This window comes from Chionomys nivalis, chromosome 2, assembly GCF_950005125.1.
Source record: "Chionomys nivalis chromosome 2, mChiNiv1.1, whole genome shotgun sequence".
Lineage (NCBI taxonomy): Eukaryota > Metazoa > Chordata > Mammalia > Rodentia > Cricetidae > Chionomys > Chionomys nivalis.
This window is the reverse complement of record NC_080087.1, coordinates 76,477,515-76,549,603: the sequence shown is the minus strand read 5'-3', so window position 1 is coordinate 76,549,603 and position 72,089 is coordinate 76,477,515. Positions and strand designations below refer to the sequence as shown.

Genomic DNA, 72,089 nt, shown 5'->3' with positions numbered 1-72,089 from the left:
CATATACAGGAGGATAAATAAGGTTTAATTCTAAAATTTACATAGCATGACTACGAGTGAATTTGATTATTATTCAACTTACCATTAACCTTTATGTCTTAATTTTCTTTAACAATTTATAATAATTTACTAACTTGTCTTACAAGCTGACTGTAGTTTTTTCTCTTCCCTATTCTTTCACCCTCTTCCCTACCTCCCCTCTTCCCCCACCATTGCACTCCTCATTTTTGTTCCAAAAAGGACAGGACTCCCATGGGTTTCAACAAAGCATGGTATATAAAATTGAAATAGTACTAAGGACCTCACCTTGTATTCAGGCTGGAAAAGTCAATTCTGTATGAGGAATAGGTTCCCAAAGTCATCCAAAGCTTTATAAATGACCCCTGCTCCCACTGTTCAAAGTCCTACAAGTAGACCAAGCCACACAACTGTCAAATCTATGCAGAGGACCTAGGTCAGTCCCACGCAGGCTCTCTGGTTGTCAGTTCAGTCTCTGTGAGCTGCTCTGAGCCCAGGTTAGCTGATTCTGTGAGTTTTATTGTAATGTCCTCGACTTCTTTAGCTCATAAAACCTTTCAACCCACTCTTCACCAGGATTCCCCTAGTTCAGCCTAGAAGGTGAAGTCAGGGGTTGACTGGAGCTACAAAGGAAACAGAACAAAGCCTAGAATCAAGATGTAGGGTCCATAGAAAAAAAGTTCAGAGGTAGTATAATCTCAACCTCAGTTTTCATTAGTGTGTACCATGCTTAATTGATGGCAGTGAGGGGCAGCCATGGAGATACCCCAGGAGAGAGTTCCATAGAGAGGAAATAACATATTCAGGAGCATTGAGTAAATGGAGTCATGTTGTTGACTTCTACCATGTGGGATAGAAACTCCCATACCTATATCATTAGTCTGAGTGATGAATCCACCTGCTTAGGAAGGTTGCTATCTTTCCACCGAGAACAATAATCTTTGTGATGACTTTTTTTCCCTTTCGGCCTCCATTTCTGTTTGTTTCAACCCTCTCTGTTCTGGCCAGTTCATAATAAACAGTGCCGTGGAATGCTGCTAAAGGGAGAAGTGTGCAAGGGACAGAGCATGGCTGTGTACACCATCCTGACAACTGTCAGCACTGCTGTGGGAAGTGATCCTGCCTTACTGAAGGCTGAACTCAGAGGAAGAAAGGGTGCAAGGCTTGTGGTAGTTCTGGAACAAAAGCTGTTCTACATAGATGGAGGGCATAGCAGGCAGCAGACTCTATGGAGGTCCCCTGTGCACTTCTCTCCAAAAGGAGCAGTCCCTGGTTTTGGCTACTGATCACAAGTGAGAACACCTCCTGATAGCGTGTGGGTGGAGGGAGATCAGAACCTTCTTGGAATCTTCTAAAGTGTTAGGATAGGAAATATTCCTCAAGTTCTTCTCTTATCTAGGTGCTATGACTCTCATTCTCCCATGCACACAGGATAGAATAAACCTGCTTTTGCACATGCTTATACTCATATGCATGCACATACTCACTCTCCACACAGGCATAAATTAATGTAAGCTGGAGATGGAACCGGTGTCAGTAGCTACAAATAGGGGAATTTCATAAACACTTGAATATCAAGGGCCTGGTATATTCATTCTTCCATCCACCCACATGTTTCTGAGCCTGGCCAGGCATCAGGTCTTCCAGAAAGATCAAGCTAGTTTTTCCTAACAAGACCCTAGTTCTAGTGGACTGGAAAAAGACTGGGAGGCCCATCTCTAAGTGAAGTCAGAGGTTGACTGCCTCCAGAGAGGGAGGAGATCAAAGAGGTCAAAATGTGAAAACTGGGGAACTGTGGAAGAAGTGGTCAGGAAAGGCACCACATTACCCATAGATTCTGTGTGTGAGAAGGCATTTGAGAACTGTGCCTGAAGAGACAGCCGTGGACAGAGTTGTACACAGAGAAAGTGAAACAGTCAGGTCACAAGAGTCAGGGAGGCCATTTCTCTACTTTCTCTGAGTTGGTCAGGCACTTGCACCTACCTCAGCTGAATAATGAACCTAAACTTCTGAGTACAAAGGGCCCCATCTTTCACCAAAGACAAAGGTCTCGCTGTTGATGAATTTGTCTCTCTTCCCTTCTATCCCTCTTATTAGCCTGGGTCCTCCCTCCTGACAATGCCAAGCATACACTCAGTGATGGGAGCATGAGGGAGCCAGGATTGCAGACCTCTGTCTCAGACTTAACTTTAAGTGATCTAAGGGAACTGAGTCTCAGTGGATAGGTGCCAGGGACAGGCAACTCTTCTGATGGACTTCACAGGTAGATCAGAACCCCCAAGGGGATGGACAAAATAGACAGTTCTCCAGGCAACATTTTGTCCTTGGGGGTCTACTCCAGGGAATTTTCTTCTGTGGGCAAAGAGTGACAGATGCTGCTTTTATGAGCAGCTCCTCCATCACAAATCAGGCCATTGTCCATATCTACTGTTACTTCATAGACACAGCAATAATGATGCACCATGTGTTCTGTTTGAGGGAAACTGAGGCACAGAAACCTCAGTGTCTAAATATGAATCTCACAGACCCTGGGTTGCAGATCCAAAGTAGAAGATATACCTATAGTCACAGCTTTAATTCACCTACCCTTGAGGCTTTAAATGTGAACTATACAGGGGCTGGCTGAGCTCTCTGGAGGACCACCATTATTTGGTCTCCTCCTTTGTTTCCTTGAAAAGCTTGTGACATAGACCTTAATGTGAGTCACTGATACCACAGTCACAGTACAGAGCCCTGTAGACCTCACAAGGCTCTCAGCTGACACTGGACCTTCCATACATTGGATCTTTTTTTATTTAAATTTATCTTTTAAAAACCAATCTTTTCTCATTTTACATGCCAAATCCATTTCCTAGTCCCTCCCCTCTTCCTGCTCCCTCCAGCTTCTCCATCCCACCTCCCTATCCACTCCTCAGAGACGGTAAGGCTTCCCATGGGAAGTCAACAAACTATAGCACTTTGCTTTGAGGCAGGACAAAGGTCATCCCCACTATATCTAAGCTAAGCAAGGTATCCCCACACAGACAATGGGTTCCAAAATACCATAACAAGGAATGGGGATAAATCCTGCTCTCACTGCCGGTGGCTTCACAGTCTTCCCAGCCATAAAACTGTCACCTATATTCAGACGGCCTAATTTGGTCCTATATTGGTTCTCTCACAGTCAGGATGGACTTGGAAAGCTTCCATTAGCTCAGGTAAGCTGTTTCAGTAGGTATTCCCATCATAGTCTTGACCTTTGCTGATATTCTCATTCCTCCCACTTTTTGACTGAAATTTGGGAGCTCAGCCCAGTGCTCCTCTGTGTATCTATCTATGTCTCTGCTTCCATCAGTTGCTGGATGAAGGATCTATGATGATGTTTAAGATAATCATTAATCTGACTACAGGGCATGACTCATTCAGGTATCCTCTCCACTGTTGCTTAGAGTCTTAGCTGGGTCATCCCTGTTGATTCCTGAGAATTTCTCTAGTTCTAGGTTTCTTGCTAGCCCCATAATGGCTCCCTCAATCAAGGTATCTCTTTCCTTGTTCTCTCTATCTCTGTTCTACTCTAATCTTGACAACACCATTCCCTCAAGTTCTCCTCCCACACCCTCTTCTCTAAAGGTGTGCTGCATTATTTTATGTGACATTTGTTTTACTCTGTGAAGCTGTGTTACTTTGCCTGCCTAAAATACCTGATTGGTGTAATAAAGAGCTGAATGGCCAATAGCTGGGCAGGAGAAGTAATAGTTGGGGCTTGCAGGCAGAGAGAATAAAGAGGAGGAGAAATTCAGATAAAATTGAGGAGTGAGACAAGAAGAGGGAGAGGAGGACATCAGGAGACATCCAGCCAGTTATCCTGCCAGTCATGGAGTAAGAAGGAAAGAAATACATACATAATAAAGAAAGCTAAAAAGCCCAGAGGCAAGAGGCAGTTAAGAACAAACGGAATAATTTAAGTTAGTAAAGTTGACTGGAAACAAGCCAAGCTAAGGCTGAGTATTCATAAGTAAGATTAAGTCTCCATAAATTTATTTGGGACAAGCCGCTGGGGGAAAAAAAAAAAACTACACACCTGAAGCAAAAGACAACTAGCTGCATGGTCCATGTATATGAGAAAGGAGGCATTAACATCTGTGATGACTATTCTTGGTTGTCAACTTTACTAAATCTGGAAGTGGAGGACACACTTGTGATCTGGACCTTGCAGCAAGAAGACAACAATCCCTTTGATCTAGATCTTGAGACTGGAAGGCACACTTTTAATCTGGGCAACACCATTCTGATGGGAGCCTGTGTAAGGACAATAGAAGAAAGAAGAGTTCGTTCTTCGCCTGCTTGTTTTTGCCTCATAAGCATACCCATTTCGCTGTTGGGATTTCAGCATATACAGAAAAATAGAGACACCCAGCCTTGTGGGACTGAGCAACTACTAGATTCTTGAACTTTCCATCACAAGTAGGCATTGTTGGAGCAGCCTGTAATTTATTTCACTAAATTCACATATATACTACAGGAACAGCTCTGGCTCTTTTTTGATACTGGGACCCACTTCTGTTTATGTGCCCATCTGAGGACAGGAGGAAAGTAGCTGAGATAATGCCCCAAGCTCAGGACTACATGCCTGGCAGCTGGATCAGGTCTTCTAGGAGTTCACAGACAGGAGAGCATAGCAGATTCCTGCTGCCATACACAGAGATATTTCCAGGATGTGCAGTGCATTGCATGGCAGATTTAGCTTTTACTCAGATAAAAAAGATTCATATGCTGCACAGAGCTACCCAGAGTTGAGGTGGTGAGAATGGCTCCCAGCCAGCAGTCCCAGAGCCAGTGGTGAACAGACCTCTGACATATTGGACTGGGCAGAGCCAAAAGGAAAAGCAATCTTAGTACTAACCACTCTGCTAAGCATTTTAAGAGGCGGTCCTGGTTAGAAAAGAATTTCAGATGTGCAATAGAACAGATTCATACATAAAAGACCTCTAAACGAGACACAATATGTTTTAAAAATGTATGTAGGCTTGAGAGAGAGAAGAAAAAGTATAGAGAGTTTATAAAAAGAAGGAAATGAGTTTAAAAATAAAACAAAGTCTTTATTTATTTACTAAAAATTTCCACCTCCTCCCATTCCCCCATTTCCCTCCGATTCCCCACATGCCCCCTCCCCTCCCTCTCTAGTCCTAAGAGAAGTCAGGGTGCCCTGCCCTGTGGGAAGTCCAAGGGCCTCCCACCTCCATCCAGGTCTAGGAAGGTGTGCATCCAAACAGACTACACTCCTAAAAAGCCAGTACATGCAGTAGAATCAAAACCTGGTACCATTATCATTGGCTTCGCAGTCTGTCCTCATTGTCAGCCACATTCGGAGAGTCCGGTTTGATCACATGCTTGTTCAGTTCCAGTCCAGCTGGCCTTGGTGAGCTCCCATTAGATCAGTCCCACTGTCTCCATGGGTGGACGCATCCCTCCCGGTCCTGACTTTCTTGCTCATGTTCTCCCTCCTTCTGCTCTTCATCTGACCCTTGGGAGCTCAGTTCAGTGCTCCAATGTGGGTCTCTGTCTCTATCTCCATCCATCGCCAGATGAAGGTTCTATGGTGATATGCAAGATATTCATCAGTGTGGCTATGGGAGAGGGCCAGTTCAGGCACCCTCTTCTCTGCTGCCCAAGGACCTAGCTTGGGACATCTCATTGGACCCCTGGGAACTCCTCTAGAGCCAAGTCTCTTGACAACCCTAAAATGGCTGCCTAAGTTAAGATATATTCTTCTCTGCTCCCATATTGACCCTTCCTCCCTCTTAACCAGTCTGATCTCCAAAATATATAAAGAACCCAAGAAACTAGACATTAAAACTCTAATTAACCCAGTTTAAAAAATGGGGTACTGAATTGAACAGAGAATGCTCAACAGACAAAGTTCAAATGGCCAAAAGACACTTAAGGTCATGTCCAACCTCCTTAGCTACCAGGGAAATGCAAATCAAAGCTGTCTTACACCTGTCAGAATGGCTAAAATCAAAAACACCAATGATAGCCTATGCTGGAGAGGTTGTGGAGTAAGGGGAACACTCATCTGTATTGAGGAGTGGCAGGCAGCCCCGACACCCGGTTAGCTTTACCCAAAATAATTACACGGAAACTGTATTCTTTTAAACACTATCTGGCCCATTAGTTCCAGCCTCTTATTGGCTAGCTCTTACATATTGATCTAACCCATTTCTAATATTCTGTGTAGCACCATGAGCTGACTTACCAGGAAAGATCTTAACCTACGTCTGTCTGGAGTGGGAGAATCATGGTGACTGCCTGACTCGGCTTCTTTTTCCCAGAATTCTGTTCAGTCTACTCCGCCTATAATATTCTGTCCTATTAAAGGGCCAAGGCAGTCTCTTTATTTAACCAATGAAATTAACACAAAACAGAAGACTCTCCCCCATCACTCATCCATTGTTGGTGGGAATGCAAACTTGTGCAATCACTTTGGAAATCAGTGTGGCAGTTTCTCAGGAAACTGTGAGTCCACTTACCTCAGGATCCAGCAATTCCACTCTTGGAAATATACCCAACAGATGCCCAATCATACTACAAAATCATTTGTTCAACTATGTTCATATCAACACTATTTGTAATAGCCAGAACCTGGAAACAACCTAGGTGCCCCTCAATAGAAGAATGGATAAAGACCGTATGGCACATATACACTTTAGAGTTCTACTCAGCAGTAAAAAACAATGACATCTTGAATTTTGCATGCAAATGGATGGAAATAGAAAACACTTTACTGAGTGAGATAACCCAGACCCAAAAGGAGGAATATGGTATGTATTCACTTATAAGTGGATTCTAGCCATAATGATCTATAATTCATTATCCTAGAGAAGCTAAATAAGAAGGTGAACCCAAAGAAAAACATATATTTGTTCTCCTGGATATTGGAAGTAGACAAGATTGCTGGGCAAAAATTGGGATCACGGGGGTTGGGGTGGGTTGGGGGTAAGGGGAGATGGGTAGAGAGAAGGGAGAAGGGGAGGATTGGGGAGAGCTTGGGGGAAAACAAAGTCTTTAAAGAGACAGTAAACTTGTAGAAAAAGTAATAGAGTAAGAAAAATAAGTCATGTATAGGTGAAATATACAATGCTGCTATGAACATAGTTGCGCTCATGTCCTTGTGGTATGACTGAATATGATTGAACATCCTTTGAGTATATACTCAAAAGTGGTATTGCTGGGTCTTGAGGAAGGTTGTTTCCTAATTTTCTGAGAAATTGTCATACCGATATCTAAAGGGTATGTACCAATTTGCACTTCTACCAGTAATGCAGGAGTGTATGCTTTACCCCACATTCTCTCCAGCATAAGTTGTCATCAGTGTTTTTGATCTTGGCCATTTTTACAGGTGTAAGATGGAATCTCAGAGTTGTTTTGACTTGCATTTCTCTGATTGCTAAAGATATTAAGCCTTTCCTTAAGTGTCTTTCAGTCATTTTAGATTCCTCTGTTGAGAGTTCTCTGTTTAGGTCCATACTCCATTTTTTTATTGAATTATTTGTTCTTTTGATGACCATTTTTCTTGAGTTCTTTTATATATTGTAAATAAGTCCTCTATCTGATGTAGAGTTGATGAAGATCTTTTCATCCAGAACCTGGAAACAACCTAAATGCCCCTCAACCAAAGAATGGATAAGGGAAATGTGGCACATTTACACAATGGAGTACTACACAGCAGGAAAAATAACAACATCTTTAAATTTGCAGGCAAATAGATGGAGCTGGAAAACATCATTTTGAGTGAGGCAACCTAGACCCAGAAACATAAATATCATATCTATTCACTCATAAGTGGTGTTTAGACATAAAGCAAAGAAAACCAGCTTATAAATTACAATCCCAGAGAACTTAGACAATAATGAGGACCCTAAGAGAGACATACATGAATCTAATCTTCATGGCAAGTAGAAAAAGATGAGATCTCCTGAGTAAATTGGGAGCATGGAGACCATGGAAGAGGGTTGAAGTGGAGGGGAGAGGGTGGGAGGGGAGAGGATGGAAGGGGAACAGAGATAAATGTATAGCACAATAAAATTAATTTTAAAAAAGGTGGAATATATACAGAGAGCCTAGATTATGTATACTATTGTGTTCTCTTTGAAGTATTTGACTGTGAAGGAGTTAAGTACAGAGAAACATTTTATTGTATGGGCTACTTAGCTAAACAAATGTATACATTTTAAAGATATCATGACTTCAAACTGTAGAAAAGAGGTTTTTCTTTTGTTTCCACAGAGGATAAGAACCTGTGGATTCCATACAGACTAATGTGCTTTGATGGACCAATACCCCCTGAAAGGTCACCATGAATACTCCCCAAATTACTTCATCCAAAAAAATGCAGGAAACAGTTTGCAGATAACTATGCCCAAATTCCCTAAATGGTTGTTTATAAGTCTTTATTTACATTTAAAGGGGGATAAGCTATAGAGATGAATACTTTCCTTTGATATGGATCTTGGTTTATTAATACAAATTGAAAGTCAATTTTGTTATATGTATATTTCTGCTCTTGATTAAAGTATTATGATTGTCCATTTAAAATGTAATATATATTTAAGAAATACAGATAATCATCTTTAATAGTCAAGCTTGTAGTCATGTTAGTTAGGTTTTCTAGATATATAGAGATATATTTCAGTTAGATCATCTTCAAACTTTTCAAAGACCTATGGAATATGGCATTTAAAATGTTTTAAGAACTTAGGACTTTTCATGACAATGAGACACATCTGCTCCTAGCAGCACCAATCTACAAGAAGATGATGGGCATCAAAGAGGCTCCTTATGGAGTTGGTTAGTCATTTGGGAAAGAAACTGTTCTTGCTTGGACTGCTTGATGTTGTGCTGTATGAACTGAACTTGCAGGACCCACAGAAAAATGACTGTTGAACTTGCCTAAAGGTGAGATTGTCCTTCAGGTTTCTTGATTCATGAAAGAGTCTGCCAGACATTCTGCAGGACACAGAAGAAAACGACTGACAAACTGACAATAGAAGAAGAACTGTGTATCATATTTTCTGTGTCATGGAAAAGTCAGTCAGATACTATGGGCCTGTAAGATGAATTGGGTGCCCCAATATTACAGAAGAACTTTGGGTGACTGTCCTGGCAGCAAGATGTCTCTGTCAATTCTAGAGTTTTGAAAGTTGCTTACAATGCACTTTCTGTTAACTCAGGTAATAGTATATCCTTCTGGAGTCTTTGATGGAGTTGAAGAATAGATAGTTATAATTTTAGTTTTTTAGTTATGATAAAGATAAAGTAGATATAAATATTAAAACTGTAATTCTTGCTTGATACCTGTTTTGTTATATGTAATTTTACTATGTTAAATTTAAAACCCCTTAGCCAGGTGGTGGTGGCACACGCCTTTAATCCCAGCACTTGGGAGGCAGAGGCAGGCAGATCTCTGGGAGTTCAAGGTCAGCCTGGTCTACAAGAGCTAGTTCCGGGACAGGCACCAAAGCTACAGAGAGACCCTGTCTGGAAAAAAAAAATTTAAAACCCCTTATATTTAAACAGAAAAGGGAAAATGGCTTGGGAAGTCATTCTGTATATGTGTTGGTTTTATTGGTTAATGAAAAAAGCTGCTATTGGTCAGTGGCTTAACAGAGTAAAGCCAGGCAGGAAATTCAAACAGAGATGTAGAGAGAGGGAGTGAATAGAGTCAGGGAGAAGCCATGTAGCTGCCCACAGGAGATGGGTGCACCAGAACCTTGCCAGTAAGCTATTGCCATGTGGTAATACAAGACTAATATAAATGGATTAATTTAAGGTATAAGAGTTAGCCAGAAATATGCTTAAGCTATTGGCCAAATGGTCTTGCAATTAATACAGATTTCTGTGTGATTCTTTCTAGAGTCTGGGCAGCCAGGAAATGAACAAGCAGCCCCCAACTACATATATATTCATTCCATAAGTTTGTGACTCTAGAGAACCCTGACTAATGCAACACCCAAGGACTAAGGTGGCTCTATTGTAAAGCCTGTCCTGACCCTTCACATTCCTAGACCATCTCTAGATTTATGCCTCAGCCTTAGGAACCAGTAGTTCATGTCAGTCATCCTGAACCACCTGAGCAGAATGGATCATGTTTTGGTTCAGCTAGACCACTGAGCTGAAAGCTTGGCCTGCCCTTGGTCTCCTGAGTGAAGTTTCTGTTCACACTTCTAGTCATTAGTATGGGCTGTGAGGCTTCCCAGGGAAGTGCAATGAGGCTCTCATCACAAACTACTTGCAGTAAAAGCCTTAGACAGCAGATCTTTGAAGGTCTTTGTTCCATCCTGAGCAGTGGGGGACAGTGCATCTGGGAGGACACTGCACTGGGTCATACAAGGCAGTCCTTGGGCTGTCTACCATCAGACTCTGTAACTGGGTTACAAATGAAAAGTCTGTTTTCCTCTCATACTTCATGGGAGGCTGCACTATCTCTGAGCACTCAGATCTTCTTGCATCTGACTGCGATTCAGCTCATTAGTTTTATTCTGATTCTCATTAGCAGGGAGGTTAGTGACCAATACTAGTGGAAAGAAACCCTTATAAGGGTCAGTGGTCCCACATAGTACAGTCTCCTCTGTACTGCTATTGTTATACACAAATATAAGCATTGACTCCAGCCTAGTGAATGTTGAGGACACAGTAGTGTTAACATCTAAACCTGAGAGTTGGGTTATTTTTTTTCCTTTTGTTATTACTTAAAAAAATACCAATCCAAATTCCCACTCCCTCACCCTCCCAGGCCCCTTCCTCACCCTCCACAGACGTTCCCCCACCACTCCAACCCTAAGGGAATGCCATGCACCCTGTCCTGTGGAAAGTCCAAGGCCCTCCCTACTGCATCTAGGTTGAGCAAGGTTTACATCCAAAGAGAATAGGATCCCGTGAAGCTAGTATATGCAAGTAGAGACACATCACCGTGTCATGGTCAGTGACCCCTCAGTCTGCCCCAGCAGTCAACCCCCTTCAGAGGGGTTTGGTTTTTCCCATGCTTGTTCACTCCCAGTCCAGTTGGAGTTGGTGAGCTACCATTAGTTCAAGCAAACTGTCTCAGTGGATGACCCCTTCATGGTCTTGAATTCCTTGCTTATACTCTCACTTCCTCCACTCTTCAGCTGGATCTTGGGAGTTGAGTCCAGCGCTCCAATGTGGATCATTGCCTCTGTCCCCCATCTGTTGTTGGATGAAGGATCCATGGTGATATTTAAGATAATCATCAGTCTGACTACAGGGTAAGTCAGCTCAGACACCCTCTCCTCTATTGCTTAGAGTCTCAGCTGGGTTCATCCCTGTGGGTTCTTGGGTATTTTTATAGAGCCAGTTTTCTTGCTAACTCCATAATGACTCTCTCAATGATGACACCTCTTTCCTTGCTCTCATATCTGTTCTTCCTCTATCTTGACCATCCCATTCCCTCAAGTTCTCCTCCATCCCTCTCCCCCCCCCCCGCTCCAAATTTTTTTTCTGATTCCAATTTCCAGGTGGGTCTATATATGTTTTTCTTTGGGTTTACCTTATTACTTAGTTTCTCTAGAATCCTGAGCTATAGGCTTGTAGCCCTTTGATTATGACTATATACCATATTCATTTTTGGGGGTCTGGGTTACCTCACTCAGGATGATGTTTTCTAATTCCATCCATTTGCATGCAAAATTCAAGATGTCATTATTTTTTACTGCTGAGTAGTACTCTAATGTGTAGATGTGCCACACTTTCTTTATCCATTCTTCAGTTGAGGGGCATCTAGGTTGTTTCCAGATCTTGGCTATTACAAATAATGCTGCTATGAACATAGTTGAGCAAAAGCTCTTGTAATATGATTGAACATCTTTTGGATATATTCTCAAGAGTGAAATTGCTGGATCCTGAGAAAGGTTGATTCTCATCTTTTGAGAAACTGCCACACTTATTTCCATAGTGGTTACACAAGTTTGCATTCCCATCAGCAATGGAGAAGTGTTCCCCTTGCTCAACAACCTCTCCAGCATAGTCTATCATTAGTGTTTTTGATCTTAGCCATTCTGACAAGTGTAAGATGGTATCTCAAGGTTGTTTTGACTTGCATTTACCTGATAGCTAAGGATGAAGAACATGTCCTTAAATAACTTTTGGCCACTTGAAATTCATCCTATGAGAATTCTCTGTTTAGTTCACTACACCACTTTTTAATTGGGTTATTTAGAATTTTAATGTCTAATTTCTTGAGGTTTTTTTTTTATATATTTTGGAGATCAGTCCTTTGTCTGATGTGGGGTTGGTGAAGATTTTTTTCCCATTCAGTAGGCTGTCTTTTTGTCTTATTGACTGTGTCCTTTGTTTTACAGAAGTTTCTCAGTTTCAGGAGGTCCCATTTGTTTATTGATGCTCTTATTGTCTGTGCTATTGGGGTTATATTTAGGAAGTGGTCGCCTGTGCCCATGTATTGAAGGTTACTTCCCACTTTCTCCTCTATCAGGTTCAGTGTGGTCAGATTTATTATACTGAGGTCTTTAATATATTTGGACTTGAGTTTTGTGCATGGTGACAGATATGGATCTATTTTCATTCTTCCACAGGTTGACATTCAGTTATGCCAGCACCATTTGTTGAAGATGCTTTCTTTTTTTCCATTGCATCTTTTTTTGCTTCTTTGTCAAAAATCAGGTGTTCACAGGTGTGTGAATTAATATCCAGGTCTTCAATTCAATTGCATTGGTCAGTGTCTCTGTTTTTATGCCAATATCAAGCTTTTTTCATTATTGTAACTGCAATAGAGCTTGAAGTCAGGGATGGTAATGCCTCTCTCAGTTCCTTTATTGTACAAGATTGTTTTGGCTATCCTGGGTTTCTTGTTTTTCTATATGAAGTTGAGTATCATTCTTTCAAGTTCTGTGAAGAATTGTGTTGGGATTTTGATTGGGATTGCATTGAATATATAGATTGCCTTTGGTAAGATAGCCATTTTTACTATGTTGATTCTTCCTATCCAAGAGCATGGGAGATCTTTCCATTTTCTGTTATCTTTTTCAATTTCTTTCTTCAAAGACATAAAGTTCTTGTCAAATAGGTCTTTCACGTCCTTTGTTAGTGTTACCCCAAGATATTTTATGTGATTTGTGACTATTGTGAAAGGTGATATTTCTCTGATTTCCCTCTCAGCTTCTTTATCCTTTGTGTAAAGGGATACTGATTTTTTGAGTTGATATTTTATCATGTCAGTTCACTAAAGATATTTATCAACTGTAGGAGTTCTCTGGTAGAGTTTTTGGGGTCACTTATAAACACTATCATATCATCTGCAAATAATGAAAGTTTGACGTCTTCCTTTCCGATTTGAATTCCCTTGATCTCCTTATGTTGTCTTACTGTTATTGCTAAAACTTCAAGAACTATGTTGAAGAGATGCGGATAGAGTGGACAAGACAACCTTGTCTTGTTTCTGATTTTAGTGGAATCGTTTTGAGTTTCTCTTCATTTAATTTGATGTTAGCTGTTGGCTTGCTATATATTGCTTTCATTATATTTAGATATGATCTTTTATCTATAATCTCTCCAAGACCATTATCATAAAGGGATATTGAATTTTGTCAAATGTTTTTTCTGAATCTAATGAAATGATCATATGTTTTTTTCTTTCAGTTTACTTATATGGTGGATTACATTGATTGATTTTCATATGTTGAACCAGACCTGCATCTCTGGGATGAAGCCTACTTTATCATAATGGATGATTTTTTTTGATGGATTTTTTTTTGGTTGAGTCTTTGTGTGGTTTTGGTATCAGGGTAACTGTAGCTCCATAAAAAGAGTTTGGCAGTGAGCCTTCTGCTTCTATTATGTGGAACACTTTGAGGAGTATAGGTATTAGCTCTTCTTGATAGTTCTGGTAGAATTCAGCACTAAAACCATCCACCCTGGGCTTTTTTGTTGGGAGGTTTTTGATGGGAGCTTCTATCTCCTCATGGTGTAATTCTGATTGCTTTTCCTTTATATATTACTTGACCTTTTCCTTTTGCAGCTCTTAATATTCTTTCTTCATTCGGCCTGTTCTGTATTTTAATTATTATATGGTGAGGGGATTTTTTTTTGATCCAGTTTATTTGGTGTTCTGTAAGTTTCTTGTACCTTCATAGGTATATTCTTCTTTAGGTTGGGAAAGTTTTCTTCTATAATTTTATTGAATATGTTTTCTGTGCCTTTGAGTTGGTATTCTCCTTCTTCTACCCCTACTATTCTCGGGTTTGGTTTTTTTATGGTGTCCCAGATTTCCTGAATGTTTTGTGTTAATAATTTGTTGAATTTCTTGTTTTCTTTGACTACTGAGTTTATTTCCTCAATAGAATCTTCAGCACCTGAGATTTTTTTCTTCTATCTATTGTATTCTATTGGTTATACATGCCAGATTTTCCCTTTCCAGAGTTCCCTCAGTTTGTGTTTTATTTATTACCAATATCAGTCTTCAAATCTTGAAATGTTTTCTTCACCTGTTTGATTGCTTTTTCTTGGTTTTCTTTGAAGGATTTATTAATTTCTTTCAGTTTTTTGTTTGTCTTCTCCTCCATTTCTTTAAGAAAGTTTTTTACTTCTTCTTTAAGGGTCTCCATCATTTTCATTAAGTAACATTTAAAGTAATTTTCTCCTATATCTTCTGGATTAGGATGATCAAGTCTTCCTATTGTGTGTCCACTGGGTTCTGGTGGTACCATGTTGTTTTTTAGGATGTTGGAGGAGTTCTTGCATTGGCACCTTCCCATCTCTTCCTTCAACTCTTATGTCTCTTTTGTCCATCAAGAATTGGTCTCCACAAAGCTCACAGGGAATGATGCATTGGGGCCAGGGTAGATGGCTGTCTAACAGACCAGCTCCCCGCTGGTGCTCCTATGTCCACCAAGTATTGGTCTCTCAAATATCTGGTTATAACTTACACTGTTGTAACAGGATGAGCAGGTTTCTTGTCATCCTGACTGCCTGGCTATCTTACACCTGAAATAATCACACAGAAACTATATTCATTTAAACACTGCCTGACCCATTAGCTCTAACTTATTTTCTAATTCTTACATTTTAATTTAATCAATTTCTATTAATCTGTGTGTCACCACATGACTGTGGCTTACCGGCAAGATTCTAACCAGAGTCCATCTCAAGCAGGAGATCCATGGCATCTGCAACTCTGCCCTTCTTCCCAACATTAGTTCTGTCTACTCCACCTACCTAAGTTATGTCCTATCCACTAGGCCAAGGCAGTTTCTTTAATCATTATTCAATGAAAGCAACATAGAAACAAAAGGAACTCCTACACTACCCTGTGGTGGATAAACCTGCAGAGAACAATTAAACTCTATAGGGTGTACAGTTGAGTTGATCTACCTATAACCCAAACCCTTTGAGGGTCTGGATGTAACTCAGAAGATGAGGTAGAAAGAAAGATTCTAAGACTCAGGGGACCAGGATATTACATGTGAGATTCTGTCTCCAATACATCGCAGGGAAGCTGCATCCTAGAAATGTCAACCACATGGCCACCTGAATATATCTGAAAAATGACAATACCAATTGATATGGCAGCATGGATGGGTAAATCTAAAGGGGTTCCACTCCTAAATGAACAACTGCAGTTATGGGAAGTCAATGAACCCCGGCAAAGGGCTCGTGCTATTTTTGGGAAGAAATTAATAGCAATTATCCCAAAAGCAATAGTTTGAACCTCATAAAGAGAGCTTCTTGGATTCTTTTCCAAATGTATGTGATATTCCAATAACTAGGGCCTGTACATTTTATACTGCTACAAATAAATCAGGAAAGGCAGGTTACAAATCAGAAGAATTGAGTAAGGTGGAACAAAGCCCTTATAATTCTGTCTAGAAGGCAGAATTATATGCTATTCTTATGGTGCTAAGGGATTTTAAAGAACATCTCAATATAGTTACTGATTCACAATATTCTAAAAGAGTTGTCTTGCATATTGAAACCACTGAATTTATACCAGATGATACAGAATTGACTTCCTTATTTTTCCAGGTGTAAGAGATAATCAGGAATAGGTTTTGTCCTATATACATAACACACATCCGATCCCATATGGATCTCCCAGGTCCTAGCACAAGGTAACGCAGAAATTGGTCAATTATTGATTGGAAGCATGTTGCAGACCTCAGAATTTCATAAAGACATCATGTCAATAACACAGGTTTGAAGAAAGAGTTTTCTATTACATGGCAACAAGCTAAGAAAATTATAAAGAGATGCCCTACTTGCTCTTTCTACAACCAAACATTGCTACCTGCAGAGACTAAGCCAAACGGGACTTAAAGGAATAAGATCTGGCAGATGGGTGTGTTCCACTTTGCAGAATTTGGAAAATTAAAATATGTACACCACACCATTGACACTTATTCCAGTTTTCAGTGGGGTACTGCTTTAAGCTCAGAAAGGCTGATTTAGTAATCACACATTTATTAGAAGTTAGGGCCATCATGGGTATACCTGTGCAAATAAAGACAGATAATAGTCCAGCATATGTGTTTAAAAAATGAAACAGAGGCCCCCTATCCATAGCTAGAAACCAATTATGAGTGAGTACACCCCATAATCTTCTTTTTGGGTCTGGGTTACCTCACTCAGGATAGTATTTTCTATTTCCATCCATTTGCATGCAAAATTCGAGAAGTCATTGTTTTTTACTGCAGAGTAGTACTCTAATGTGTATATATTCCACACTTTCTTCATCCATTCTTCCATTGAAGGACACCTAGGATGCTTCCAGGTTCTGGCTATTACAAATAATGCTGCTATGAACATAGTTGAACAAATGCTTTTGTCATATGATAAGGAATCTCTTGGGTATATTCCCAGGAGTGGTATTGCTGGGTCCAGGGGTAGGTTGATCCCAATTTTTCTGAGAAACCGCCAGACTGATTTCCAAAGTGGTTGCACAAGTTTGCAGTCCCACCAACAATGAATGAGGGTACCCCTTTCTCCACAACCTCTCCAGCAAAGGCTATCTTTGGTGTTTTTGATTTTAGCCATTCTGACAGGTGTAAGATGATATCTCAAAGTGTTTTGATTTGCATTTCCCTGATCGCTAAGGAGGCTGAGCATGACCTTAAGTATCTTTTGGCCATTTGAACTTCTTCTGTTGAGAATTCTCTGTTCAGTTCAGAGCCCCATTTTTTAATTGGGTTAATTATCATTTTAACGTCTAGTTTCTTGAGTTCTTTATATATTTTGGAGATCAGACCTTTGTCTGTTGCGGGGTTGGTGAAGATCTTCTCCCAGTCAGTAGGGTGCCTTTTTGTCTTAGTGACAGTGTCCTTTGCTTTACAGAAGCTTCTCAGTTTCAGGAGGTCCCATTTATTCAATGTTGCCCTTAATGTCTGTGCTGCTGGGGTTATACATAGGAAGCGATCTCCTGTGCCCATATCTTGTGGGGCCTCTGAGTCTATAATATGTGGTCCTAAAGAAGCTAAACAAGAGGGCAAACCCAAGGAAAAACATATAGTTATCCTCCTGGCTATGGGAAGTAGACAAGAGTGCCGGGCAAAAAATTGGAATCTTGGGGGTAGGGTGGGATGGGGGTAAGGGGAGATGGAGAAAGAAAAGTGTGAAGGAGAGGATGAGGGGAACTTGGGGAAACGGGATGATTGGGGATATAGGAAGGTTGGATAGGGGAGCAGGGAAACTCATATCTTAGTTAAGGGAACCACCTAAGGGTTGGCAAGAGACTTGAGCTTGGGGTGGCTACCAGATGCCCAGAGCAATGTCCCCAGTTAGTTCCTTGGGCACCTGAGGATAGGGAACCTGAAATGATCCTATCCTATAGCCATACTGATGAATATCTTGCATATCACCATAGAACCTTCATCTAGCGATGGATGGAGATAGAGACAGAGACCCACACTGGAGCACTGGACTGAGCTCCCAAGGTCCTAATGAGGAGCAGAAGGAGGGAGAACATTTACAACAAAGTCAGGACCACGAGGGGTGCACCCACCCACTGAGACAGTCGGACCGATCTATGGGGAGCTCACCAAGGCCAGCTGGACTGTGACTGAAAAAGCATGGGATAAAACCGGACTCTGAACATGGCGGACAATGAGAGCTGACAAGAGGCCAAGGACAATGGCACGGGGTGTTGATCCTACTTCAGGTTCTGGTTTTGTGGGAGCCTAGACAGTTTGGATGTTCAACTTCCTAGATCTGGATGGAGGGGGGAGGACCTTGGACTTTCCACAGGGCAGGGAACCCTGACTGCTCCTGGGACTGGAGAGGGAGGAGAAGAGGAGTGGGGGAGGGGGAGAGGGGAGGGAGGAGGGGGAGTGAAATGGGAGGCGGGGAGGAGGCGGAAAATTTTTTTTTCAATAAAAAAAAATGAAACAGTTTTTTGCTTAGTATAATACAAAGTGAAAGACCCCCGGTAGGGACCTTCCCTCAGGTGGAGACCCCGGACCCACAGACCAGGCCGAGACCACGAGTCGGATGCAAACTGCAAGAGGTTTATTAGGTAGACACAGGTACCTGCGGGCGGCAAAGTCTTTCGGAGGACTTGCGCGCCTGTAGACTGGGAGGAGGACTTTTTATAGGAAAGAGGGCAGCAAAAAGCAATTTACAGAAGCAGAAGCGTGGTTATCAGAATGAGGCGGGGGGGGGGTGGCATGAATGGTTTTCCTCTCCCAGCATGGATGTCTGGCAGCAGACATCCTGCTCTTATCTTATAGGTATCCTACTTTGAAGTCATCCTGCTTTGTAGATGTCCTATCTTATAGATATCCTGTTTTCCTCTCACGAGAGCAGGCTAGCTGCTGATCCTGAGAATCTTTCAAGCAAACAGGACGTTCTCCCGGGGAGCCTGCTAGCTGCGGGTTCTGAGGAGGGGGTCTGTAGGGTCTTTCATTCCCCCCTTTTCTTTTATCACAGAGTTAAATCTTTTACTCTAAGCAGTTAGGGAACCTCGGTTTCTTGTTGTTGTACCATATGATACTGATGGGTCAGCACTAGGGCCTGAATAACTGACAGCCTGTCTTTCATAAACTGGACCAAGCGGTTTAAGATGCAGGGCCCAAACAGGAGTATCAGAAGGAGGACAATCAATCAAGGGACCCATCAGAGGAGACAATAGAGTCGTAAACCAGGGAGACTTATTAAACCACCCTTCGAACCATCCCTGTTGTGATTCGAGCAGCTTTTGTGTCTGTCTTTACCTCTCTCTAAGCTTTGTCATAGTGTGGTTCGCATAGAAACAACATTCCTCTTTGAGTGCTGAGCATAACCCTCCCTCTTGTAAAAACAACATGTCTAGCCCCCTCCTGTTTTGTAGGGCTACCTCTGAGAGGGGGGATTAATGACTCTTCAAGTGCGCTAACCGATTCTTCCAGTGCCTTGATATCAGTATGCATGGCTGCCTGAAGTTGTCTAAATTGGCTGGTCTCCATAATCTACCTCCTGGGGTGGCGTCCTGGACATTGGTAGCGGTAGCGATATCATAGCAAGGGCCACAAGCTTTTCCCCCCGCAAGTCCAGGGTCCCCTTCCCGAGTACCCAGGCGTGGTTCCTCGTCTGAGCGTGATTAGATCCCAGATGGAGGAGGGTTTCCAGTAAGCCTCCCCCGTCGTTTCACAACCCCATTGGGCACAGTAACCGTCCCCCGGCCCTCCATGTCCCTTTTGTGTGTTTTGTCCTGGACAAACATAGAAGTCTTTGTTCCTGGTCCCATGTCGTCCCCCTCCACCCCCCGGGTGATGGTAGTCATATCCCGGGAATGTCGCCATCCCCAGTCTTAGTAGGGCCCATATAATGATCCAAGGGCCCCACGGGTAAGCCTTATCTTTAAGGGGTTTTGAGTGCGTTGGGCTCTCCATGCTGGGGTTGCGGCGGGCTCCATTTTGTCAGCTGTATGGGCGGCCTTAACGTGTGAGGCGTGGATCCAGGCTGTGATGCCGTCAACCTTTAGTGCCATTGGGGGTCAGAAGGACAGTGTAAGGGCCTTTCCACCGAGGTTCCAAGTTTTAGGTCTGGTGTCTGCGGACACAAACAGTATCTCCTATCTGGAAGGGATGCGGTTCCACCGGCTGGTTCAGTTGGTCTTGGTAAGCAGCGGCGAGTGGCCTCCAAACCTCTCTCTGCACAATCTGTAGACACCTGTAAATGAGCCTCCAGAGAAGGACTGTTAGCAAAATCGGCAATGTTTGAATTAAAGAAATTTATAAATGGGGAGGAGCCCCATATAGGATTTCAAAAGGAGTCAGTCCATGAGGCCCCAGGGTGTTGTGGGCCCTGTACAGGGCCAGTGGTAAGAGGAGCACCCAGTCTCTAGTGCCAGTTGCAAGCGTTAATTTGGATAAGGTCTCCTTAATTGTTCTATTCATGCATTCTACCTGTCCTGAACTTTGGGGTCTATACGCACAATGTAATTTCCATTCGACCCCTAGGAGTTTGGCCACCTACTGACTTACCTGGGAGACGAAGGCGGGCCCATTATCGGTGCCAAGACTTGAGGCATTCCGTACCTGGGAAATATTTCTTCCAAGAGCTTTTTGGTCACCACCTTTGAGGTTTCGTTTTTGGTGGGAAAGGCTTCTACCCATCCTGAAAAAGTGTCTATGAACACCAGGAGGTATCTGTACCCCTAGAGACCTGGCTTAACCTCTGTAAAGTCGATCTCCCAATGTACTCCGGGACAATGTCTCCGTGCCCGAACTCCTGGACCAAGCTTGATTCTGCCTGCATTTACCTGAGCGCAGGCTTGGCATTCATCAGTCACTTTTTGCAGGGCTCCGTCCCTGTTCAGGAGGTATTGGCCTGACTCCTGTCTGTCCAACAAGGTTTTCATCTTCTTTGGCCCCAAATGAGTCAATTTATGCAAGTAGTCTATTATTTTATAAGTATGTTTTGTTGGCATACCAATCTTTTCCTTGAAAACCCAATGTTGCTTTTCGGGGTCATATGTGGCCCCCATTTTCTTTAGGAGATCAATGTCCTCTTTACTATAGGGTAGCGAACTGGAGGCTTGGGCCTCTTCCGGGTTCGTCAAGGGGAGAGCTTGGGAGGTCTTGGTTGATTTTATAGCAATCTCTCAAGCAGCGTTATCTGCCAGCCTATTTCCCTTTTCCTCAGGGCTATGGCCTTTTTGATGCCCAGGGCAGTGCATAATACTTAATTTTGGGGGCAAAAATAAGGCTTTCAGGAGTGCCAGTATCTCAAGTTTGTTTTTAATTTCCTTTCCTTCTGAGGTCAGCAGCCCTCGTCTTCAATAAATTTCCCCATGTATGTGAGCCATGGCGAATGCATATCGGCTATCCGTATAAACATTCAGTCTCTTACCTTCTGCCATCCGGAGTGCCTAGGTCAGAGCGATGAGTTCAGCCCTCTGGGCGGAGGTGCCTGCTGGTAAGGCTTCTGCCCAAACTACCTCAGTCTCTGTTGTCATTGCTGTCCCCGCCTTTCGTTTCCCATTTGCCAGGAAACTGCTGCCATCCGTATACCAAGTATAGTCAGCATCTCGGAGGGGTTGATTCGTCAGGTCCGGTCTGGTCCCGTGTGTTTCTGCGAGGATCTGGAGGCAGTCGTGGTGTTCCGGGTCCTCAGGCAGGGGGAGCAAGGTCGCGGGATTAAGAGCGACCACAGGTCCGAATTGCACCCAGTCCGCATTCAGGAGCAGGGCTTGGTAGTAAGTCATGCTGGCATTGGAGAGCCAGCGGTCTGGAGGCTGCTTGACCAAGGCTTCCACCGCATGGGGTGCCAGGATAGTCAGTGGCTGGCCCAGGGTTAGTTTACCCGCGTCTTTAGTGAGGACTGCAATAGCTGCTACCATTCGCAGACAGGGCGGCCACCCTGAAGAAACTGGGTTGAGTTTCTTTGAGAGATAAGCTACAGGACGCCTCCAAGGGCCCAGTTTTTGAGTTAGGACCCCTTTGACGTAACCCTGTCTCTCATCCACGAACAAGTCAAAGGGTTTGGTGATGTCAGGGAGGCCTAAAGCAGGGGAGGCTGGTAAGGCTTTCTTAATGTTTTTGAAAGCCCTCTGCTGTTCCTCTCCCCAATCAAACATTGTCCCTTGTTTAGTTAGAGGATACAAGGGTGCAGCCATCTCGGCAAACCCTGGGATCCAGAGGCGGCAGAATCCCGCTGTTCCCAGAAACTCTCGCAGCTGGCGGGGGTTCCGGGGGGCAGGGATGTTAGTGATAGTCTGTTTGCTCACCTCGGTCAGCCATCTCTGTCCATCTTTTAATTGATAACCTAGGTAAATGACTTGCTTCTGGCACATCTGAGCCTTCCTGGCTGATACCCGATATCCTAATTGTCCCAATGTCTGTAGGAGGGACTTTGTGCCCTCCTGACATTCTTTCTCTGAAGCGGCGCCAGAAGGAGGTCATCAACGTATTGGAGCAATGTCAGGGTGGGGTACTGGACCCGAAAGTCGCCAGGTCCCGGTGCAGAGCCTCATCAAAGAGGGTCGGGCTGTTCTTGAATCCCTGGGGGAGCCTAGTCCAGGTCAATTGACCCGAAAGACCAAGATCTGGGTCCTTCTATTCAAAGGCAAAAAGGGGCTGGCTCTCCGGATGCAGCCGCAAGCAGAAGAAGGCATCCTTTAAGTCTAATATGGTATACCAAACGTGGGATGGTGGCAGAGTGCTCAATAAGTTATAGGGGTTGGGGACCATGGGGTGCATGTCCTTCACCCTTTTGTTGACCTCCCTCAAATCCTGCCCTGGCCGGTAGTCCCCAGTCCCTGGTTTCTTTACTGGTAAAAGGGGGGTATTCCATGGTGACCGGCAGGGGATGAGAATGCCCTGGTCCAAGAGCCTCTTTTTTTGCAATAAGCACATTGGTCCCTGTCCATTTTGGCCCCCTTCCTTTCTCCCAGCCTACCTCCCTCTCTTTCTTGTCCTTGAACTACAGTGGCCAGCAGCCTGCTTAATTCTTTATTCTGTTTCATGTCTCTTTCCTCATTTATTGGTTGCTCCTCTGAATATACTTGTAAATTCTCCTTTCCTTCTCTCTTTCTTTGCCTCTTCAGCAGATCCTGTATTGTATACCCCTGCAGACCTTCCAGCCTCTGTAATTTACTTCTGATATCCGGACTGGACTGCCAAATAAAGGATATTGAAACACTAATGGCCTGCCCCGGTTCCCCGGGTCATAGGGAGTATACATTCTGTATGCTTCCTTAAACCTCTCTAAAAAGGCAGAGGGAGTATTCTCATTCCCTTGTATCACTTGCTTTACCTGAGCCACATTAGTGGGGCGGCATGCTGCCCCTCGGAGACCCGCTATAAGCAGCTGGCGATAGAGGCGTAGGTGTCCCTTACCTGCAGCTGTGGTGAAGTCCCAATCAGGTCGCGTCAGAGGGAAGGCCTCGTCAATTTCGTTAGGCAAAAGGGTTGGGTGACCGTTGTCGCCTGGAACGTTTCTCCGAGCCTCCAAAAAGACTCTTTGCTCTTCCTCTGAGGTCAGCAGGGCTTGCAAGAGTTGCTGGCAATCATCCCAGGTGGGCTGGTGGGTGACTAAAATAGACTCGATTAGATTAGTCAGCGCCACTGGGTTTTTGGAAAAGGAAGGGTTATGCTGTTTCCAGTTATAGAGATCAGAAGCTGAGAATGGCCAGTACTGTTGCTGCCCATTCGGACCCTCTCGGAGGGGAAGGGCGTGGGAGGTGGAATCAGGCGGCGGCTCGCGTCTGTCCCTCTGTTGGCCAGCCATAGGTGAGAGGGCCGGGGATTCTTGTGGGGGCCCCTCGGCCATCGCCGCTTCAGGTCCCTCTGGGCTATCTGATCCTGCATATGGAGGAGGCTCAACATTTTACAGGGTGTGTCAAACTTTTCCAACTTCTATAAGCAGTTACAAATATCATCAGGTCAATTCCAGTAAGAGTACAATGACAGACATTGTTGTTACTAAATACCATCAGTTCCAGTCTCTGAGAAACAGTTAAAACCCCAATTTTTCCCCCTTCTTAAGTGAAGAGGGGTTGTTAACGATTGTCCCATGGTACCAGATTTAGACTCGAGCACAAACAGATATACAAAAACAAAGAACATATTTAAACACAAAAATCCAACAATCAGACACAAACAATATGGACGCTCAGCACGGCTTTGGCGCAAAACCGAAAGCAAAACTTCAGACGGAGACTGTGAAAAATCAGGCTCCGGCCACCTTTGGAATGTGGCCCGTCAGATGAGCACCGAAAAGGCTCCAGATTCAGACCCAAGTCAGCAAAGCAAGACTTTGGGATACAGATTGAGCTCCGGAAAAAGCTGCCACCTAATTCAGGGCTCCAGACACCCTTGGAACGTCTTCCAGGGCTGCGGGGTGGAAGTCCGAGCTCGTCAGCTCCTTCCTGGGCCCGCCAGATACAGAGCACCCAGATCTGAGTGTACAGAGTTAACAAAGCACAGAAACGACGCAGACACAGACTAACAAATCGGTGCTGGCCAGCTTACCTCCCGATGGTGGGTCGGTGGTCCCTGGGTGGGGGCCTTCAATTCCCGGCCAATGCACCAAATGAAAGACCCCCGGTAGGGACCTTCCCTCAGGTGGAGACCCCGGACCCACAGACCAGGCCGAGACCACGAGTCGGATGCAAACTGCAAGAGGTTTATTAGGTAGACACAGGTACCTGCGGGCGGCAAAGTCTTTCGGAGGACTTGCGCGCCTGTAGACTGGGAGGAGGACTTTTTATAGGAAAGAGGGCAGCAAAAAGCAATTTACAGAAGCAGAAGCGTGGTTATCAGAATGAGGCGGGGGGGGGGTGGCATGAATGGTTTTCCTCTCCCAGCATGGATGTCTGGCAGCAGACATCCTGCTCTTATCTTATAGGTATCCTACTTTGAAGTCATCCTACTTTGTAGATGTCCTATCTTATAGATATCCTGTTTTCCTCTCACGAGAGCAGGCTAGCTGCTGATCCTGAGAATCTTTCAAGCAAACAGGACGTTCTCCCGGGGAGCCTGCTAGCTGCGGGTTCTGAGGAGGGGGTCTGTAGGGTCTTTCACAAAGCATATTATACACACAATCCTACAGGTCAGGCAGTTGTAGAAAGATCAAATCAAACTATAAAGGATATGTTAAACAAATAGAAAGGGGTGGAAAATTCCCCCAGAAATAGATTACTCTTTTTTCCATGGGAGAAGAAAAACTATGGATACTATCAAAATTAATAAAGATTTGGTTTAAAAAAGAGAAATCTCTTGAGAAAGAGAAATGACAGCTCATCCACAGAGGTCACAACCATACAGATTGTAAGGAAAGCATATAAGGTTGGTGCGGGTTCTGTTCTTGTCTCTGTCATTTGTTGCACATTTTGGAAGTTGATTGATTGCACTTCCTGATCATTCAAGTAATATTATTTTCCTTCTCTGGTCTTTGATGGGGTTGAAAACTAGATAGTTGTAGTTATTTTCCTCTCATGACTTGGCCAAGTTATTTATTATACAAGATTTAAACTAATTAAGATAGGAGAATTATGAATATATTTGTTCTTATTGTATATAATTTTGTATTAGGCTTAGAACTCTCTTATTTAAACAAAAGGGGGAGGTGCTATAAGAAATTCTACAGATAGTAAGTAGCCTTTAAGTTACCCACTTACCTGGACATGGCCAGAAATAATATAACCATTTATGCCAATGTAATGTGTGTGTCCTCTATCTTTTGCAGCTGTGGGATTTGGTTGCTGTTCTCCATTACAGCAGAGGATTCTGATTTGTGAATCTACCCATAAATAAATAACCATATATTATTCTCAATTCTGAGCTAGTGTGGCATTTCTTTTAAGAATCCTTCTTCAATATTTACATATATGCAATATTAATAACTGAAGAAGTCATGAAGTTGAGAGATAGCTGAAGACATGGGAGGAGATAGAGTAGGAAAGGGTAGTGGAAATGGTGTAAACACAATAACCACACATACAAATCTTTAAGAAGACTTTTAAAATTTTTTAAAGAGTGGAAATAAGAGAGCTAGGGAGAGTGAGAGAATAAGAAATAGATGCCTTGAGAGTGATCATGGAGGGAAGCAGGAGGAGCTTCTTGCAAAGGCACACTCCATTTCTGGGCAACATCACTTGGTAATCTTCTCAAGATCCTGGAACAAAGGAAAGGGTTGATCTTTTACAACCTTAGGGGCAGCAGGAAGTTCCACACCATGTGATTTAGCTCATTGTATTCCAAGTGACAAAGTGACAAGGAGCTTGAGAAGCCAGGTGATGTAAACTGAGAGCAGTCATGTTACAGCCCAGACTAATCCTATGAGCTGCAGGACATGTGGGCTGATTAAAGGTGTGGAAATCTGGCTTAAAGGTGCAGATCTGTGTCCTGACACAAAGGTTAGGATAACTCAGAGAATGGCTGGAATTTCCTGAGATGAGAGATTGAGAGGTGACTCAGGGATTTTACTTGTGTTGGTACTGGTGGGGCACTGGGAGAAAGAAGCTCATCCGCAGAAAGTTCTCAGTGAACAGAACATGGAAAGGGGAGAGGAAAAGCCTACTCCAAGTTATCACCATTGGCCATTATAGTGTGAAGACTGATGTTCCCAATTATGACAGGGTGGCTGTCCAATGAAAATAAGAATGGGGTAGGTCATCAAGATGGTTTAGAGGATAAAGGTACTTGCTGTCATTGCTGTTGCTGAGTCCCACATGTGGAAGGAGAGAGCCAACTCCCTCATGTTCTTTAACCTCCATATACATACAGTATAATTTTTTCACCTACTGATGCATAGGTGTTTGTTCTCTCTCACAATACATAAGATGCATACTTAATGTATATTTAAAAATCAAACTGCAGTATTAGCCTATTTTGTTAGCTACCAATGTGAGACTCCCTCAAAAGTCTGTTCCCTGGTTCATTCATTCATTCATTCATTCATTCATTCACAAGTGACTGAGCCTTTGCAGTATTTTGACCTTCCCACAAAAAAAGGCTAAATTCTGTAAGGCAGACTGGCATCCAGAAGGTGAAGTCAGGGGTGGACTGGAATCCAGTCAAACAGATATGGAGGCTGAAGGATGAACACAACTGCCAAGGACACAGGGTCCAATATTCCACCATATACAAAGGGCCCGATATTTCTTTCTTCCCCTTCAGCCTCACTTTTAAGTTATTTTTTAAAAGAATGTTTAAAGATTTATTTATATTTATGGGTGTTTGATTGGCATGTCTCTGAGTACCACATACATGCATACAGTGCCTGCAGAGCTCAGAAGAAAGTGATGGATATTTTAGAATTATAGTTTCAGGCAGTGATGAGCCCAAGTGGTGCTTGGAATTGAGCCCAAGTCCTCTGAAAGAGCAGCCAGTGTCCTTAACCACTAAGCATTCTCTCCAGTTGCTAGCCTCAATTTCACCCTTTTAGTACCCTTCTTGTATTGCACAATTCACAATGGAATCACTGTAGTACAATGCAGGAGAAGGGGAAAATGTTCTATTTGTGTAGTTTGGAGTTTCTGTCACACCTGTCTCTGGTTTCATAGCCATTCAGCCCCAAATAAAGACATAAGAGGCTTATATTAATTATAAACTGTTTGGCCTATTGATCAGAATTATTACTAACCATCTCTTATGACTTAAATTCACCCATAATTGTTGTCTATATTTAGCTATGTGGCTTGGTACTTTTCCCCAGTAACGCATTTTCATCTTGCTTCCTCTGTGTCTGGCTTGTGATTGTACCTCTGCCTATTCTCTTCCCAGAATTTTCCTAGTCTATACTTCATGCCTGGCTAATGGCCAATCAGTGCTTTATTAACAATACAAGTGACAAATCTTTACAGTGTACAAGAGCATTATCCTGCAGCATAATTGTTCTTAACATACAAAAGAATAATCAAGTCTTTTGTTGTTACAAAATGGTAACTCTTGCTAGCAGCCATGAACTGGCACAGTTTGTAATAACCACCAATTAAAGCATGCTGTAACCTGTACACAGTGGCAGAGTGACAAAGCACATCAATGGATCTCTGCTGTTTGGGAATGCCATCCAAATGGACACAGGACTTTTTACCCTTCAAATCTGAAATTCTGAGGTTGAAACTGAAGAAGCTCATGTATATTGCTATGTATGCGTTGGTGATTCTTTGTGTCCTCTGGGGACTAGGGGTTGTTGTGTCAGCTTTGCACACAAGGAATGACAGTTCTTTACCATGCTGACTACCCATCAGTATTTTCTGCCCTTATTGGTGTTTGAGCATTTGATGCAGGACATGTTCAGTGTGGACAAACTGCAATTGCAGAATCTTTGGTGTGAATTCAGCCTGCTGAGAGCAGGACGTATGAGGGAGAAACACAAATCCAGATCTGTGGGTCTCAACAGACACCTAAGCCCACGAAAACCCTTAGGGTTCAGGGAAGGTCTAGCTGTGGAATATTTTAGATGGGGAGACCACCTGAAGTTCTGGCTTCAGATCATTGTCCCAGAATCCTGACTCCAGGTGATCTGGGAAGTGTGGACAGGTTTGGAATCTGACTTGTTGGAATAGACAGAGAATAATGATTTATCAGCTCTCTGAATCTCCTGTATCATGGAACCAGCCAGTGTTATCATGAGAGTCATAGTTAGGCTAAGTTACCAGGGCAAGCCCTTCTGAGTCTCAGCATGGTAAACACAGCTACACAGATGCCCAGGCTCTTAGTCAATTGTTATGATGGGCTATGAGGCTTTGCAGAGCAGTTAGCATCCCCAAAGGGAGGACTAGAGGACACGGGTGCTTCTACATGACTGCATGTCCTCAAGGATTAGGTCTAGTGAACTCTCTCCTGAATGCAAGTAGTAACAGATGTCCTGTCCCAGTGTCAGGTCCTTCTTGATAGTTGAGTCTATCTTATTATCATGCCAACAGTCACACACTATGTGTGTTATCACTGGAATCCTGAGGCATAGCAAACACAGTGGTTATGTGAAGCTCACAGAGTCTGTGTTTGGCAGACATGAAGCACCAGCTATCTGTCTACAGCTATGTGTCCAGTTTTTCTATTATGAATGTTTGCTCAGGTATGTGTGAAATGGGGAGGAACTCTTTTTCAGAGATGTTAATCTTGGTCATTTGCAGCTCGAGGAGACCTTTGGCTCATATTGTCCAGGACATGAAAACCAATGGACAGATAGGTTTGACTCTAGAACTAAGCCACCTGCCCCTGGAGAATTTCTGCTGAATTCCAGGACTCCCCAGAACACACCCTACACAGAAAACCAGGTGTTTTCTGGTGTGCTACTGTCACTCCTCCTGGAAGGGAAAGAACAAGGCTTTCCTTTATCCCTTCAAATAGTGATGCAAAATATTTCATAAAATAGTGGCAAAATGAAGCAAAGAAAATATTTTTCAAAAATACACCGTGACTATGCAGGATTCATCCCAGAGATGCAGGAATTGTTCAGTGTATAAAATCTCTCAATGTAATTCATCATGTAAACAAACTGAAAGAAAAAAAATCTACATGACCATCTCATTAGATGCTGAAAAATTTTGACAAAATCTAACACCCCTTCATGATAAATATCAGGGATACAAGGGGCATACCTAAATCCAATAAAAGCAATATACAGCAAACTGACAGTGAACATCAAATTAAATGGATAGAAACTCAAAACAATTCCACTAAAATGAGACTCAAGACAAGGTTGTCCATTCTCCCCAAATTTAATCAATATAGTACTTGAAGTTCTAGCTAGAGCAATAAGACAACAAAAGGAGATCAAGGGGATATAAATTGGAAAGACATCAAATTTTCGCTATTTGCAGATGATATGATAGTATATTTAAGTGGCCCCAAAAATTCTACTGGGGAACTCCTAAAGGTGATAAACACCCTCAGTAATGTGGTGGGATACAAGATTAGCTCAAAATATAAGTAGCCCTTCTACATACCATTGATAAATGGGCTGAGAAAAATCAGAGAAATATCTCCCTTTAAATATCCATAAATAACCTAAAATATTTGAGGGTAACTGTAACCAAAGAAGTGAAAGACCTGTATGTCAAGAACTTTAAGCCTTTGAAGAAAGAAATTAAAAAAAATCAGAAAATGTAAGGATCTTCCCTTCTCTTTGATAGATAGGATTAATATAGTATAAATGGTGATCTATCAAAAGCAATCTACAGATTCAATGCAATTCACATCAGTGCAGTTCTTCACAGAACTCAAAAGAACAATACTCAACTTCATATGGAGAAACAAAAAAACCCAGGATAGCTAAAACAATCCTGTTCAATAAAGGAATTTAGGAAGTATCACCATACTTGACTTCATTCTCTATTATAGAGTTATAGTAATAAAAACAGCTTGGTATTGACATAAAAACAGACACATGGACCAATAAAATCAAATCAAAGGTCCTGACATAAATTCATACAACTATGAGCACCTTATTTTTGACAAAGAAACTAAAATTATACAAGGGAAAAAAGAAAGCACCTTCAACAAACAGTGCTGGCATAACTGGATGTCAACTTGTAGAAGTATGAAAATTGACCCATGTCTATCATCATGGACAAAACTCAGGTCCAAATAGATCAAAATAAATCAGAATAATCCAGTTCCACTCAATCTGATAGGAGAGAAAGTGGGAAGTATCCTTGAATACATTGGCACAGGAGACTAATTCCTGACACCATGAATAGACACAGATAAACAATTAATAAATGGGACATCCTGAAACTGAAATGCTTCTATAAGGCAGAGAACCTGGTCAAATAAGATAAAATGCCAACATACAGAATGGAAAAAGATTTTCTCCAACCCCATGTCTGACAGTAGGCTGATCTTCAAAATATAAAAAGAACTCATGAAACTAGACATCAAAATACTAAAGGATTCAATTTAAAAAAAAAAAGAATTCTCAACAGAAGAATCTCAAATGACCAAAAGACATTCAGGGAATTTCTCAACATCTTAATCATCAGGGAAATGCAAATCAAAATGACTCTGAAATACCATTTTACACCCGTCAGAATGGATAAGACCATGAACACTGATGACAGTTTATGTTGGAGAGGATGTGGAGTAGGGGAACAATCTTATATTGCTGGTGGGAGTGAAAACTTGTACAGTTACTTGGAAATCAGTATGGCAATTTCTCAGAAAATTGGACATCAATTTACCTCAAGACCTAGTGATACCACTCTCGGGTATACACCCAAAGGATGCTCAATCATATAACAAAGACACTTGCTAAACTATGTTCATAGCAGTATTATTCCTGCTATGAATAGCCAGAACATGGAAGCAACCTAGATATCCTTCAACTGAAGAATGGATAAAGAAAATGTGGTCCATTTAAACAATAGAGTATTACTCAGTGGTTGAAAAAAAAGTGGCTTAATGAAATTTTCATGCAAATGGATGGAACTAGAAAAAAATCATCCTGGGTGAGGCAACTCAGACACAGAAGGACAAACATGGTATATACTCACTCATAAGTAGATATCAGATGTAAAACGAAGAATAACTAGGCTACAATCCACAGCCCCAGAGAAGGTGGGTAACAAGGAGGACCCTAAGAGGGATATATGGATCACCTTGGGAGTGGGAAATAGATGAGATCTCCTGGGTGAACTGGTGGTGGGGAGGGTGGAGAGAGAAGGAATGATGGATGGGAATCTGAGAGATCAGGATGGTCAAGTTGGGGGAAGATCAGAGTGGGAGAGCATGATAGAGATATCTTGGTAGAGGGAGTTATTATGGGGGAGAGAGAAACCTAGTGCTAGGGAATCCACAAGGATGACCCCAGCTAAGACTCCTAGTAATAGTGGATAGGGTGCCTGAACTGGCCTCACATAATGAGTTGGTGACTATCCTAATTTTTATTATAGAACCTTCATCTAGTGACTGATGGAAACAGATGTAGAGCTCCACTGCCAAAGACTGGGATGAGCACAGGGAGTCTAGCTGGAGTGAGTGGAAGGATTAAATAAGCAAGAGGGCAAAGATCATGATAGGGAAACTTGGCTTATGGGAGTACATAGTAGGGAAACTCTAGACCAACAGCTTATGAACCTGCATAGGTTAGACCTAAGCCCTCTGCCTGTAGGTATTGGTTGTGTAGCTTGGTCTGTTTGTGGCCCCTATCAGTGGGATCAAGACCCATCCTTGGCATATGAACTGGCCTTTTGGAACCTATTCCCCATGGTCTGATATCTCAATCAGCTTTGCTGCAGGGGGTGGAGCTTGGTCCTACTTTAACTTGGTATTCCATGCTTTGTTGACTCACATGGGAGGCCTTATTCTTTCTGAGCAGTGGGTGGAATGATAAAAAAGAGGTAAGGAAGGGAATGCGAGGAGAGGAAGGAAGGGAAGCTTTGGTATGTAAAATAAATTTTAAAAATTAATGAAAAGGAAAAGCAGAATATAAATCCTTTGGAATCAATGTTCTATGACCTCAAGAGCAGACCCACCGTATCACCCTGTGGGCAGAAATAATGAGTGGTTTGGTCACCAGAGATTGTGTAGTGAATCCAGTTGCAGCTCCTACACTAGTGTCCTCTCCTATGAGTCTCAAGATAAATCTTGAAAGTCCTAAGTCTTTGAAATTTTGGGTGGCACAAGGATGCCCATGTTCTGAATAAACACTATTTCAACTTTATTCCAGGGCTTCTCAGGCCAAATCTTGATCCTTGTCTAGACACTTCCTACACTAGATGGAATTATGAGTCCCAGAGAGCATAGTGATAAGAATGACAGGCTCTGCATTCCCCCTCTGCTGAGGGTTTCAGGGCAGCTCACAGTTGACTTGTTGACCCTGCCTGTTGTAGCCCTACACATGATATTACAGTTCTCCCTGGGATATTCCTCCCAGAGGGCAATATCAGGAACACACACTCAACAATCAGAAAATTGTTTCCCTGAGTCTTTCAGACTGGTTTTCATCCTGTATGTATTAACCCCAAGTTCCCTGTCAACAGTCTGATGTTTTCATTTGTTTGTTTGTTTAGTCTGAGAAAACCCCTCTACTGGGGAACCAGAGAGTCCCCTCAGTTATGGTATATTTCATAGGGAAAGGCAGGATTATTGCAGGGGAATCACCTAGGCTAAGAGCAGCAGTTTTCTAAGAAGATCAGAGAAAATGTGGGTGTAGGAGCCTATTCCTACAAAGTCACCTAGGGTTCTTGGATAGGAGATCCTCAACGTCAAAGGAAAGTCAGATGAAAGAAACAGAAGACAAGATAGAATCGGGAGGTCTGTCTGATTATGCTGAAGCAGCCAAACAGCCTGCTTTATTTAAAAACTTGCTTATACAAAAGCAGCTTATATACAAAACTTACGTATATACAAAGCACAGCACAGATGGTCAATCAGTATCTAACTACAAGATCATTCCTGTCCTTGAGTGAGCAGTCTCTTCTCCAACATGTGCTTGCTGCTTGGAAACAGCCTTACTTTCTATCGTGATGTTCCTGGGTTTTGCCATCATCAGTAGAGTTTCTACTAGAGTGTCCTTTTTCTCGTGGGCTAAATCAGAAGTCTCTCATAGCTCTCAAGGTTATTAAAAAACGTGGAGAGGGCAAACTTGAATGCAAATGACTTCTTCAAGTCAGAAATGACTCCAGATGGAAACTGAGTCACACATGGGCTCCCACACTTGGAGTCACCCAACACAGAACTCAACCAACACCAGATCCTGGAAGATTGCTATACTGTCTGCTTGGGGTGTCAACCTGATGCAAACTAGAATAATCAGAGAGGAAGGAATGTCTGTTGAAGAAATGCTTCCATGAGATCTAGCTGTAGGGTATTTTCTTAATTAGTGATCAGTGAGGGAGAGTCCAGACCATGGTAGATGGTGACATCCCTGGGGTGGTGGTTGTGGGTTCTGTAAGAGAGAAGATTCAGCAAGCTAGTAAACAGCAGCCCTCCATGGCCTCTGCATCATCTCCTCTGGGATCCTGCCCTGTTTGGGGTCCTTTCCTGACTTCCTTCAGTGATGAACAGCAATATGGAAGTGTAAGCCAACTAAACCCTTTCCTCCCCAACTTGCTTTTTTGTCTCACTATTTCCTCACAGCAAAAGAAACCCTGACTAAGAGTTGCCTTGAAACCCTCCATAGGAAGAGGGAGCCCAAGTCCTTTCCAGGACACACAGGTCACCTTTTTCCCAACACCAAGTACTCGAAACTCCTCACACAACTAACTGCTCCTGGGCTTCTCTCCTGAATCAGAACTTTGACTGGTGAATGTTGTTACAAAGAATTGATATTCTACCCTATTGATCATCCTTCTTGTCCTTTTCCAGCCATCACAGGAATTTCTGTCACCTTCTTCTGGGGGCAAGTCACACCTTCCCAAAGCACTAAGAACATGGGCAGACTAGGTGCTCAGTTGGGTCTCTGTGTCACAAGAACACACAGGCCTGAGGTAATTCCCTCTTTGGGGCTGACAGAATCAAGGCAGGGACACCGCAGATGTTAGCCCTGGGAAGTGCCATTTTTCTCTGAGGGCATGGGGATGCTTATCAGCTGTGAGTTGCTTGATGGAGACACATAAAGAGAGAAAAGTTGAGAGGGATGTGGGGCAGCACTAAGAGTGGAAGGGACAGAGAAGTGCCTTGGACACAGACCCCACCACCCAGAGTCCATTGAATTCTGGGCAGTGCTCCAGCCTGGGAGGCAGCTCATCTCAAGCGAGGGAAGGACAGCAGAACCTGGGGGCCGTGTTGGAGTTGAAGCTCTTCTCCTCAGAGGGAGGACAGCACAGTGAGAAGAGAGATGGACATGTGCTCTGAGATTCCCTGCAAGGATTGTACCCCTTGGCAGGGGCTCCTGCTCACAGGTAAGTGTACCCACTCTCTGACTGTGTGGGGGAGGAGAACTCAGAGGCCTGAAGTCTCCTAAAGATGAAAGAAGCCCCAGAGGAGACTTGAGGTTTCTGTTTGCAGTTATAGAGCAGAAGGTACAGTGAAGGACAGGGGCTCAGCAGCCTGCAGCTCTCAGCAGATAGGAGATGATGAGGGGAAGAGAGATGCCTCCAACAGCCCCCGTTCAAAGTCAATTATATTGGCTTCAATATTCTGAAGTGTGGTTCTCCAAACAGAAATCAAGCAGGGGTGTGATGGCGGAGCGATCGGATGCTTAAAAAATATCCCACACTAGCTCAGAACTTAGAGATAGATATTTATTTAGGGGGAAAACTCACAAATCAGAATTCTCTGCTTGAAAGGTCGATAGAAAATGGGATCCAAACAATCTGAATGAGCAAACAGAAACCAGAAGGGCCAGATGTCTTTTGGCATCTGGGTAAATATTATAAGAGGCCTCACCTCAGTAGGCAAGTAATTACAATCTGTAAACCTTCCTGCATCACCTCCCCCTTTTGTTTAAATAAGAGACTTCTAAGCCTAATACAAAATCATATACAATAAGAACAAATATCCTATTCTAACTAGCTTAAGTCTTGTATAATAAATAACTTGGCCAAGTCATGAGAGGGAAGTAACTACAATTGTCTAGTCTTCAACTCCATCAAAAATCCGAGAAGGGAAACAATGTTACTTGATTGAGTAGGAAGTGCAATCAAGCAATTTCCAAAACGTGCAACAAATGACAGAGACAACTGGCTACCTGGACAATCACCCATAGTCCCATCTGCAAGGTTGGACAAGCAACTTTGGCTAAGGCCTAGAAAAACTGGCAGACCATTTTTCAAAGGCAAGAAATTTTTCAAAATGGTCTTAACCTTGTATTGGCAAGATTTGACAGTCCTGCTTATCCATTTCCGGATACTATATATCTTGTCAGTGGTTGAGGTCTGTTTTTGCAAAGAAGAAAACAAGCTACAATTGGAGTGTCTTCAGTGCTCAACATTCTCTCTGGAATAGATCTGTGCTGCCAGGAGCAATTGTGTTTCACTTCAACAGAACTCTAAGTTATTTAAATGCCATTTTCTATATCTCTTTGAAGTGGTTGAAGATTATCTATCTATGCAGAATATCTAATGAACCTGATTAGTCTAACTATAAGTATGACAAACATAGAAGACTATTGATCTATAATTCTTAATACCTATATAATTTAAAGATTAAGACAATAAACAGCTGTGCAATAAATGAGGATAATGACCTCCAAATGTAAACAATGTATAAGTATCTTGATCAGAGGTAGAAATGTACACTGCAATATGGTAAATATATCAATACATAAAAATGTTTTAAACAGAGGTAGAAGTATGCATGCATGCATACATTATTCAATATAATTTAACTTCGTATCATTATACAAGAATCTATACCAATGTAACTGTCTATAAATAATAACTCACATGTATTCAGTCTATTACTCACTAATATTATTAGTGTGAGTAAGCTCATACCAATATATTATCCCATCCAATTTTCCCTTTTTTTCAAAAAGATCCCTGAGTCTATAAAATTCCTCTCCCAACGCTCAATCATATACCAATTATAATCAACCCCTAAATGATGTCCCTAACCCTAAGGACAAACTTTGCTGGGAGAGGGGATGTCGTCTTCTAGAATTACTTCCAGCTGTCATGGGGGTGATGTTCTTTCTACGGGATCCTGTGAAAGTAAAATGATGGATAAGTTTCAAGATTAATGTCTGGTATAGTTGCAAATAGTCACTGAGTATTTTGTGGAGGTCTGGCCAGAACATTGTAAAAATGTGCACCATTTAAGCTAACCAAGTTGGTACTATCTTGTGCAGCTGGTACCCAAAACAGGTCTCGTAGTAGAGCTATCAGCATCACGATGTCTTATAAACCAGGTGGAGTTGTTGTGGGGCCCCATCTTCTTCCTGGAAACTTCAAAGATTACTGCAGGAAAATTCATTGTTCATTGTGGAAAACTTAAACATTATTTATATAGACGTATATATTCAATGAAAGGTATGATAAAGACAAAAATAGATATGAAGAAAAGTAGAATGTTTTTCTAAATTCTTTTTTTCTGTCCCATATCATGGCTCCTGACATGAGACAGAAACTCTGGGCTTTTCTCTTAACAACAGGCTTGGAATTAGAGAGTGACCGAGCCAATGTCCAACTCCAAAACCAGCTATCAGTTCTATATATTCATAAATACAAATACACATACACATACAACATTTGTGCTTACGGAACATATTAAAATTTCGTGATGATCCTTATTGGGTGGTTATTTTTCCACCTGTCAGTATTCAAACATTTAGCGTCCCTTGAATTTTTAGAAGATGAGTGTTTTCCTGCAAAGACAAGAGCAGAGCCCTACCCCTATCTTATATACTTTTCTTATCACCTGTATGGTTATCATCATTGTGAATGAGCTATCATTTCTCTTTTCCAAGAGGTTTCTTTTCTTCAAACTGAAACTTTATTAATTTTGATGGTATCCACAATTTTTCTTCTCCTGTGGAAACAAGAGCAAACCCCTTCCCCAATGCAGCACATCTCCTGGCTTCCACTGTGAGGTCAGCACATCCTTGAAATAAACCAGATGGTTTAATTCTGCAGGTTTTTCCATTATCCAATGTCTTTCTGCTGCTGTTGTCCCTTTCTCATTAACATCAAGAAAATTCAAGGTTAATAAAGCATTATGTAATCTATTTCTGGGACCATTTTCCACCCCTTTCTGTTTGTTTAACATATCCTTTATTGTGATCTTTCTATAACTGTTTGACTGGTAGGATTGTGTGGTATACTTGTAACATGCTTAATATTATAATAAACAAAAAACCATTTCATTTTCCTAGAGACATAAGCTGGATCATTATCTGTCTTTATTTGTGTAGTTATAACCATAATGGACATAACTTCTAATAAAAGTGTGATTACAGAATCAGCCTTTTCTGAGCTTAAAGCAGTTGCCCATTGAAAGGCTGAATAAGTGTCAATGGTGTGACGTACATATTTCAACTTTCCAAATTCTGCAAAGTGGAACACATCAATCTACCAGATTTCATGCCTTTGAGTACCCTTTGGCTTAGTCCCTGCAGGTAGCGGTGTTTGGTTATAGAAAGAGCAAGTAGGACATCTCTTTATAATCTCCTTAGCTTGTTGTCATGTGATAGAACACTCTTTCTTTAAACCTTTGCTATTGATGTGATGTTTTTTCTTTTATGAAATTCTGAGGTCTGCAACATGCTTCCAATCAATAACTGATCAGTTTCTGCATTACCTTGTGCTAGAGGACCTGGGAGACCCATATGGGATCGGATGTGTATAATGTATATAGGACAAAGCCTATTTTTGATTATGCCTTGAACCTGTATAAACAATAAAGACAATTCTGTATCATCTGGTATAAATTTAGTGGTTTCAACATGCAAGATAACTCTTTCTGCATATTGTGAACCAGTAACTATATTAAGAGATTCTTTAAAATCCCTTAGCAACATGAGAATGGCATATAACTCTGCCATTACAAGGGCTTTGTTCCACCTTACTTAATTCTTCTGATTTGTAACCTGCCTTTCCTGATTTATTTGCATCAGTATAATATGTATGGGCTCCAGTTATTTGAACATCACATACATTCAGGAAGAATCCAAGAATTTCTTTTTATAAGGTTAAGTCTATCACTTTTGAGATAATTACAATTAATTTCTTCCAAAAAATTTGCCATGGTTCATTGTCTTCCCATAACTGTTTTATTTCATCAGTACTGAAAGGCACTATAATCTCTGCTGGGTCTATACCTGCTAGTTGATGAAGTCTCAATTTACCTTTTATAATTAATTAGGAGACATTTTCCACATAAGTTTTTTTTCTTAATTTTTCACTTGGTTTATGTGGTAAAAAGATACATTTTATGATAATATTGTCCCTCTGCATTAAAATTCCTGTAGAAGAAATTTTGGAAGGCAATATGACTAGAATACAATTAAGATTTGGATTCACCTTATCCATATGCACCTCCTGTAATTTTTCCTCCACAATTGTCAATTCCTTTTCTGCTTCAGCTGTTAATTCTCTGGGACTATTCAAATCTTTATCATCATCTATGGTTTTGTTTAAATGAATTATTAGATCAGGTGTTATCCCAATAGTAGGTCATAGACTGGAAATGTCTCCCAACATTCTTTGAAAATCATTAAGAGTCCTCAGCCAGTCTCTTCTAATTTAAGTTTTCTGGGTCCTAATTTTCTGCAAACCTATTTCATAGCCTAGGTAATTGACAGAATCTCCTCTCTGTATTTTTTCAGGAGCAATTTGCAATCCCCATTTTGGCAAAATTTCTTTCACTTCTTCAAATATTCTGTCTAAAGTATCCATGTTTGAATCAGAAAGTAAAATTTCATCCATGTAATAGTAAATTATAGATTTAGGGAATTGCTTATGTACTATTTCCAAAGGCTGACTCACAAAGTATTGAGTTTGTTGGGATATTGAGCATCCCCTGTGGAAGGATAGTCCACTGATATCTCCGAGTAGGCTGAGAATTATTGTAAGTAGACACTGTGAAGGCAATTTTTTCTCTATACTTTTTCTTGTAAAGGTATAGTGAAGAAACAATCTTTCAAATCAATAACTATAAAAGGTTTTGGTAATAGGGAGGGCAGAAGAATTCCAGATTGTAGAGTGTCCATAGGTTGAATTACTTTGTTGACAGCACTTAGATCTGTCACCATTCTCCATTTACCAGATTTCTTTTTAACAACAAACAGAAGAGAATTCCAAGGGCTAGTTGATTCCTCAATATGGTGAGCATCTAATTGCTCCTGTACCAATCATTCTAAAGCCTGCAATTTATCTTCAGCTAGAGGCCATTGCTTAATCCATATTGGCTTTTCAGTTAACCATTTTTAAGGTAGGGCTGTTGGTGCCTCTAAAGGGTTGTTAGTTGCTTTATGTTCTTATACAGCCTGAATGGATGGTGACCTTTGTGCACAGTACCTTATTACATCCTTCCCAGAATTATGAGTTCCTGGGACTGCAGGAATGTTAATGTGGGTATTCCATTGCTGTGGCAGGTTACAGCCCCATATTTTTTTTCGCAATATTAGCTACATATGGCCTCAGTTTTCCTCTTTGACCTTCTGGCACAATACAGTCAATCCATCTCATGCTTTGTGTAACTTGATATATGGTTCCAATTCCTAGTAATTGAACATCTGCCTCTTGATAAGGCCAATTTGGATGCCACAATTCTTGGAGTGATGATACTCACATCTGCTCCTGTGTCTATCAAGCCAACAATCACAATTCCATTTATATGCACTCTTAGCTTTGGTCTCTGATCATTTATAGAAGTTGGCAAGAATATATGTTTCTTATTTCCTATTTGAATTTTTAATTTATCTTTCATGCTTATGCCATCATTTAGAATAGCGTGGTCTTTTACAGATGGTTCTGGATTTTCTAATTTTTCTAATGTTACATGTCCTCGACAGTTACTGGAAATGATTGGGCCACTTTTGGGTTGGGGGCCTGTGAGAGGCCCCTCAAGGAGTTTCCAGATGGTATCCAGTTGCCTTGGCTGTCTGTTGTTGATTTGCATTCATTGGTCCAATGTCATCATTTACCACACCTTCTACATATACCTGAAGGCTGGGGTCTCCTACTTTTGCTATTCCCGGAGGAGCTATTATTCCCAGAAATTCCTTTCCTGCAATCCCTTTTCAGATGTCCTATTTTACCACAATTAAAACATTTGGCAATTTGATGTCTCCTCATTGCTTTGGAAATCGCTTCTCCTACCCAAGATTTATCATTATAGTCAAATGTCTCAACATTCATTGTCTGTGGAATCCATTCATCTATAGGTGCTGATCTAAACCTTAAAGGCCTAATTATCTTTTTGCATTCTAAGTTTGCATTTTCAAAAGCCAGAGATTCAAGAATTATTCATCTAGCTTCTGGGTCTGTTACTCCTATTTGTAGAGCCTTAGTTAATCTTTGTAAAAAGTCAGTAAAAGGTTCTTTCTGTCCCTAACACTGGTATATGATTCAATTCTTTTTCTTAGTTCTTGAATCCTGTCCCAAGTATTTAAGGCTGCTTTGTGGCATAGGGACAAGATTTCTTCGTCATAAAGAGTTGGACCTGTGGGTCAGCATAACGATCTTCTCCAAGAATTTGATCTTTTGCTCTTTCCTGTTGTTCCTATTTTTGGATTCCTCCCTGAAATACATTCCAAACATTAATGAAGGTCCATCATCCAGGACTGCTGAAACTAACTGAGAAAAATCATGGGGTTAGCTCTGACATTAGAGGCCCAAGTTTTTATCATCTCCTTAACAAATGTGGAATGCAAGGCATAAGTTACAACAGCTTCTTAATTTCTTTTAGATCATTCATTTCTATTGGCGTCTATCTACCTTCTTTGGCTCCCTTCGAGCATTTAGAAGTTGATTGTTTTGTCAGAGTAAATTAAAGGGTAGGATGCTAAAACCCTGGGTAAGCCAGTTCTGACAGCCACTGGTGATGTTGCATCCTGTCTTGGTGCCTTCTTTTTCTGTTCATCAGCTCCAATAATTTCCTCAATCATTTCAAATCTTTTTTATCATTGTCTTTTGTAAAGCCTGAATCTCTTGACCTCTATATATTTCTAGTGATTTCACCAAGGCATCAATTTTCTGGTCCTCGTTCTGCACCTGCGATTCCAAGGTTTTAATGTTTCCCTTTAAAGGTAACAGCTCCTCCTTGAACTTTTCTTGGATATCATGTAGATTGCCATCTTGAAGGAGCATTCTGTCTGTCACTTATCAAAACTTTGTGGTAACTTTTGAATGTCAAATTCAACAGTATGAATCCTTTCAGATAACTTCCTAGTACCCTTAGATATGGAATCAATTCCATCTATCATAGTATCCACTTGTTCAGATAACCTCTGATTTTTGATTATATTAATCCTGTCAACTAGCTGTTCATTATTAGACTGTAAAGATTGTATCATTCCTAAGAGTGCCATATTCTTTCTTAATGATAGAATATTGAGAAGAAAACTAAAACCTAGTAACCAATAAATTGAGGTACCTCCATAGTCATATAAGCCTTGTGTAATACAATCCATTGTGGTAGCAAAGAAAGCAGTGAAAGTTCCATTAGAAACGAAATCTGCCATGTTACCTGTTATCCAGCAGATGGCGCTGTTTCAAAGTTGCGACTAGACTCAATGCAAGGGTGTTTTAGTGTTTAAAGACTGGGAAACATGAGTTGCTCAACAAATCAAATGTAATCAAATCAATTCCATACACAGAGCAAGAAGCCCAGTGTCCAGGGGTAGAGAACAGAAACCCAGAAGCAGCACACGCCGGGGTTGCAGCGGCTGGCAAACAGCGCTTCTACTTGCGCTCCAGCCACCTTGCTGCAAACTCTGTTTTGACGGGGATTTTAAAAAAGAAAAAAACACTGTTCAGGAAAAAGCAAATCTGTCCGGGCCATGGAAGGACTAAGCCTCCAGCCTGGTGGGCAGGTAGTTTAAACATACGTGGCACCAAGTGATGGGGGAGCGATCCGACGCTTAAAATAAATCCCACACTAGCTCAAAACTGAGAGATAGATAGTATTTATTTAGGGGGAAAACTCACGAATCAGAATTCTCTGCTTGAACGGTGGATGGAAAATGGGATCCAAACAATCCGAACAAGGAAACGGAAATCAGGGGGGTGAGAGAAGGGCCTGACACGCTTCGTCATCCGGGTAAATAGTAAAAGAGGCCACACCCCAGTAGGTGGGTAATGACAAACTGTAAACCTTCCTGCAGCAGGGCTGGGCCAACGAGATGGCTCAGTGTGGAGACATGACAACCCGAATCAGTCCTCAGCTCCCACAGGGTAATGGAGAGAACAGGCTCTTGCAGGTTCTTCTCTGCCCTTCACACAGATGTTGTTGTGTGCACCCGCACATGGGCACACTGAGACACTTTTGTCCATGCAGCTGCTGTGGCATACACCCACACTTGCACACACTGAAATAGATGCCTTCACAGAGACATACATAAGCAAATATAAAATATTTATATTATAGTACATAAGCAAATATAAAAAAAATCACACTTGAGTATAACAATTGTTGTTAGCTCCAAATCTGACAACTAAGTAGATAAACCCATAGAACACATTTCTCTTTTCTTCCTTCCTTCCTTCCTTCCTTCCTTCCTTCCTTCCTTCCTTCCTTCCTTCCTTCCTTCCTTCCTTCCTTCCTTTTTTCCTTCCTTCCTTCCTTCCTTCCTTCCTTCCTTCCTTCCTTCCTTCTTTCCTCTCTTTACTGCTACCTGAATATTTTCCAGGAAGTGAACCTTCCAAAGAGGTCACACTAATCCCTGTCCTCACAAAATCCTGCTTCTAGTGGACCTGACATTTGAGCATCCAGAAAATAAAGTCAGGAGCTGACTGAAAGCACACAGGGAACAGAGAAAAGATTCAGAGTGAGAACCCTCTAAAAGAGGAAGTCAGAGAGGCACTGCTCCTCACACCAAATATACTATGTGAGGAGGGATATGGGGACACTGGGGGGGTGGTCAACTGAACCTGAGTAGAGAATTCCACAGAGAGCAAATAATAGGCTCTGGGGGAATGGAGGTCATGTTGCTCACCTCCATCAAGGTGAGTAGTGTCACTCCTGCTCAATATTGGTGGCTTTTCTCTGTTCCCTTCTAGCCTTCCTTTTAACCTGTTGGCACCTGCCCACCACTGCCCAAGTCACCATTGAATTAGTGCCACCCCAAGTGGTTGAAGGAGAAAATGTTCTTCTACGTGTTCATAATCTACCAGAGAATCTTCTAGCCTTTGTCTGGCACAAAGGGGTGAGGAATATGAGCCTTGGAATTGCACTATATTCATTGGACAAGGGTTTAAGTGTGACAGGGCCCATACACAGCGGTAGAGAGACAGTGTACAGCAATGGATCCCTGCAGATCTACAATGTCACCCAGAAGGACACAGGATTCTACACCTTTCGAACCATAAATGGACAAGTAGGAGTTTCATCAATAACAACCACGTACCTTCACGTGTACAGTAAGTGATTCTTGGTGAACTCTGGGTGTTGGGTGGGGTTCATTCTACTGGACACACACAGAAATGTCAAATCTAGCCTCTGTCTACCTCTCCTCTGCGTGTGTCCCCATGTTTGTGTTTAATCATTTAATGCAGGAAACATATTGTGAAGAATAATGGCAATAGATCAGAATCCTTCACTTAACTTCATCTTGCACACAGGCGGATGCATGGCAGGTAACTCAGCCAAGAATATCAGCCTCTGTCTAGACTCTAGAGGTTCTTACCAGGAATGTGTCCCTGAGAAAGACCAAGTGATGACTGCAGTGAGAATGGATCTGTCCCCTTCCCCATGCATCACTCACCAGTCCCTTTGAAGCCTCACAGACATCCCTGCCACCTTCCTGCTAAGAGGATATTCCATCTTTTCAGAGCATTGAGAACACACAGGGCAGACTGGATGCCCAGATGGGTTTCTCTGTTCCACAGGGAGTGCAGAGGCTCCCTCTTAGTTCTGACAGACTCGGGGGCCAAGACACAGCAGAGGCAGCCCCAGGGTGATCTGTGTCATATTAAGGCACAGGGATGCTCGTCAGCCCTTTTGATCACCATGTAGTATGGAGGACTGAAACATAGAGAGAAGTAGAGAGGGTTATGGAGCAGCACTGAGAGTAAGGGGGAAGAGTAATGTTTTAAAAAGAGAATACCCACAGCCCATGGAACTCTGGGAGATGCTCCTGTCGGGAAGGAGGCTCAGCTCAGGTGAGGGAAGGACAGCTGAGCAGACATGCTACAGGGGGAGGACAGATAAGGTCACAGAGACTAGAGATGCAGCCTTGTATCCCTCTGCAAAGGGTCACTGATTATCAGGGACTCTTGCTCACAGACGAGTAGACCTCGAGTTGACAGTATGAGAGGAGAGGACTGACCTATTGGCTTGAGTCTCCTAAGGGGGACTAGGACATGAGCAGAGTCTTGGGGTTTGTTGTGGTGAAGACACAGGTCATGCCAGAGGGTCAGCAGCAGGAAACTTATTCTTATTCTTGATGAATATGAAAAAGTAAGGGGTAGAGGGATTGTTCTTACTCAAACTTAATAAGCATGGCCACAGAATTCTGAAGACTGATGTTCTTAGCTTGCTGTCTTAAAGAAAAAAATCAAGCTGGTATTGACCAGAGATGTGATTCCATACACTTAAGCATTTGCTTCATTGTCTGGCAAGCTGAGACTAATGAACACAAGTCCTCTGACCTCCACCTTGGTACTGACTCCTGCACCCACTCCCACACCCTGAGACATGCCCTTGCACACAAACATAAATGAGCAGTAAAAAATCAAATCAAATAGAAAAATTCAACTCTGTATTCCCAAACCTATGAGTTTCTTAAGTAAATCCCTGGGTATAGAAGGTCCTGAAACATCATTCATTTATTCATTCTCCACAGGTGTCTGGGTTTCCCTAGGCATCATTTCTTTTAAAAAATATAAGATTAATAAAGGTTCTCACAAATCCCTAGTCCTAGTGGACTGAAGTAAAGAAAGCTAGGTGAAGTCAGGTGTTGACTGGAACCACAAGAGGAAAGAACACAAGCAACAGAAAGTCAGAGAGTCAGGTGTCAAGGTCTGTAGGGAAAGAAGTCAGAGAGACATGTCCCCAAGACCAGTCTACACTGAATGTAAGTAGGGGTCTGAAGGCAGTGATCCTGATCAGAGAGTGACATACAGAAGAAATGACAAGTTCAGGGACACTGAGGACATGTAGTTTATGTACTCACTTCCACACAGTAGAACAGGAAGACACTCACCCACACACCTAGTCTGAGCAACGGACACACCTGCTCAGGACACAGGGCCCTACCTTAACCAAATGCAAATAATGATGGACATCACTCTCTTCCCTTCTAGACTCCCTTTTGAACTGTGGGCGCCCTCCCACCTCTGCTCAGCCCATTATCGAATCAGTGCCGCCCAGAGTTGCAGAAGGGTCAAGCGTTCTTCTACTTGTCCACAGTCTCCCGGAGAATCTTCTAGCCCTTTTCTGGTACAGAGGAATTGTTGTATTCAAGAACCTTGAGATTGCCCGACACGTAATAGCCAGAAATTTAAGCATCCTGGGTCCTGGACACAGTGGTAGAGAGACGATGTACAATAATGGATCTTTGCTGCTCCAGAATGTCACTGAGAAAGATGCTGGATTGTATACCCTACGAACTCTGAGTACAGATCTGAAAGTTGAAGTATTACATGTTCAAGTCCAGGTGGACAGTAAGTGATTCACTGTGATCATTTTGTGCTGGGTGGGGTATAGTCACACAGGACTGTCATGCATGATTGTGCATACCTCCCCTCCAGACTGTGTCCCCTTGTTGAATTTTGAGGACTCAGTGCAGGACACACATGGTGGAGACAAGCTGCCATAGATCAACCTATGTCATTTGTCTCCACCCTCAGAGAGGAGGGTGTGTGTGTGTGTGTGTGTGTGTGTGTGTGAGAGAGAGAGAGAGAGAGAGAGAGAGAGAGAGAGAGAGAGAGAGAGAGAGAGCACTCAGGTCCTGGGTGGAGTCTCCAAGGAGGACAAGATTTTGAAGAAGAATCAAGGTGTCGTCTTTCTCCCTCAGTGGAGATGACACAGAGGAGGACAGAGGCTCAGCAGCAGAAAGTTCTCAGTGAACAGGAAACGGTAATGAGTAGGGATGAAATCCAGAGTGTTCTCTATTCAGTGGTGATTATGTTGGCTACTATATTCTGAAGACTGATGCTCTCAACTATAACAGGGTCACACAGAGAAGAATCTGACCTGGGTGGGTCAGTGAGGTGTTTCAATGAGTGAAGGCAAATTCTGCCAGGCCAGGTGACATGAGCTTAATCCTCAACTCCCACATGATGAAAGAAGACAGCCCTCTTACTCTTCAAAGCTGTCCTTGGTCCCACATTTGGTACTGTGGCACACACCTGCACATATGCACATCTATGTAGGAATGCACTTGTGTTCACACCTGCATGCATTCACACACACATGAAATTGAAACAAATGCAAAAACTTAAATCAAACTGGGGTATCTACTAGCCACAAAGCTGAGAGTTTCATAAATAAAACTCTGGATATGCTGGATCTTGAAACATTGGTTGCTCATTCGTGCATTCATTCATTCATTCATCCTCCACAGGGGTCAGAATCTTTTCTGGGTAGCATACATTTCTAAAAATGTGAGATTAGCCCTGGTCTTCACGAAACTATTCTTAAGTGGACTTGAAGACAGGCCAATAAAGAAAACTCGAAGGTGAAGTTAGGTGTTTATTGGAAGCACAAGAGCAATAGAACAGCAACAAAAAGAGTCAGAGAGTGAAGATTCAGGGTGTATAAGGGAAGAGGTCAGAGACGTGTCACTCTAACACCAATCTACACTGAATGTGAGCAGGGGTTTGAGGGCAGTGGGCCAGGGCCTTTTTGACACCTAAGCAGAGAGTGCCATGCAGAGGAAATGACATGTGCAGAGACACTGAGAACATGGAGATCATGGGCTGCCCTCTGCCCAGTAGGACAGGGAGACACTCACACACTTAGTTTGAATGATGTTAGGACACACGGACACATCTTAACCAAATATAAATGCCCCATATTGATCAATCTCTGTTGTCCCTTCTAGGCTCCCCTTTGACCCATGAGTGCCCTCCTCCCTCTGTGCAGACCACTATTGAATCAGTGCCGCCCTTCATTGCAGAAGGGTCAAATGTTCTTCTAGTCGTTCACAATCTCCCAAAGAATCTACGAGTTCTTTTCTGGTACAAAGGGGTGATTGTGTCCAACAAATTTGAGGTTACCCGGCATATAATAGCCACGAATTCAAGTGTGCTTGGCCCTGCACATAGTGGCAGAGAGACTGTGTACAACAATGGATCCCTGCTGCTCCAGAATGTCACCTTGAAAGACTCCAGATTTTACACTCTATGGATGCTGAGTACAGATCTGAAAATTGGATTAGTGCATGTGCAACTCCTGGTGGACAGTAAGTGATTCTCTATGATTGCTCTGAGCCAGGTGGGGCTTAGTCACATAAGACTGTCTGGCCCCCCCTCCCCTATGCACTGTGTCCGCATGTACACAGGATGCACATGGTGGACACAATGATCACAGATCAGACTCCATCATCTGACTCCCCCATGTATCAAGGAAGAATTTGATGGAAATTATCCCAGACTAAGATGTCTGAGTCAGTTCAGTCTCCTGAGACTCATCCCATGAATTGGAGGCAGACACCAGAGGAGAGAATTCTATTTAGAGAGTTCTACATATAGAGGTCCTGGGGGAACGGAGTTCATGTTGCTGACTTCCACAAAGTGGGATAGTGTACCCATGCTTGCACATCTAGGCCGAATGATGAATCCATCAGCTCAGGTTGGAGGTTGTCATCTTTCTACCAAGCAAAATTGATCCCAAAGAATTTTTTCCCTCGTTTTCCTTACAGCCTCCCATTCTACATGCTGTAAACTTCTCATGATTGAACCAGTGCCACGAAATGCTGCTAAGGGGGAAAATGTTCTACTTCTTGTTCACAATCTGCCCGAAGATGTGAGAACCTTTTCCTGGTACAAGGGAGTGCTTAGCATCCAGATCTTTAAAATGGCAGAATACAACAGAGCCATGAATTCCATCACCTGGGGACCTGCCCACAGTAGAAGAGCAATGGTATACACCAACGGATCCCTGCTGCTTCAGGATGTCACTGAGGAAGATGCAGGATTGTACACACTAGAAACTATAAATAGAGATTGGAAAATTGAAATGACACATGTGCAACTCCATGTGAAAAGTAAGTGACTCACTCTACGGCCTCCAACTGCTGAGTGTAGATTATGCTACTCGTTACACTATCTGTCAGGGCTGGGTTGTGATTATTCTCCCCCCACTGTGGCCCCACACTGGGGATTGGGCCCTTACTGCAGGACACACATAGAGTAATTAAACAGCAATAGATCAGAACTCCTCATCTGTCTTTACCTGCAAAGTGGAGGACCTGTGCTGAGTAAACTCAGCCTCAGGATAACAACCTCAGTACAGACACTTTGAGCTCTCACCATGCACATGTCCCCAGGAAGACACTATGGGAGTCAGGCAGTCCCTGGCTGATGAAGTCTAGTGCTTCACAGAGAGCACTAGAAATCCCTGTCTGGAAATAATTGTCCCTGGCTCGACTCTAGATGACACAGGTAAGCTTTTTGTTACCACTTGATTTTTACTACTGTTAGAGTTGACAGAGAGCAAGGCTTTCTTGGCATATGGAACCAGTCAGTGTGCTTCCATGAGAGCCATGGTTAGGCCCTCACCTGGACATCTTAGAGACACAGCAGGAAGAGTATAGCAGCTCAGGTTCCCAGGTCATTTACTTAACTGACCTGATGGACACATGAGACCTCACAGGAAGGTCCCCAAGTGCAGGAACAAATGAAACAAGTCCTCCTTGTAAGTGATTGTCCTCTGTGATTGTCCTCTGGGGTTCAGCTCTGGGATCCTCTCCTGCAGACAAATAGTAACATAGACACTGATCTGGACAGCTCCCAGACATGAGTTGCAGTTCTCATGGTCATCTTTAGGTGGCTATAGAAGCACACAGAATCAACACCTAAAAAAGTATTTCAAGGAGCCATAAGCATAATTTGTAGCCTGGCTTACACCCCTGTTCCTACTGATGTGGAGGTCACTGACAGTGTTCTCAGATCTACTGGCTGCTTCTTGTGTTTCTAAGCATACTACTCTACCAGAGGATCCTGGTTGACACTCCCTACATCTTGGTACTTCTCATGGGTATTTCACCTACACAGAGGATGGCTGGATCCTAGGAAAGATATGGAGAGACCGTAGATACAGCTCAGGCATCACGAGAAGTTATAGGTTCCCTCTGAAACTGTCCCTAGGACGATGGAGTCACATCCTCTCTCTAGGACTCAGGTTACCTCCTGCTTCACCCCCATATGAAACCCTCACACAGGTGCTCCAGGGCCATATGACAACAAGTCACCCCTTACTGGTGACTCCAGCGAGAATGGTTCTGTTCCCTGTTCCTGGTATAACTCAGTTGGTCCCCTTTCAGCTCTAGAAGACAGCTCTGTCACATTCCTGCAGTGAGAACATCCCACCTTCTCGAGAATTGAGAACACAGGGCAGACTAGGTGCTCTGCTGGGATTCTACTGCAGTGAGAACATCCCACCTTCTCAGAGAATTGAGAACACAGGGCAGACTAGGTGCTCTGCTGGGATTCTGTGTCACAGAGGACATGTTGCAAAAATAGCAGAGGGAAGCCCTGGGATGAGCTGTTGTTGCCTGATGGCAGAGAAATGATTATTAACTTTGTTCCTTACTGTGTGGTCTGGAGAACTGAAACACACACATAGACAAGGCAATTGGGATACCAGGCAAGTCTAAGAGTGTAAGGGACAGAGCAGGTCCTTGAACACTATCTGTGACAATAGTCACATTACCCTGGGACGGTCTCCTGCCTGTGAGGAGGCTAAGCTCAGAGAGAGGGATGCTACAGAGCTTGGAGGCGAGTGTTAGAAGAGAAGCTGTTCTCCACAGAGGGAAAACAGAGCAGGCTGCTGCCATCTTAGAGGTCCACCGTGTCCTTCCCTGCAAAGGGTGCAGCCCCTGGTAGTGGCTCCTGCTCTCAGGTGAGAGCACTGCCTTATAGGGTGTCAGGGGAGGGTGCTCAAAGAACAACTGGAATCTCCTAAGATGGAAGAATAGGAAAAGCTCCTTCAAGTTGTCCTCAGACCTCCATCTAGGTGATATCGCCCTCATTCTCTCATACACACAGCATGTGCACAAACACCCACATTCATACCCACTCGCACATCGACTCCCCACCACACATGCACAAGTTCGTATAAGCTGGAGTTGTAACTGATGTCAGTAGCTCCATACATAAGCATTTCATAAACACCTGGACATGCAAATCCATGGACATTTGATCTTCCATCTGCTCACATGTATCTGAGCCTGACCAGGCATCGGGCCTTCTAGAAGGATCATATTAGTTTTTCCTAAAAAGGCCCCAGTTCTAGTGAACTGGAAGACAGACCAGGAGGTTCATCTTAAAGTGAATTCAGGGGTTGACTACATCTAGAGAAGGGGGAGATCAAAGAGGTCAGAAGGTGAAGACTGGGGGTCTTAGAGAAAGAAATGAGAGAAGGCACCCCACTCCACACATATTCTGTGTGTGAGCAGGCCTGTGAGGACAGTAAGCAAGGAGACACCTTGGGAGAGAGTTCTACACAGAGGAAATGACACAGCCAGGTGTGCCAGGGTCATGGAGGTCTTTTCCTTACTTTCCCTGAGTTGGGAAGACACTCCCACCCACCTCACTGAGTGATGGACCTGAGCTTCTCAGTACACAGGGTTTGATCACCAAAGACAAAGGTCTCGGTATTGATGAGTTTGTCTCTCTTCCTTTCTAGCCTCCCCTGTAGCCTGCAGACAACCTCCAACCATCACCAAGTTCAGCATTGAATCAGTCCCATCCAATGTTGTTGAAGGGGAAAATGCTCTCCTACTTGTTCACAATATCCCAGGGAACCTTCGAGCCTTTTCCTGGTACAAAGGGGTAGCCGTTGTCAACAGCCATGAGATTTTATGGTACATAGTACCCACTAATAGAAGCTTGCTGGGACCTGCACACAGTGGTAGAGAGACTGTGTACCCCAATGGATCCCTACTGCTCCACAATGTCACCCAGAAGGACACTGGATTCTACACCTTACGAACCTTAAATATACAGCTTGAAACTCAAGAAAGACATGGGCACATCCACATATACAGTGAGTGATTCTTTGTGACCTCTGGGTGCTGATGGGGTTGAAAGCAATTTACACACCAGGACTTTCCAGTGCGGACTATGCCTGCCCCCTCTTTACATTGTGTTCCCACATTGGGGTTTAAGCATTTAGTCAGGACACATGTAATGGGGAGAAAGACTGATGTAGACCAGAATCCCATACCAAATTCCACCTGCAGAGTAGGATGTGTGCTGGGTGTCACAGTCCAAGCATGTCAGTCAGCCTCAGCCCATATTCTTGGTGTGTCACCATAAGCATGGCCCTGAGCAAGACCCTATCGCAGTCAGGAAGGACCTAACTAAGGGAACCATGGACTGTTCACAGAGAGGTGAGCATCAGGAAGCCTGAGCTTCAGACTTCTGTTCCAGACGCAACTTTAGTTGATCCTAAAGATCTTCTCCTCAAGACTAGAATTTGACTTCCTGTCAAAGCTAACAAGGAACAAGTCTTTACTGACTGTTCAAGTTAAATAGATTGTGCTACCAGGTATGCACTGTCATGACAGCTACAGTTAGGTAGGTGACCTGGGCATTCCTACTCATGAGTCTCAGTGAACAGGTGTCAGGACACAACTCAACTCTTCTGATGGGCGTAAGAGACTTCACAGGAAGGCCAGGGTCCCCAAGAAGAGGGACAGAAGAGACAGGCAGTTTTTGTCCTTGAGGGTCCAATCTAGGAAATTCTTTTCTGCAGGCAAAGAATAACAGATGCAGCTCACGGAGATCCCAAGGTCAGGCTATTGATGACAGCCAGACTTAACTTAAAGACATGGCAATGATCATGCAATGTGTGTCCTTTTATAGGGAAACTTAGGCACAGAAAAGTCGGTGCCTGAATCAGGGTCTCCTGCTCTGCATGGCATATCCAAAGCACAATTTATGACTATAATCACAGCCCTAACTTGCCTACCCTGGAGGTTTTATTAAGTGTGAACTATAGAGGGGAGGGTTGAGATTGCTGAAGGACTACTATCATTTAGTCTCCTATGTTTCTTTGCAGAGCCTGTGACACAGCCCTTCATGCGAGTCACTGACCCTACAGTCACAGTAGAGAGCTCTGTGGTCTTCACTTGTGTCTCAGCTGACACTGGAGTCTCCATTCATTGGCTCTTCAATAACCGGAGTCTGCAGTTCACAGAGAGGATGACTCTGTCCCCAACAAAGTGCCGACTCAGAATAGATCCTGTCAGGAGGGAGGATGCTGGGGAGTATAAGTGTGAGGTCTCCAACCCAGTCAGTTCAAAGACCAGTCTCCCAGTCAGGCTGGCGGTGATTGATGGGTGACTGCTCCTCTCATCCTACAGCAGAATGGGGCATTTTTTTTTTTATTGATGGGGTAGAAAATGGAGAAAAGTTTTGTGGTAAAAATTGTCAGTTACGAGAATCCAAGGACAATGGCACTAGGTTTTGATACTACTGCATGAACTGGCTTTGTGGGAGCCTAGTCTGTTTGGATGCGCACCTTCCTAGACCTGGATGGAGGGCAGAGGACCTTGGACTTCCCACAGGGCAGGGAACCCTGACTGCTCTTAGGACTGGAGAGGGAGGGGAGGGGGAGTGGGGGGAGTGGGAAGGAAATGGGAGGAGGGGAGGAGGTAGAAATTTTCAATAAATAAATTAATTAATTAAAAAAATTGTCAGTGGTAACTCAAGTACAGTTAGCATGGTGACTCAAGCCAATAATCCTGGGATAAATGTACATCAAGGACAGGCTAGGATTTAAGTGAGACTTGGTCTCCAAAGGAAAATAAAGACACCAATAGAGTTAATGCAATTACAGAGGGTTAATAGGTTGTGGATGAAATATATAGCCAACAGAATCTGTGGGAACAAATTTCAGGAAACCACCAAACTTCTGGATGCTCTGAGTCCCTCTGTTAAATGGTGCAGTCTTTGTATAGAGATAAACATTTTCCCATATGCTCCAATAGTTTCACCTAACACCAATGCTCTCTAGACAATGGTCATTTGTGTAAAGTGAGGAAGAGGGACAGGGGAAGTGTTGAAATAGGAGCAGTGGGGCTGCATCCCAGGCACCCAGCCGCCCGTGTGGCTAGCTTATGCCCCGAAATAATTACACGGAAACTGTATTCTTTTAATCACTGCCTGGCCCATTAGTTTCAGCTTCTTATTGGCTAGCTCTTACATATTGATCTAACCCATTTCTAATATTCTGTGTAGCACCACAAGCTGGCTTACCAGGAAAGATCTTAACCTGCATCTGTGTCCAGCGGGAGAATCATGGCGACTCCTGACTCGGCTTCTTTCTCCCAGCATTCTGTTCTGTTTACTCCGCCTATCTAATTTTCTGTCCTATCAGAGCCAAGCAGTTTTCTTTATTAATTAACCAATGAAAGCAACAGATAAATACAAGACCCACCTCCATCATTTCCCCTTTTTCTGTTTAAACAAAAAAGAAAGACTTTAACTTTAACATAGTAAAATTACATATAACAAAACAGTTATCAAGCAAGAATTACAGTTACAATATTTATATCTATTTTATCTTTTATCATAACTAAGGGAAACTATAACTATCTAACCATTCTTCAACTCCATCAAAGACTCCAGAAGGATATAATATTACCTAAGTAAAAAAGAAATAAGAAAACTCTAGAAATGACAGAGACATCTTGCTGCCTGGACAGTCACCTGAAGTTCCTCTGTACCGTTGGGGCATCCATCTTCAGCCTACAGGCCCATAGTTTTCAGCAGACATTTCCACGAAGCAGGAAAATTCCAAAGACAGTTCAGTCACTTACTGCTGTGTCCTGCAGAATGTCTCACAGACTCTTTCATGAATCAGGGACCCCGAAAGACCATCTCACCTTTAGGCAAGTTCAGCAGTCCTTTTTCTGCGGGTTCTTTGTGTCCAGTTTATGCAACAGTCCAGGCATGAGCAGTTTCATGCCCAAATGGCTATCAAACTCCATAAGGAGCCTCTTCAGTGCCCATCTTCCTCTTGAAGTAGATTGGTGCTGCCAGGAGCAGACGTGTCTCATTGTCATGAAAAGCCCTAAGTTATTAAAACATTAAATGCCATGTTCTGCAGTCTTTAAAAGATATGAAGAATGCCTATCTAGCTGAAATATATCTATGCACATATAGAAAATCTAACTAACATGACTAAAAGCTTGACAATTATTGATGATTATCCATTAACAACCTATATACATTACATTTTTAAATGAACTATACAATCACAATACCTTAATCAAGAATAGAAATATTCATATACATATAACAAAATTGACCTTCAAATCCACACCAATGCAAATTATTCATATCTATATCATATCCCCCTTTAAATGTAAAAGAACATTTATAAACAATATTTGGGAACATGGGCGCAGTTTTTTTCTCCAAACTGCTTCCTGCTGAATGGGGGCGCTGTATTCAGATCTTTCATGGTGTAACCTGTGTGTCAGGGTCATCTCAGTAGGCAGTTGAGTGAAGTAATTTTCTGAAGGTGTTCACAGCAACCTTTCAGGAGGGCGTGGTCTATCATACCATATTGGTATAGACACAATCCACAGAGTCTCATCCTCTGTGAAAACAAAAGAAGACCCTCTCCAAAGCATCATATCCTTAGACCCATATTCTGAAATCATAATACCCTTATATCCATTCTGGTTTAGCTTGGCAGCCCATATAATGAAATGTCTCTCTGCACTTAGCTCCTTTACAGTCAAAAATTTTAAAGAAAACACAATAATACAAAGAATCCAGACTCTCTGTGAATTTTCCATTTTTACGTGGCTTATTTTTCTTCATTTCTTTTAATCTATAACTATCTGTACTCTGTCTCTTTAAAGACTTTTCCCTTTTTTAAGACATTAACTTTATTCTTTATATATATATATATATTTTTCTCTCTCTCAAGCCTACATACATTCATCCAGCAGTGTCTGAATCAGTTCTATTGTGAATCTGTAATTTTTTTACTATCCAGGAGCATTTCTTAAAATGTTAAGCACTTCTTAAAAACTTAAGTTGCACCATGTACAGATAATACAGTACCGCCTGTGTCCTGCTCAGTCCAAACCTTAACTGTGCTGTTATTATGGTAATTATGGTAGTTCCTGCCTGAGACCAGCACAATTCAGCATGGCGGAGCTGAGCCCTCCTGCCTCAGAGTCATTTGGTGCCCCTGAGCCACACACAGTTCCAGGCACACAGCAGTCCACATTGCCATCAAGCAAGCCATAGCACTTTATTATAAATGATCCATTCAAAAGCTCTGTCTCTAGCAGGAACCAGACAGAGATGACAATGGTGGCACAGCCCAGAAAGCTGGCATTTTAAAACAGCCAGTTTTTTTCTGCTGTTGAGTCAGGACAATTTCTTTGCGGCACACAACCCAGAAACAGCAAAAAGCTGTCTTAAATTCTCTCTCTCTCTCCTTTTCAAGCCCTCTCAGGTTTTACGTGGAGTTCATTAGCACGTTGGGTGCCACTCTGTTGTAATAAGAGCGGCGGGGCTGAGTCCCGGGCACCCAGCTGCCTACATGGCTAGCTTATGCCCTGAAATAATTACACGGAAACTGTATTCTTTTAATCACTGCCTGGCCCATTAGTTTCAGCTTCTTATTGGCTAGCTCTTACATATTGATCTAACCCATTTCTAATATTCTGTGTAGCACCACGAGCTGGCTTGCCAGGAAAGATCTTAACCTGCATCTGTGTCCAGCGGGAGAATCATGGCGACTCCTGACTCGGCTTCTTTCTCCCAGCATTCTGTTCTGTTTACTCCGCCTATCTAATTTTCTGTCCTATCAGAGCCAAGCAGTTTTCTTTATTAATTAACCAATGAAAGCAACAGATAAATACAAGACCCACCTCCATCAGGGAAGGGACTGGCAATGTTTTTCTGTGGACATAACTGATTTCTAAATAGTTTTGATTTCCAATTGCTTTGATGCACAAAAGTCAAGTCCATTGTGTAAGGGCCATTTGGAGTGTTTCTATCCTGGGGGGGGGCATTCACAGTTCTTTTTCCTGTTAATATACATTTTTTTTGAGATTTTTCACATTAGCAATTTTGTATCACACAGCACATTCATATTGCCATGTGAGCATCACTATTGTCGATTTCCAAAGCACTTCTAAGCCCATCATACTCTCTCCCTCCCTGTGTAACCCCATCTAATATATCCATGTATTTGACAAAATAGGACATCCAACTATTTGTGGTCAGTATTAGTTTACAGAAGTACAGCTCAGGTGGGTGTGCTTGCTCGCCAGTTTCAGAAACTTTTTTGAATTCTTTAGTGTTTTCTACAGATAAGTTCATGTTGTCTACAAACATATTTTACAGCTGATTGATTGGCCACCCGACAATTCTTTGCCTTGTCTAATTGTTTTATCCAAGATTCTTCAGCTGCAAGCACAAACCAGAGAGATGGAGCTAGAAACGGTGTAAGGATTATTAGTCCTAGAGCTTGCTTCAATGATGAGCTTCCTGAAGATGTCTTGTCTCCTACGCCTTACCAAACAGTGGCACCAACAGGTGACCAAAAATTTATATGGCTGAGACTATGGGGGACATTTTATATTCAAACTACCGCAAGGGACAAACTCCTGACTCTTCCTATACAGCCTTTAGTTTACCTGCTCAGTATTCTTGTCTTATCGATGCAGTCATCTTTCCCAAAATGTTTATCCCCAGTATCACTCCTAGTAATCAGACCCAACACATAACTGTACCACTGGCCTTAGTAGGACTGTGCTAAAGAAAATCACAGTTCTTTCTAATGGCAGCTCTGAACTGTCAACACCAAACTTAGATGCTAAATATTTTGGTTCTCTGAAAAAAATACAGAAGTTTATTCCTACCTTGTTTCCCTGAGTACTAGCAAATCCTAACCTTCCCAGTTTGAAGGTTGATCCTCTAGTTTCTCCATCATTGCTTCCCTGATCTCTTTTGTCCAACTACAGAGCTATCCTGAAATGTGAGTACAATATCTTCCAGTCCTGAGAAGTCTCAGGTGGTGGAAAGGACCTCTGGTGTAGTGTCCTCACGGGCAAGTTGGTTCTTTTTGTCTTAACCTCCTGACTTTCTGTCCCCTCCATTAACTTTTAAATGATATTTTTTATTATTTTGTGTGTATGTGTGTCTTACCTGTATATATGTCTGTGCACCATATGTGTAATACCCTCAGAATTTGTAAGAGGACAACAGATCCTCTAGGGATAAATTTATAGATGCTTGTGAGTCACTGTATGGACACTGGGGATGTTTTCTTCTAGTATTTTCAGTTTGCACATCTCACATTGAGGTGTTTGACTCAGTTGAAGTCAGCTTTTGTGCAGAGTAATAGATACTGGTCTAATTCACTCTTATACATGTGGGCATTCTGTTTTCCCAGCAGCATTTGTTAATGATGCTGTCTCTTCTCCAGTGCCTGTTTTTTGCATCTTTGTCAAATATCAGATGGATGTAATTATGTGCACTCATGTTTGGCGTCTTCAGTTTTGCCCCACTAATCTACATGTCTGCTTTTTATTTTTTACTAGTACCATACTGTTTTATTACTATAGCACTGTGATATTTTGAAATTTGGAACTGCAATCCCCCCGCCACACCCTGTATTCTTCAGTTTGCTCAGATACCTCTGGCGATTTGGTGTCTTTTGAAGTTCCATATTAAGTATCGAATTCTTTCTATTTTTGTAAAAAGAAATCCTCAAAGGGGATTTGATTGGGATTGCATTGAGTCTGTAAATTGCCTTGTTAGAATGATTATTTCTACAATATTAATTTTACTGATCCATGAGTATGGTTTATCTTTCCACTTTTTAGTGCCAGTCTCCGTCATCAGAGATTTAAAGTCTTCATCATAGAGGTCTTTCACCTCTTTGTTTAGGTTTATTCCTGGGCTTTCTGAGGCCACTGTGGATGGAAGTGTGGTCATGATTTCTTCCCTAGTGTGCTTTTTGCTAGAAAAAGAAAATACTTAGTTTTTAAGTTCAGTTTTGTTGAAGTTGCCACTTGGCTGAAATTGATGATTGTTTCTAAAAGTTTCTTTGTGGAATGTTGGAGTCTTTTCTGCAAGATATCATCTGCAAGTAGTGTATCGTGGCTTCTGGTTTTCCTATTTGTATCCCTTTAATTTTATTATTTTGTCTTCTTGATCCAGTGGGTACTTCCAGCACTATATTGAAAAGGAGTGGAGACAGTAGGGGGCCTTGTTTACTTCCTGGTTTAAATGGGATTGCTTTGAGATTTTCTCTTTTGGATGATTTTGGCTATGGGTTTGTCATATGTAACCTTATTTTATTGAAGTATGCTTCCCCTGTCCCTTATTCGCTCAGGGACTTTTACCATGAAGGTATGTAAGACTTTATCAAATGTTTTTTTCTACATCTATTTGGATGATGATATGGTTTATGTTAAAGTATGGTGCATATACAGAGGAAAGCACTATTCAGGTAAAAAAATGAAATAATAAAATTTCCAAGTAAATAGGTATAACTAGAAATTATACTGACTGATGTGACCAAGACAAATAAACACAAACACATCACTTCTTTCCCATTTGCAATTACTACCTCAGAATCTTCAGATGTGTGTACATATCAGGGATAGCCAGGAAAAACTGGAAAGTTAAAAGAGACCATGGGGAACAGGTGCTATGAAAGGGGATATGGGAGAAGGGGTGGTCTTAATTGGTAAAGGGATATGGGCACAATACACAGGGAGAAGGAAAGAGAAAGAATCAACAGCACTAAGAGTATTTGAAAAAGTCATATGCACTCATACTGTTTTATGTCTTCCTAAAATGACATACCACACACAGAAATATATGCATAAATGTAAATGAAATTGTATTACTAAATTGTACTACTTGCGGTGACAATGCATCTCCAAGAGCCATAACCTAACAAAAACCAAGTACCAGGGATGAGAAATCAAATTGTTGGTCAGGTTGGTATAAGAGATTCCCTAAGAAATATAGGTTATTGTTTTTTTCCTTGCTTGCCTCTTAGAATTTGAAAATTGGTCCTTATTGTTGAAGACACAAAGCTTTGAGGAATCTAGCTGGATAAGACTCAGAAATCTCCTTCCTGAGAACTAAACCTTATAATACTTGAAGTTGCTATGCAAGATGACAAGAGAGGAAAACATATGGCTATCAAAACAGACTTGAAAAATGACAGCACCAATTGACAGAGCAGCATGGATGGGTACATCTCATGGGGCTCCACCCTATATGAATAGCTCCAAGCTATTAATGAGTGCAGCAGAGTGAGAAGCAGTATTCTCTAGGGATGAATCTCCAACAGATTGTCTAACCCCACAGGGTCAGATATAAACACAAATACAGATGAGAAGCACTAAATGGGCTCAGCAGATTGCATTTATAATTTATTTATTTATTTTTTTGCATTTATAATTTTTTGATCTTATGCAAATATGTATGTAATAATAATAATTAAAGAAGAATTCATGATGTTGAAAGGTAGTGGAAGACATCGGATGAGATAGAGTAGGAGAGGGAGTGGTTAAAATGATGTAAATACAATATGCATGTAGAAAATTAAAAATATTTATAAAAGCTTTTTTAAAAGAATGAAAATAAGAGATTGGTAGAGAGAATGAGAGAACCAGAAATAGTGGAGGCTGTAGGAGCCTTTTCTGAGATCTCTCTCTCTCTCTCTCTCTCTCTCTCTCTCTCTCTCTCTCTCTCGGTTTCTCTGTATAACTTTGGAGCCTATCCTGGAACTCATTCTGTAGACCAAACTGGCCTCGAACTCACAGAGATCTGCTTGCCTTTGCCTCCCAAGTGCTGGGATTAAAGGCGTGCGCCACCACCACCCAGTGTTACTCTCCGTTTCTGGTCTATGCCATCGAACAATCTTCTCCCAATTCCCCAAACAAAGGAAAGTTCTTATATTTTATAACTTTATGGGGCAGTGGGAACTTTCACAGATTATGTTTAGTTCAGCTTAGTGTAACTGCTAAAGTTACAAGGAGACTGGAGGTGCCAGGTGCTGTAAACTGAGAATAGTGTGGTCACAGACAGCAGCTACACTCTCTGTACCAGAGTGAGTTACAGAAACTGTGGCCTGATTAAGGCTGTGGGAGCCTGGGCTAAAGCTGCAGATCTGTGTCCTGACACAAAGATGAGGAGACCATGGGTTGATGGTGGATGGGAGAAGGGAAACTCAGAGTATGTCTGGAGTCTTCTAAGATAGGAACTTAAGAGGAGACTCAAGGTTTGTGCTTGTGTTGGTGCAGGTGGGGCAGAGCGGGGACAAAGACTCATCAGAAAGTTGTTCTTACTGAACAGGATGTAGAAAAGGAAGGGGGAAAGCTTAGTCTAAGCTATCATCATTGGCCATTATATTCTGAAGACTGATATTCCCAACTCTGACAGGTTGACTGTCCAAATGAAAGTCAGACTAGGGTGGGCCACTGAGATGGTGATCTCAAATGGGGAAGGAGAGAACCAACTCTGTCATGTACTCCACCTCCATATTTGTAAAGTTTGTATAACTTTACACACACACACACATACATATATATACACATATAACATATATACATATTTAAATTTACATATATATACATATAACTTTGCATATGAAAACACACACAAATGTTGTCTCTCACACATTCTTAAAATACATAGATAATGAAAATTAAAAAAAAAAAAACAAGTCTATTTGTTGTCTGCCCACATAAGACTCCCTCATTCATCCACAGGTATCTGAGTCATTTTCAAGCACCAACCTTCCCATGAAAGCATGCAGATTCCTGTCCCCACACCTAAGGGAATGGAATGCGCTTATCAGATTTGTAGGAATGCAGGGAGTTTAGGGGAAACTCAACAAGTAGTCATCGCTGCATGAAGAAGGACTGAAGGTCTGAATGCGCAAGAGTTGAGCTAAGTTTCTGCGGGTAAAAGCATTAAAAAAAACCCTGAAGTGTGTACCTTTCAGGGCGCCTGCCAAGCAAACACCAGCAAACGAAAAGAGAGTGCAAGACATTTATTGGGAGGGGGGAGAGTGAAAGAGCAAAAGGCTGTCTAGGAGTGGGGCATGAGAGAGGCAGGCAGATGGGAAAGCAAGAGGAGCATGAGACACAAAGGGCAAAGGCAAGAATTGTGCCTGGTGGACACGTACAAGGGGTGAACATGGTGACAGGTGACGATGTTTGGTGTTAAATATTTTTCTTAGCCAGCAAACCTCTCTGCCGGTGCAATAATTCCAATCAGACCAAATCGGACCGAATTAGAAGACGCCCAGGTTTAATGGATAGCAACACTCCTGGGTGCCCCCCCACCCCGGAAAATACAGGGAGGGGAACAGAGAACTGGGAGACCCTGCATTCATTCTCGGGAGGGGGTGGTTTAAATAGCCTGTAGGTGTGGTCTTGACCTTCCCTGGGAGGGGTCACAGTTTGGTGGACTCTCTTGTCCCTCCCTGCAGTGGTGTCACCCTTTGGTGAGCTTTCTTGGAGGTGGATTGTGGACTGAGGCAACTCCCAGGGGAAGGAGCTTATGCCAGGAATTGGTGTGAATCCCCTAGCCAAACATTCCAGGCTTTTTTGGATAAGAATGTTAGGGGCTGAGGTGAGGCTTTTAACTAAACATTATTTAGACTCCTTGTATATATGGATGCCAGGGGGCTGGGGCAAAGCCCCCAGCCAAACATTTGCCAGCAGAGGCAAGTTGCTGCCACAGTGGGAACTAACACTTTTTCCTTTTTATTACAAAAATGTGGGGAAATAGGAAGGGGCAGCTAGTTAGTTGGGAATGGGGGCACTGTTCTCTAGATTGCTTCCTGTTGTCTGGGGGGGGGGGCACTTTGGGGAACCTGAGAAAGCTGGAATCCTGGCCAAATCCTGGGATAGCTGGCTGTTTCTCTGGCTGTCTAGGCTCTGTGGGACTGTATGGCACTTGGAAAAGACAAGTCTAGCTGAAGCCGTCTATGAGGTTAGCATCTGGGGGTAGTCAGTTTTAAATTGTCTGGGATGCAGATTCTGAGGGGACATCTGGACCTCGCAGGATGCTGGTAGAAGATAAGGAGTTTAGGAGGATGTTTTTCTTAGATTCTGGAATAGACAAACAACAGTATCAGAGCGTCTTATATGAATTCACCTTGTTGAGATCAGGGTATATGGTGGGGTAACTCAGTCAAGAGTCAGATCAAGCCCAGATTGTGTGAGTCTCACCATAAATGTAGCCTTGAGAAATCCTTGGGACTCAGAGAGGGTCTAGATGAGAGAACTATGGAATCTTAGTGTAGATGGGGGACTGACCACCAGAAAGTCCTGACTCAAGATCACTGTTCTGGAATTCTGCCTGCAGGTGAGTTGGGGAGTGTAGGCAGGCTTGGAATCTGTTAGAGCTAACAGGGAAGAATGGTTTATCAGCTGTCCGAATCTCTTAGCTCATAGAACCAGTCAGTTTGGCACGAGAGTCACAGTTAAGTTAGGTCACCTGGGCATGTCCTTCTGAGTCTCAGCATGGAAAGCACACCTGTGCAGGTGCTGAGGCCCTTAGCCAACTGTTTTTTCTGATGAGCTTATGAGACTTGACAAGAATGCCATGCTCCCCAAGGGGAAGAATAGAGGACATAGGTGCTCCCAAAGACTCTATGCCCCCAGGAATTAAGTGTAGTTAATTCTCTCCTTCAGGAAAGTAGTAACAAACACTGATGATCTACACAGCTGGGTCCTTTTTCATACTTAAGGCTACATTATAGACATTACAACATTCATTCAGCGTGTGTGCTCTAACTGGGAACCTGAGGCACAGAAAACAATGGTTACATCAGGCTCACACTGGCCACTGGCAGCAGATGTGAAGCCCAAGCTATCTGTTTACAGCCAGATGTCCAGTCTCCACCCTGGAGGCCTTCTCAGGTGTCTGTGGAGTGGGGAAGAACTGTTTTTCAGAGATGTTAATCTTGTTCATCTCAGCTGAAAGGGGCCTTTTGTCCAGGAAATGAAAGCAAACGGACAGTTGGATTTGACTCTAAAACTAAGCCACCTGCCTCTGGAGAATTTCTGCCGGCTTGTATGACTCCTGAGCCCAGGTACTCGATAGGAAATTGTGTGCTTTCTTGTGTGCCACTGTCACTCCTGGAAGGAGAAGGACGGGGCTTTGCTTTGTCCCTTCCAATAGATCCTGCAACTAACACAGTGTTGTCTATGCTCAGGGAGTCACTAATTTCAAACAGCTTTAACATCGTTGTTCATCATCCTTCATTGAACTCTTCGAAGAGTAACCCTTGCAGGGATTGGCCTTAGAGCCTGGGTTTTATTAACAATGGTCTCATATGGAGAAAGTTAGAGCCCCAAATCACTAACCCAGATCTGCTGACCACACCTGTCCCTTCCAGCCAGAGTTCCCGCAAGTTCTTACTCTCTACCTTCTACCAGTCAGATATGCCTCTGAAAACATCCACCCAGGAGTGCTGAAGAACTAGCTCAGCGGTTAAGGGCACTGATTTCCTCTTATAGAAACCCTAAGTTCTATTCCCAGTAGACACATGGCAGCTCATAACCAAAATGCAATTCCATTTTCATAGGATCTAATGCCCTGTTCCTGTTTCTGTGTACGCTATACATGCTTGTGTTGCACAGATATACATGTGCCAAAATAATCAAACACATTAAAAACTAAACATAAGAAAAGAAACTGTCAAGTGTCAGTAAACATGTCTGCATAGTCCTGACCTGTGGGAGACAGGGTATTAAAGGACAAGGACAAAATAATGGTTCTCTTTCAAACTTGCCTGTAGCCCATACCTTTCACTCTTCTATATTAGTTTTGAGACTCATTCTTTGCCCTTTGGGGGCCTGTGGCTCATGTCAATCACCATCAAACACCTGGTAAGAATGGCCAATGTTATGGGCCATTTTGGGAGTGAGCTGAAAGCCTAGTCTCATGTGTGAGATTTCTACACACACAAGTTCTGAGTTCAGGTGTGGGTGTTTCTCAGGAAAGTTCCATGGAAAGTCTTTTTATGTCCTATGTGGAGGCTAACCTGGAACAACAAAGCCTTGGAGGGTGCTGGCCTAGGCTAAGCTGTGGGGGTCAATGGAGCTGGAAGAATACTGCACTCTGTGTTTTCTGGGGGCAGAGGGGATCAGGAGAAATACTGGGCCTCTGACTCCAGGTCTTGGGACTATACCTTCAAGCTCTGCAGCTCAGCTCACATGTGACACAGACCTTTTCTCCCACATGCCCCAGGAGGCCCTCCTGTTATTTTTCTGTTGCCATCACAGGGGTTGCACCCAAATCCACTGCTGTTTCATCCAGTAATTGCTGCTCCACAGTTACTGGTCAGCTTCTCAGTGGCCTGGTGAGACTGGATCTGCCTCCTGCTGCTGCCTCCAAATGTGCTTTTGTTGTTCTATTTACCAATAAATGTTTGAGATTCAGAGGCTGGGGTGAAAATGCGCTAGCTCAGAAAGGTCGAGGAGCTACTAGCTGGCTTTCCCTTTTCTCTATGGTTTCTTTCTGTCAGTTAGTTGCTGGCTCTGTCTATTGGCCAAAGACTGATTTTATTTAATTAATACAAATGTAAACTTGAGGTTCACAACGTGATTGAATATCTAGTGACACCCACCACCACTGTCCACTCAGGTCCTGCTGCATCTGCCTGTGAGTCATCTTCTGCCTGGTTCTCTAAGGGACGGAATTGGTGTGTTTAGTGAGACAAATGCTTTGCTGCCATCTTCTCTCTGTTGTCTACACAGCACTGCTACCCATGGCCAACATCACAAGTGGAAGCTTCAACCCCACAGAGGGGAACATTAGCCAGTGTACCTGAGATTCAGTATACAACTTGCCTATAGTGGTCAAAAGGTCAGAGCCCCTCACATGTTCACAGGATGTATGTATCTGAAGGAAACATGATTCTCAGTTTACCCAGTGTCACAATGAATGACTTATCAATTTTATGAGTGTTGAGCCTGGAACTTACTGAGGCCAACAGAAATGACACAGTCAACTGAATGTTAGCTGAGAGTAAATTTGATTCCTTCATGACTGCAACTACTAAACACATGGAGTAGAGCATTGCCCCCCCAGTTCCTCTTGGGCTCATGACCCAAAGCCCTGACATAGACACTTAGTGTGGTGACGGCATCCTATGCTATCCTAAGAAAAACCTATCAGGCCTAGCCTTGGGTCAAGAAAGGGGTTTGGGAGACATTACTCTTTGGTGAAGATGCAGGTTACCACCACCTCTCATCCACAGCCCGCCCCATCTCAGTGAACTGCACGGAGGGAGGGGAAAAGAGTTCCCCCAGGTGAGCATTTCCTCCACTCCTTGTCTACTCTAAGCAGCCCTGGGGAAGGGGAGAAAGACCCTGGGCTGATACTGGAAGCAGAGAAATTTCCACTCCTTTCTCTTTCATGATTTATGTTACATTTTCAAACAGTGATCTGTACAATTGGAAAACTTAAAGTACATCATTCTCTTGTAAAAAAAAATATTTATAAAGTAAAAAAAAAATCCCTAGGCTAGGCAGGGGAATTAGGGTAAAGCAATGTAGCCTGGTCAGAAGGAATTTTCTATTTTGTCCAACACTACTAACCAAGGAGACACTAAACAATTTTCACTAAGTAAAAGATTAAAGACAACTGCTGAAAATATTTTATTTATAACCAGTTGGTCCCAGATATTACAATATATATAGACATATATGTTGAAACAGAGACATACACAGGCACACACAGACATCCACAGACACCCACACAAAGACACACAGAGACACACATGGACACCCACACAAACACACAGATGTATCTACAGACACACACATACACAAACACACACAGATGCACACACAGACACACACACACACCCAAACACACCCAAACACATAAATGCAAATACAGAAATACACACCAACACACACATACACCCACACAAACACATACAGACACATCAAGGGTACTGCACTTTACAAGAACATGGGTTGCAAGAAGCTGTTCATTGAGAACCAATTCAGTTACCTGGCCAGCACTCTAAGAACAGAGGAAGGAGAAAAAAGAAATGAACAAAACATTCAAGGGAATAGAAAGTAAAATTAATATAAAACCAACAAAACTATGATCATATGTTTCAAGGAGCTGCTTATTTGTCCTGGCTGCCCAGAACCAAAATAACCACACAGAAACTGTATTAATTAAATCACTATTTGGCCCATTAGCTTTAGCTTTTTATTGGCTAATTCTTACATATTAGTTTAACCTATTTCTATTAATCTGTTTATTGCCATGTGGCAGTGGCTTACTGGGTAAAATTCTCAGAGTCTGTCTCTGGCGGCTCCATGGCATCTCCTCAATTTTAATACAGTTTCTGTGTGGTTATTTCTGTGCTAAGCTAGCTGGGTGGCTGGAATGAACAAGTGGGCCCTCTTTCTACAGTTATATTACTATGAAAGGGCCTACTTTCTTCTGGTCTTGGAAACTAAGTATGAATGGGCCTGGTTAGTACTTGGATGGAAAACCAACAAAACTAAAGTTGTCTTTGAAGAAATTAATTAAAATCGATCACACCACAATACAAGCAATAAAAGAGAGAAAGAAAAGACAAAATACAATTTTAAGAAGTTTGCCTAAAATCCCCTAGGGAGGAACTGAGGTGTGGATAAGTGGTAGAATCCCCAGTGAGGGGCTGGGGGTCAGTCGTAGTGTTTGCTTGCCTAAAGTTATATCTTCCTGGGGTAGTAGTGGAGGGGTGAGAGGAGAGGGGATGAGTGGATTTGGAGGTTTCTATTTTAGAGACATATTTATTATGTCTCTAAAATATTCCTTATGGGTGAGTTATTTGTCTGCAGTGTTGTGACAAGTAATTTCCAGAGACTGTGAAAGAGGGGTGTGCAGATTGGCTGGTGCACTTTCTGTGTGGGTTAACAGAAGTGGTCTTGTGTAGCGTTTCCATTTATGTAGTCTCTGCCATGCAAGTGAGGGCCTTAGCAGTTTCTTGTTAAAAGACTACACATCCCAGCTTCCTTTGCAGCCAGGCAAGAAAAACCGGGAAGAGAGGAAACAAAACATACATGTAGTAATCATTTCCAACCATCTTTTAGAGTTATGCCTCTTTTTATGTGCACCAGTAAACACCGTTCTGCCTCTCTAAAGTTGCCTAAAGTTATATCTTCCTAGGTAGTAGTGGAGGGGTGAGAGGAAAAGGGATGAGTGGATTTGGAGGTTTCTATTTTAGAGACATATCCTTCGATATGGGTGAGTTACTTTGTCTGCCTGTCAGGCACCCATTTTTTTTTGCCATCTACCTTTGTAAGGTCCTCAGAAATCTAATAGGTTATCCTTACTGGTTTCAATGACAGGGCTCAGGGCTGCAGCACTGCTTGGGTTACAGCACTCCATAGGTAGAGCTTTCACAGTACAGGAGTTTTCTCTGTTCTGCAAATTTTGAGGCAAGCTTGGTGAAAGTCCCCAAGGAGATACATTCTTTTTTCCATGACATTCCTCAAAGCTGAAAATGTGTAGCAAATGTTTCCATAAAGAAATGCTTCTTCTTTTTTCGCTGACCGTAAAAGGGTTGAATCCTTGTGCCTTCTTCAATAATCTTTGTGGGTCAGCACCAAAGGGGAATTAAATTTGAGATGAACACAGCCTAAGACAGTAATTAGTTGCCCGAGTGCTGATAATTTTAATTTAATTTTTATCTGGGTTCATTATAGACTAAAGAATTAATACAGACATACCTGAAGCCAACAGGACACAGAAGAGGTAACTGATGTGTTGCCTGTACTTCATTCACAACTTCTAAAGCTTGTAATGAAGCTATACGTTTTTATCTACACATTCTTGTGTTGTCAAAGTCACAGTCACGGAAGTATTATAAGCAAGCTGATTAACAAAACAGGCAGTTTGCACTTGTTGGATCAGGACCATTATGGATGCAGCTGCAGAAGGTGGAGCAGTGACTACTGCAGAAATGTTAGTTAAAGTATACCTAAAAACTGCTGCATTTGGGAACTGTGCAGATATTGAGGACATGGTCACCACCAAAATTAAATGAACAGAAGCAACTTTATTCCATCACTGCAGGGCATTAAAACTTCTAACTAGTTAGGACCACAGACAATGACCCCGAGAAGGGACTGCATATGTCTTTTTATAGTAAAAGACCATGGGGTAGGGAGTGCATTCCTGGGGTCATAATTTACGGCTGTTGGAGAGTGTACTACTCCTGAAGTCAGGACTTGCACCTCCTAAGCCTCTGGGAAATACACAGAGTTAAAGATTTACAACTGCTGTGGCGAGCACCTTCAGAGTCAGCACTGACAACCTCTGATTACAGGTTGGTTCAAGATGTTTACATAGCTTTTCTGTGTCTGGAAGAATGTATGGCAAAGGGCAGCTATCAACCTTAGAATATGTGTACAGGCTATAGACATACAATTTTTCGTATTCCTGGGTTCTTCAAAACCTCCCTTATTTTTAAGAAAGAGCGTGATGCACTGCCAGGAGAAACGTTCAAAATCACATGATATACCATCAAGGTTCACAGGGGCCATAGCTAAGGTAGGCTATAGAACTAAGAAAAGATCTTATGAACAGAGAGGAAGTTTAAACAATTATGGAACAAACAATTGATGCAGATCATTTTGAAGTGTCTCCTACACTCTTAAATAAAGGAACTCCCAGTCAGTAACATACATGAAGGGTTAACACAGGCAGTGAGTACAAACTCAAAATGATGTCCGTGTCACAATTGATCATTTATCCAAAGGTCCCATGAATGCTCATACTGCCTGGGACCATGGCTAATAGCCTAAAGGTCTGGCCAAACTTTTCCTTCAGGTGACACTATTGCAGGATGTGGGCAATGTGGGGGTCCTAGAAAGTTCTCTGCATCCAGACCCTGTAGGCATCTTCAAGACAAGTCAACCAGTTGACCAGTACCTCAGGTTGTCCACTCAGAGGCATAGACTTCTTTAGAGCACACCACTCAAGAGGGAGTTCCACTCTCAAACCAGGCAACACTGGTTGGGAAACACTGCTTACTGGGAAATGTTCTTCCAATGGAGTAACCTGTGGGTAATTAGGGATTGGAAAACTCAAGGGATGAAGGAATTGATAATGTATGAAAAGTGTATATCCAACCCCTACCAAATTTTTTTTTTCTTTTTCGAGACAGGGTTTCTCTGTGGTTTTGGAGCCTGTCCTGGACCTAGCACTTGTAGACCAGGCTGGTCTCAAACTCACAGAGATCCGCCTGCCTCTGCCTCCCGAGTGCTAGGATTAAAGGCGTGCGCCACCACCGCCCGGCTCCCCTACCAAATTTATAGGCATAACAGGTCACTGAGATGGGAGGGACACATCCCTACAGACCCATCAATGATAAATAGGAATGGTTGATGATATCAGTATAGGTAGAGAAAGAATACCAGGCCGCACATAAAACATTGAGAACAGTGGTTCTCAACCTTCCTAATACTATGACCCTTTAATACAGTTCCTCTTGTTGTAGTGACCTCCAACCATAAAATTATTCTGTTGATAATTTATAACTGTAATTTTGCTACTGTTATGAATTATAAATATCTGTTCTGTGGAATATTTGATATGTGACCCCAAAGGGGTCATGACCCATAGGTTGAAAACCACTGAAGAAGACCAGTTACCTCAACCTGATCCTTATCACTATCATGTACTATTTTTAAAAGCCACATATTTAAAAATAAATCTTGATTTGACATACATTATAGTCATTTTTAATTTAATTAATTAATTAACTAATTTTACTTTTGAACTGAAGTTTTCCCTCTCTCCTATTCTCCCAGTTCCTCCCTGACCCCTTCTTGTGCTCTACCAATCAGTTTACTCCTCATTAATTTTTATTGAGAAAAGGGCCGGCCTCTCATGAATATTGGCAAAACATAACATATGAAGTTGTAGTAAGACTAAGCACCTCCCCATGTATTAAAGCTGTGCAAGGTGACTCAGTATGAGGAGAAGGGTTCCAAAAGCCAGCAAAAGAGGCAGAGACAGCTCCTGCTCTTACTGTTAGGAGTACCACAAGAGGACCAAGATACCCAACTGTCCCATATTTGCAGAGGGACTGGGTCAGTCCCATGCAGGTTCCCTAGTTGTTGATTCAGAGTCTGTGAGCTCCCATAAGTCCAAGTTAGTTAATTCTGTGGGTTTTCTTGTGATGTCCTTGACCTCTCTGGATCCTACAATCCTTTGTTTCTCTTTTCAGCAGGATTCCCTGAACTCAGCCTAATGTTTGGCTCTGCATTTGTGGGTCTCTGCATCTGTTTCTATAGTTTCTGTATGAAGCCCTTCTGATGACCACTGGGCTAGGTACCAATCTATGAGTATAGCAGAATATCACTAGACATTGTTACATTGACTTCTTTCTCTATGGCCATATTTGGTTCTATCCTAGGACTCTGGGTCATCCAGCCTCTGTGTCCTAGCACTCTAGGCAGTGTCAGGGGTGGGCTCACTCTCATGACGTGGATCTGAGGCTGGACCAGTCATTGGTTGGCCACTCCTACAATCTCTGTGTCACTCTTACTCCAGCACATCCTATAGTCAGAATAGACTGTAGTTCGAGGATTATGTGATTGGGTTGGGGTCCAGATACCTCTATTAGAACTCTATGGAGATAAAAATATTTTCAAAATCCTTTAAATGTTTGTATTTATGTATACATACACTCTCTCGCCCAGATGGTTCATGAATACCTTTGAGAGGACGTTTCCATGTTCAGATCCAGATGATGATTGGGACAGATATCATCATCTGGCAAAGTGACTTTTAGTCATCTCTTGGGCTACCAGGTCTCCCTCTGTATTGTTTGGCTGTTTGCTTTCTATGTATGTGGTGAAGAGACGGGCATTTGCAGTTGGTCACAGTCTGGACTTTGCCATGGGTGTCCAGCCTGCTCTGGAGCCAATGTGGCTAACAATGAGGGCTGACTGAGAAGCCAATGATAATGGCACTGGGATTTGATAGTACTGCATGCACTGGCTTTTTGGGAGCCTACTCTGTTTGGATGCACACCTTCCTAGACCTGGATGGAGGGGGGAGGGCCTTGGACTCCCCACAGGGCAGGGCACCCTGACTTCTCTTAGTACTGGAGAGGGAGGGGGAGGGGGAGTGGGAAGGAAATGAGAGGTGGAAAATTTTAATAAATAAATTAATTTAAAAAAAAGAACACATGGGAAGCAGCATTGTACATTCACCAGGGGGCGCTGCCTCCCAACAGTGGGGCAAGTTAACAGGTCCTGATGGTGGCTCTGTAGGTCATTCCATTCACCAGTAGGGCAAAATGGTGCTTATGTGACTACCTTTCCAGCTGTACAATTTACCCTACCATTCCTGCCACCCTTTTCCACACCCTGCAGGGATGCTTACCTGGTTTCTT

The 72,089-nt window shown here is 42.6% G+C and overlaps 3 protein-coding genes across 3 annotated transcripts in view; 2 read left to right on the top strand and 1 right to left on the bottom strand.

Annotated features, from left to right (window-relative positions):
* LOC130868731 (pregnancy-specific glycoprotein 22-like) overlaps positions 1-1,304 on the top strand; it is a 9,897-nt gene extending 8,593 nt beyond the window's left edge. The window contains exon 5 of the mRNA XM_057760823.1: positions 1,027-1,304. Coding sequence (XP_057616806.1) covers positions 1,027-1,304 — 278 coding nt within the window. The remainder of the gene's footprint in view (positions 1-1,026) is intronic.
* Positions 1,305-23,018: 21,714 nt separating this feature from the next.
* LOC130870360 (uncharacterized) lies at positions 23,019-24,764 on the bottom strand. Its single transcript, XM_057763060.1, has one exon. The coding sequence runs from the start codon at positions 23,764-23,766 to the stop codon at positions 23,038-23,040; it is 729 nt and encodes a 242-aa protein (XP_057619043.1). The 5' UTR covers positions 23,767-24,764; the 3' UTR covers positions 23,019-23,037.
* Positions 24,765-34,725: 9,961 nt separating this feature from the next.
* Positions 34,726-51,709, top strand: LOC130869715 (carcinoembryonic antigen-related cell adhesion molecule 3-like). The gene is made up of 6 exons (XM_057762114.1): positions 34,726-34,789; positions 43,550-43,909; positions 45,794-46,153; positions 47,536-47,895; positions 48,355-48,699; positions 51,354-51,709. The coding sequence occupies exons 1-6, from the start codon at positions 34,726-34,728 to the stop codon at positions 51,707-51,709; spliced, it is 1,845 nt and encodes a 614-aa protein (XP_057618097.1).
* Positions 51,710-72,089: the final 20,380 nt, after the last annotated feature.

What these genes read in the sequence shown, in the direction of transcription:
- LOC130870360 (XM_057763060.1), bottom strand. Translation starts at nt 23,766, where the DNA reads ATGGCCGAGGGGCCCCCACAAGAATCCCCGGCCCTCTCACCTATGGCT.
- LOC130869715 (XM_057762114.1), top strand. Translation starts at nt 34,726, where the DNA reads ATGGACATGTGCTCTGAGATTCCCTGCAAGGATTGTACCCCTTGGCAG. An exon ending in TGTTCAAGTCCAGGTGGACA is followed by an intron (nt 46,154 to 47,535) that starts GTAAGTGATTCA and finishes TGTCCCTTCTAG; the next exon opens with GCTCCCCTTTGACCCATGAG. An exon ending in TGTGCAACTCCTGGTGGACA is followed by an intron (nt 47,896 to 48,354) that starts GTAAGTGATTCT and finishes TTTTCCTTACAG; the next exon opens with CCTCCCATTCTACATGCTGT.